The 71745-nt window shown below is 31.6% G+C and overlaps 8 protein-coding genes across 9 annotated transcripts; 4 read left to right on the top strand and 4 right to left on the bottom strand.

Moving 5' to 3' along the window:
* Positions 9467–12108, top strand: LOC109327383 (probable trehalose-phosphate phosphatase C). Its single transcript, XM_019560502.1, has 10 exons — positions 9467–10013; positions 10128–10268; positions 10391–10462; positions 10556–10648; positions 10738–10800; positions 10894–10995; positions 11113–11260; positions 11355–11425; positions 11551–11643; positions 11732–12108. Exons 1-10 carry the CDS (start codon positions 9717–9719, stop codon positions 11798–11800), a joined length of 1149 nt encoding a protein of 382 aa, XP_019416047.1. The 5' UTR covers positions 9467–9716; the 3' UTR covers positions 11801–12108.
* Positions 21695–22762, top strand: LOC109327748 (uncharacterized mitochondrial protein AtMg00810-like). Its single transcript, XM_019560903.1, has 2 exons — positions 21695–22333; positions 22394–22762. The coding sequence occupies exons 1-2, from the start codon at positions 21695–21697 to the stop codon at positions 22760–22762; spliced, it is 1008 nt and encodes a 335-aa protein (XP_019416448.1).
* Positions 22031–32584, bottom strand: LOC109328365 (ethylene-responsive transcription factor RAP2-4-like). Its single transcript, XM_019561799.1, has 2 exons — positions 31010–32584; positions 22031–22042 (listed from the first exon to the last, which is right to left on the bottom strand). Exon 1 carries the CDS (start codon positions 32093–32095, stop codon positions 31013–31015), a length of 1083 nt encoding a protein of 360 aa, XP_019417344.1. The 5' UTR covers positions 32096–32584; the 3' UTR covers positions 22031–22042; positions 31010–31012.
* LOC109327747 lies at positions 26416–27567 on the bottom strand. Its single transcript, XM_019560902.1, has 2 exons — positions 26850–27567; positions 26416–26549 (listed from the first exon to the last, which is right to left on the bottom strand). The coding sequence occupies exons 1-2, from the start codon at positions 27565–27567 to the stop codon at positions 26416–26418; spliced, it is 852 nt and encodes a 283-aa protein (XP_019416447.1).
* Positions 37500–42807, bottom strand: LOC109328786 (uncharacterized WD repeat-containing protein C2A9.03-like). Its single transcript, XM_019562405.1, has 9 exons — positions 42667–42807; positions 42405–42572; positions 41410–41496; positions 39048–39182; positions 38856–38966; positions 38665–38756; positions 38482–38587; positions 38305–38391; positions 37500–38218 (listed from the first exon to the last, which is right to left on the bottom strand). The coding sequence occupies exons 1-9, from the start codon at positions 42805–42807 to the stop codon at positions 37805–37807; spliced, it is 1341 nt and encodes a 446-aa protein (XP_019417950.1). The 3' UTR covers positions 37500–37804.
* Positions 47439–52661, top strand: LOC109328704 (DEAD-box ATP-dependent RNA helicase 10). Its single transcript, XM_019562287.1, has 13 exons — positions 47439–47632; positions 47783–47912; positions 48039–48108; positions 48240–48302; positions 49309–49383; positions 50147–50266; positions 50591–50632; positions 50733–50807; positions 51307–51453; positions 51634–51771; positions 52002–52113; positions 52191–52279; positions 52498–52661. Exons 1-13 carry the CDS (start codon positions 47497–47499, stop codon positions 52615–52617), a joined length of 1317 nt encoding a protein of 438 aa, XP_019417832.1. The 5' UTR covers positions 47439–47496; the 3' UTR covers positions 52618–52661.
* Positions 53348–59177, top strand: LOC109328369 (probable beta-D-xylosidase 7). 2 transcript variants are annotated; one of them, XM_019561803.1, is made up of 6 exons: positions 53348–53832; positions 53944–54243; positions 55433–55602; positions 55688–55785; positions 57217–57987; positions 58339–59177. In XM_019561803.1, exons 1-6 carry the CDS (start codon positions 53359–53361, stop codon positions 58929–58931), a joined length of 2406 nt encoding a protein of 801 aa, XP_019417348.1. In that variant the 5' UTR covers positions 53348–53358; the 3' UTR covers positions 58932–59177. The 2 variants fall into 2 exon arrangements, with proteins under 2 accessions (XP_019417348.1, XP_019417349.1); XM_019561804.1 differs by having other exon boundaries at positions 53699–53816.
* Positions 64488–68624, bottom strand: LOC109328329 (2,3-bisphosphoglycerate-dependent phosphoglycerate mutase-like). Its single transcript, XM_019561745.1, has 9 exons — positions 68469–68624; positions 67418–67691; positions 67014–67237; positions 66568–66686; positions 66310–66466; positions 65744–65845; positions 65540–65659; positions 64906–64961; positions 64488–64825 (listed from the first exon to the last, which is right to left on the bottom strand). The coding sequence occupies exons 2-8, from the start codon at positions 67686–67688 to the stop codon at positions 64920–64922; spliced, it is 1035 nt and encodes a 344-aa protein (XP_019417290.1). The 5' UTR covers positions 67689–67691; positions 68469–68624; the 3' UTR covers positions 64488–64825; positions 64906–64919.

Genomic DNA, 71745 nt, shown 5'->3' with positions numbered 1-71745 from the left:
TAGAAAGACCAATACCATAACCCCATTGTGATTTGTTCTATCTCCTAAGAATGGAGAATCTGACATCATTTTGGAAGATACTACATATTTCTTCGTTACACAGGATATATTGGAGCGAATTGGATTCTATCTTTGACCCAAAGAGGTTCATGCATTATAGCATCTCTAGTATAAAAAAATAGAAGATTATGGTCTATGGATGACACTCTTCGTGTTAGATACGCAGCCAAAAGGGGGGGATATAAGATATTTGGAATCCAAGAATCCGTGGATTTTGTAAATGCAATGAGCCATACTTTCCCCCTTGTTTTAAATTGAGGAAACATAAAGATGTTATTATAACTTGTAAACAAAGGTATCCTACTTATCGTATCTAAGTTTTTTTCCTACCTTGACCTAACTAAAACATATTCCTTTCATTCCTGAATAATAAAAAAATCAGTTCATATTAGGTTCAGGTAAAAATAAATAAAGAAAACTTGAAGAGAGAATTAAAATGCGGTGATTTGTGATTTTGGTTTGTTTGACTATTGAGAGAAAATGATTTTGATGAATAGAAATGTGACACTCGTAAAACTGTGTCAAATTCATTGAAATTTAACAATTCAAATTGCTAAATTTTGAATTAATTTAATTGAAATGTTTATAAGGTAACTGATCAATAATATAAACTAATTGGCTAATATTTTTTTCCACTTAACCATTCCCTATCTTGAAGGTGATAATATATAATTATTGAAAAAAATTCTAGTAATTATTCAATCAATTTTTTTTTGAGTAATGAATAATTAATTGGAACATTTAAAAGGAAGATGGTCATATAGTTTATGTTAGTCCTTTTCCAATAGATAATTACTTAATAAAAATTATGTGTTAAGGTTGACGTGTAAAAGTTATTATGGTATTTTTTTTAATTCAAATTGCGGCTGTAAATTATTACTGATTATTGAATCAATTTAATCAAAATTTTCAATCATAGTAATGGAGGTTGGTAACTAATTAGTATAGACATTTAAAAATGTGACAAATTTCACATTTTTGGATTTACGGCTAGTCTTGGATATTTGCAAAGTTAGTATATGCCATGTGGTATCGAGAGTGAAGAGTTTACGGAAATCAAACGAGAAAAGATGTTTAGTTTTTTAATGAACAAAAGAATTTATTAACAGAGAGTATCAATGGTACTCATACCCAACTCAACTTACAATAAGTCTTCTTTTAAAAAACAATTGCAGCCCCCAACCTCATCAAAATATTAGCTTTCTCAATGAATAATAGAGAGTGCTTTATCAATTAATTTGAGTCATAATTGCAAAAAAAACAAAGTACAAATTTATGAGAGATAAAAATTTTAGTTCTGCAAATTCTTCCCTTCGTGTTAGATATTTATGATTACTAAGAAGAATTCTATCTCTTGATAGAAAGATTGTTTTTGTTTACAATAAGATATTTTCTTTTATAGGGCTCCACCATCCATGTCCTCAAACGACCAAATTATGAAGAAAAAATCCACTTGTGATTTCATTTTACTCAATAATAATTACTGGAAAAAAGTACTATGTGATCTTATCCCATTCTATCTATAGTAGCTTGTTTAAATAACAAAGGATAAGATGTCATTTGACTAGTTGTCAAGTGGCAAGCATTAAAATAATCTTTCAAAAATAAAGAAATAAAAATTGGCAAACCTTAAAAAACTTTTTTCATATTGTCAATTGATTAAGGAATACTTGCTCTAAACTTCCATAGGAATGAGATAAAAATAATCAACACCTAAAAATTAAATAAAGTTAGTTGAGTTTGAAATTACAATAATAAGACTCAATTTTAATTTATATATCTATAAGTTTTGAGCTTTATATATAGAATTTATACCAAATTACTAATGCGTAAAGTGCAATGAAATAAAATAAGGAATCATTTTATAAGTATCACAAAATTGGATTACATACAATATTTAAATGATAAGTATAAGATCCATATATACATCACAAAAAGTGAAGTTTCTTACATTATTAATTTATTCACTTATATTATTTTTATTTAAAGTTAATAATAACTAACACATATATAAATAATATATGATGTGTCGTGTGTCAATGTATAAATTATTTTCTTGTATAAGGCACATGAGGAAGATAAACAATAAAATAAAAATATATACCGTATAGAATACAATAATATATATTTGATGATTATACAAATTCGATCTCTCTCATTTCGGTCAAAACGTTGCATATATAAAAAGTTTTCTTATCCTACCTTTAAGAATAAGATTAAGTATTAAATTGCCTTGTAATTTCATCAATTACCAATAACAATATTAATTAAAACTATTTATCTGTCATTTTCTATCCTAACTCTTACATTCATATTCTCAAAATATATTTTATATCCTTTTACTTGTCTCTACAGCATTCTCAGTAGAACAATTAACGTGTTAACCAGGTCCCCATCCCCTTTTGGGTGAATTGTTCTTATTGTTACTTTTAAATTTCCATTCTAATCTTATATTTTTTCTATGCTTTGCATATTATCTCTTGCATCTACCCATTTTGAAAAATTACACTAGGAAATTGCACAGAAAAGCCGCTACGTACCCATCTTAATCTTTGTACTATTAAATATTAAGTGATGAGATTCCTGTTGGAGCATTCTTCCTCAACGAGAATATAATGGACAGATCATCAATTTGCCGTGAAGAAGTTAAAGAAAGAAACAACAAAGATGAATACTTTAATTAATCTGAACTAATCTTAATTAAAATTGTTGTTGGTAATTGAGAAGAAGAAAATTAGTAGTAAAAACTAACAAATATGATATAAAAAATTGGATGCGGAAATAAGAGAAGTCATAAAGTAGTAAAAACTAACTCTTATGCATGCCCTACACAGACCAATCAAATCAAAAGACCCGTCATTTTCCCTCAACCTTTATATAATTTGAGGGGAACAACAAGGAAATTTACACATAAGAAATGAGTCACGTACATGGGGGAAAGCATAGCAGCTGCTATAATTCCTATAAAGGTTTCGGACCTATTGCAGTCTTGCTACCAAACTTCTATCTTTGGTTTCCGCTGGAAGCAACATTGAAACTTTGCTTAGTCAGACCATTTGACTTCTTCCTTATTCTTTAATAATACTAATGCCGACAAATATTTGATTCAATAGAGCCTCCAAAACTGCACCGTGGTTATGCCACTTTGCTCCAATTATAATTTTTCTTCATATTCAATGCAATATCCTCTGTGAAAATTTCTCTGTATGGTCATTTGGGTGAGAATGATAAAATTAAATGTTATAAATAAAATTTTACAAATCTTGATGGCTCCATAAAAAATATTTGTGTTCATTGCTTTTTATCCATATTTTTTGTGTTAATCAGTATCTTTTTATGGATAATGAAGTAATCTTTTTTTGTGTGTGATTATTACTGAATATCTATGTCAACAATTATCGCTTTTAAGGATAGTTCATTAATATTTGGCCTTAAAAATATTTGTAGAGCCTTACTCTAACATTCCTATATATATTTTTATCCGAATGTCCACAGGAGAGAAAATTAAAATTTCCCATTGGGAGGATTATATATCGTGTTGCTATTTTTAAAAAAATATGCTTCAGTTGGAAACCAAGTAAAAAAGTTTATATAAAATGTGTCGAGATATCCATAGTAAAATGAATAAAATTGAAGTTTGTTGTTTTGTATTCAAACAATGCAAGTTTACTATGGGTGTTGGTTCAAATGGTACATGCTTGATTCTCCTTAAGTAAAGTTCCGGATTCAAGTCTTATGGATGAAAAAATATTCGCTGGGAGAGTTAGCCTAACATACTTGTGGATATTCCCAGCTCAGACAAAATTACCACAAGTGCGGGGATAACAGTGGAAAACAAAAAAAAACATCTCAAGTTTAGATTAAAAGTTCATGAAGAAATACTATAATTATGATCTTAAGATTTTTAAGAAAATTTGTATTTTTTTTAAAATTCCTAATATTTACTTAGGTTGTTTATAAAATAAAAGTGTGTGCTTATTTTTTTATTGAAAAGAATGTATCCTCCATGGAGCCATCTAGGAGTAATGTTCGAGCCAAGTAAAATTATTATAGAAGAAAAAGTTATCCTCATAAAATATTTATGAAAGTTACATTAAAGGGATTTGAACTCAAAAATTGATTAGGTTCGAATAATTACTTACAGTTAATCTACACGCTCAAATGGTATTGTGTGCCTATATTGCATAAAAGAAACAAATACATGAATATACTTTATATTAATCTCCTTAAATTCATGTCTGGTCCTAATATTTTTTGGGCCCTTGCACCGTACATAAATGTAGTCCTAAATTTTATGAAAAAAACTTCTAAATATGCCAGAATTCAATATTGAAAAATGGGAGAAGAGAAGAATCAATCTCGAGATATACAGAAAATAAAGAATACGATTCGCCATAATGCTACAAATCCACCTGCTTTAAATCACGAGAAACATAAATTGGTGGGTGTGGATGTATGTTTTTATTTTTTAGTTGCTATATGGTGTTACAGAAATCTTCTTATGTGCTTATATATGAAAATTTTAGTTTTTTTTTTATCTTATAGTTTATCATTTTTCATAGGAATAAAATAATTTTATAGAGCATAGTTATAAAAATCGTATCGTATTGGCCGGTTCAACCAGAAAACCGGTGAACTGGGCCTCTAACCGGTACGGTACAGGTGTTGAACCGGTCAAGTATCAAAATCGGTCAAAATCGGTCAAAATCGGTGAACCGGCTGGTATTTTACTAAACCGACCGGTTTATACACATATTTTTTCTTTTTAAAAAAACTTAAAAATTCATTACAAGGTGACCCATCTTTCCAACCATTCTTCAACTCTTTTCAAGACACATACTTCCAAGACATACTTAGATTACACCTTTTGGTTCCCTAACATTCGTGTGTAATCTCAATGACATTTGTGTAATCTTGGAGTATTGTCTGAAGATAGGATTTGGTAGAAAAATATAATATTCATATAAGACAACTTTGACTCCTTGGTGTTAAATGTTAAAACTCCAAATTTATTTGTTTTGTAGAATGAGTTGTGAACTTATGTCATTTATTTATATTTTGCGGTTGTTAAGTGATACTTTTGGATTGATATATGTTTTTTAATTTAGACTTTAAATTTGTTAAAGACTTAAAGTTGTTTATTTATATGAATTTTGAGTAGATTATAAATATGAATTATAAATTTGAGTATCTATCTATTTGGAATTTTTTTTGTTATAGGTTTATATATATAAATATAAATAGGTATGTCAAGTTTAACCGACATGCAGTTTAATTACTGAACCACTAGTTAAACTATTGTATGACTATATCAGTACCTTAACCGATTTAATAACCAGAACTGTTTTAACAACAACAAGTAGATTGCTTCTAGCACTCTATCAGAATCTAAAGGTGCAATCCAATGACTGAGCACCAAAAAGTGAAGTTAGCTGATCCGGGTCTATATGTATCTAACTCTCTCTCATCTTTGATTTTTCAATAAAAAGAAATGTTTTGTGGACATACACAAATTCATAACGTAAATGAGACACCGTACATGAATCTCAAATTTTGCTGCTTGGAGCATATTATTAGAGAAAATAGTGAGAGAAAAATGTTGTATATTTTTATACATTATTTGTGTTAAAAAATAAGTACAAATAGCAAGACTCTAATATAATTTATGGAAGACGTTTAGAGAGAAAGTAGAGAGCAGAAAAAAAAGAGAGAAGGAAAGTATTCATGCCGCTGTTTGGAAATTTACTATATTTAGAAGGTTATGTTGGAGCTGCTTGTTTTCATTTCAGTGAAACTATACAAGGGGCTATTAAGTGGTCCACCTAACCGATCATTGATTGATAGTAAATTACTAATATATAGCTTATCATGCTGATAAAAAACAAATACATATTATATATATAGCTCATGTTAAGATTCTCTGCAACTATAATAATAATTTTATTATAACTTTTTTCGAATAAAAAATGATAGCAAAGATTGAAAATTGTGTTTCCCATATTTCTTCTTTCAAAACAATAAATACAGTGGTTGACCAGATAAATCAGATATACAAATAACAGTGTTGTAATTATAATGTTTGCATTGCCATGAAAATTGAAATAATTGTTTTAACCAAACAACATTTTTTAAAGTACACAAAATAACCTTTGAAAGCCAAGTTCAATATTACCTGATATTGGGAAATATCCTTTTAAAAGCAAAATTAGAGTTTAATATTTATACATCGTTATAATATAATACCTTAAATATTTATTAACATTCCGAAAAGGCAAATGTGGTTATCTATAGAAAAAAAGAAAATAATATTGTGAGAGGAGAAAATAGAGAAATAAATAAAGAATATAATATATATATATATATTATTGGTGTAAAAATTTATATATAATTAGTAAAAAACTTTTAGATTATTATTGTATACATCTTTATCTCATAAATAAATGTCTCACCGAGTCACCTTTCGTAAGTTAAGAATGATTACTAATTAATGCTTGTCTGTGTTAAAAAATGGCGAATTCAATAAATGGCAAATTCAATAAAGACATTGCTCTTCAAAGTTATTGCTGAAGATTGCGCAAGCACAACATTAACCTATATATATACATCAACTGATTTGGTATATCTCCCCCGGTTTTCCAGTTGCATGTTATGTTTAACGGATTATCTTATTTTGACAATTTGAATTGTGTCATTTAATTTTCATATGAGCTTTTTATGTAGGTACTAGGTACGGAAATTAATGAAAAACTAAAATTATTGAATTCGTAGTAAGAGAAGTGGTTAAATTTCAATTCAAATAAGTGAAATAACGTTATTATACATTAAAATAGGCTAAATCCACAATTTTCTCCTCCAAAATGAAAATAACTAAGAAGGCAAATGATATTGCACACTTAGTTTTTTTTTAAAATAGGAAAATGTTTTCGATCCTAAGAGTAAAAGATAAGAAATTAAAATAAATATTAGATATTTTAATTACAAATTTAAATATCTAATGCATGGGTATTTGTTAACCTCTAGATTATTAAGGACAGAGCCAGTTCTTGATAAAATATTTAGGAGTGTGACTACAGTTAATTAAGACTTGTAATTAAAATTCATTAAGTAACAAAATTCAAAGAAATGTGTAATTTTGTTTCAAAATTTGAAAATGTTAAAGAAAAATGTACCTAAATTTAAACTTTATTTATCAACTGTTTTAAAACTTAAACGTATCAAGGTCAAAGATAAAAGTTTTAGCTATTTAATTTTAAAAATCATTGGATTGTTTAATTTATAATGATTCATTTTTATCTTCTTAATTAAGTAATTTTATCTTTATTGTGAAAAATAATCTTTTTTTGTAGCTACAAAAACTAATAGATTTAATAAGAAATAGTTACTCAATTAAACAAGTAAAATGCATTTGTTTTCATTTTTTATATAAAAGTACCCTACAATTCAGAGATTGTTGAGAAGTTATTCAAATATAAATATAAATGGCTAATGATATTGAGAATAAATATTGAAGGTTGTATCTCAAGTTAATCTTCTATTTTAATATATATTTATAAAAATATCAGGAGAACAGCTTCTCCCTCATGCTCTTACTCTCTTCCGCCAGTGCCTAATTAAGGGTTGACTTTGAGTAATCCAAAAGATGATATGCAATCTTAGGAAGTGGTAAATTAAAAAGGTTATCTATATTCTTTTATAACTTCTTAAGTTCAACCATAATAGTCGAGGTCTTGAGGATAAAACAATTCTTAATACATTGAGAAATAATTCGTTTTATTTTTAAATATTTTACCCTTTTTATCCTTGATGCCAATAACTGATGCTAAAAATTTGACTTTTTATTAATTATTGGTATTAAATTTTTTGGTACCATCTGGGAGCAGTAATAAGGTTAAAATCTACGACCTCCCGTAAAATTGCAAATCTCTGGCCACTAGCCCAAACCTGGGGTCTCACTGGAGTTGATATTTGAGAGAATCTCATATATACGAATAAATTTGTATATTTTTCACAATAAAATTATATATTCCCAAATTGTGTTCTGTTTCTTTCTTATTTTCTTTCACTCCTCTATTACTCTATTGTTAAACCTTCTATGAATCTATCTCAGCAAAAAGTATCATATGCCATTGTGTATTTAATATTTTAAAACTAACCTGAATTGGTAGCTCAGCCAGTGGATTTGAAGTAAAAAAATTAATCACTAAAGTTTCAATTCCATCCTTTGGTCACCGTGGTATTCAAGTGACGACAACATAAACGCCCAATGATTAGTTTAGTTTTGTCCAAGATACCTTCATATTCAAACAATTTTTTATAGTTAAAATGGATTTATGATACATAAATATGAAGGATATATCAAAAGTTTTAAGGGTAAAGATTTATACACAATTAATATATCATCTACAATTCATTTATGTTACTTTAACTTTAGTAGTAATGATAATTGAAAATGAATCATATATAATATAGTTGTAGTATAAAAAACTCTTATTTTCTCTTTTCTGTATGGAGGTATTTTTTACAATATACATAACAATTGAATTTTGAAACCATATTTAAAGATTTCAACTATTCATTTGAAGCATGTAATACTTTTACATTTTTTGGTCATCTCACTTGAGAAAATTAGAGAATGAAAAGGATTAAAAAATTTAGATCGGAATTAATTCGTACACATCATTTCAAAGATACACAAAATTATGTCAGCAATCAAACACAGAATATACCTAAAATCCAACAATACAAATTATTCATCATTGTCATTATGCATGTTATGGTTAGAAATATCAGTATGCAAATGATTTATTGGCTGGCAATTCTTACTTGAATAAGGAAGACAACAAAAATTATTAGAGTGGGGTAAATTACGTGGTTCTTCCCCTTTTCTTTATGCCAGTCCTTTCTCTCTGCATGGGGCATAAACAGAAAATTCACCGTCTGTTCTGTTTCACACTGTCAAAGTTTTAATTGATAAATCTTTTTACATATTAATATACATATATCAGCACACCCAATATCTAAGGTGAAAAAATATCGACATTATTGGCTTACTTATACATAAGAATTTCTGCTTAAAATATAATAATTAAGAACACAGGTGGCATCAACACCTTTATAATTTGATATATATGGGATGAGATAAAGCAAACTCTAGTGGTAAAGGTTATGACTAGGAAATTACACGATCTTTACAGTAAAGGTTCCTTATAATTGTGTACACCTTTTTCTTACAGCAGAAAAAAGAAAATAAAAAAGGAGGGTATAGCTTTGTGTGGACCCTCCATTTGCATATTTAGTATAGTTGCTGAAAAGTACAAGGGGGTTATAGAGAAAAGAAGTGGTAGTTTCGTCGGTTTGTGCCGTGTAACCTAAGATTATAAATTGACCACACACCCCTTCATGTTTTTTCACTTGAGCTAGCCTAGTATCCAATAAGAGCAACCTAGTTTTATTTTTATTTTAACCTTTTTTTTCACACACTTTTTCTTCCTATAAATTCCTTATTGAGCAGAGGAACCATTCACGTACTATAATCACCTTCTCTGCTCTATTCTCTGTTCTGTTCTTTAACACAGTTTCTTCCAAATTTTTCTTAAGGTCACATATTACTGTGAACTTAATTATAAGTTTGAAGTTTGAAGGGAGATATATTATATATGATGACAAATCAGAATGTGGTGGCTCCTAATGATGTGAAGCTTTTGAACTTCAACACAATTTTTGTGATGGCAACTTCCATATCAAATTCAAACTCTAAACTGCAGTCAAATTCAGCAGTGCAGGAACCACTTGTCATGTTTGGTGGACTCTTGAGTCTGACTCAAAGAAATGTTAGGAAAAGGTTGGAGGGAAACAAAGTTCACAATTGGGTTGATTCAATCAGAGCTTCTTCTCCAACTCGTGCCAAATCTACTCTCCAGGCTTCAGAAAACCAAGACAAATTTTCTTGGAATGTAAGCATAATAATAATCCCAAGAGAAAAACTCAACTTCTTTTGATCTTAGTATTTGATCCAATGGTTTATGATTCTGAGTTGACTTTGTTCTATATTTCTCAACTCTTTGCAGCTGTATCACCCTTCAGCACTGGACATGTTTGATCAGATAATATCTAACTCGAAAGGAAAACAGATTGTAACTTTTCTTGACTATGATGGAACTCTCTCACCTATTGTTGCAGATCCAGAAAAAGCATACATGACTAGCAAGGTTTTCATTTTACTCTCTCTTGTTTCTGTTTTACTCTGTTCACTTCATATATAAATACAATATTATAGAGCTTATATTTGTGATTAATTTTCATATTTTTATCTCTTCTTCTCAAATTATAGATGAAAGGGACACTAAAGGAAATAGCAAGACATTTTCCTACGGCCATCGTGACCGGAAGGTGCAGAGACAAGGTACATTTTTTTTTCTTCAATGCAAACATAAAAACAAAACAAAAATTCATTGTTTTATTTATGCTATTATTAAGTGTTATTTTTTTCTTTCAGGTATATAATTTTGTAAGATTGGCAGAAGTGTATTACGCAGGAAGCCATGGCATGGACATAAAGGGCCCCCAACAAAACCGAAGTCCTAAGAAAGTGAGTGAAACTTTCTATTAATTAATTGAAAATAATTTTTTTATGATGTCTATTTTCATTATGCTAAGGTCCGTGGTGCATTATTTCAGGGTAATGATGGAAAAGCAGTGCTATTCCAACCTGCGAGTCAATTCCTGCCAATGATCAACGAGGTTTGTTTGTTTGTTTTCTTCCCTCTCAATTCCCAACAATTTGACATTTGGCAACACCTATATTAATTGCGTCATTATCAAAAATATTTTCAGGTGTACAAGATTTTGCAAGAAATAACAAAATCTGTGCCAGGGGCTATGGTTGAGAACAACAAATTTTGTTTGTCCGTGCATTTCCGTTGTGTTGACGAAAAGGTACCAAGTCAACATAATATTTAATTGCTTCCAAAAATTAACGCTAATTGTGTTATTTAAAATCATACACCATTAACCATTTTATCTAACCATTTTCCCCCTTTTGATGTTTTTTAGAGTTGGGCACCATTGGCGGAGAAAGTTAAATTGGTGCTAAATGAGTACCCAAAACTTAAACTAACCCAAGGGAGAAAAGTCCTAGAGATTCGTCCAACCATCAAATGGGACAAGGGCAAGGCTATTGAATTCTTGTTGCATTCACTAGGTGAGTAAAATTTATTCATGCAAAAATATAGGATTTGGTCCCATATTCCTAAAATTAACTATATAATATTAACTCTTTACTTTTAAATTTATAGGATATGACAATTCTGATAATGTATTTCCAATCTATATCGGTGATGATCGAACTGACGAAGATGCTTTTAAGGTAATAGAATGTCACCACCTGGCCTAGATAGTTAAATTATATTATATTTAGCTAGCTATTGCATAATTAACTAAATGTATAGTTTAACTGATTACTTTACATTATGGATATTATATAAATTTCAGGTTTTGCGTAGTAGGGGTCAAGGGATTGGGATTCTTGTTTCTAGATTTCCAAAAGAAACAGATGCTTCTTACACATTGGAAGATCCATCACAGGTAAGCATCAATATCTTGTACCTATTTAATATGAATGGTGAATATATGAGCAATATATTAACTATTTCTTTATTGTGCTTATAAACAGGTTGAGAAATTTTTGAGGCGCTTAGTGGAGTGGAAAAGATCAATCACTGTGACTCGCACTAGTGTATAGAGTTGTAGATTGATGTAAATGATTTAATGAAAAGAAATGTAGATGGTGAGTTGAAGGAATTGACACCACCTCATAATTTGGTGAATGGGTCGATCGAATTGTATCACTTTGTTGTTGAAAATGGAGAAGAAGAAAAAAGAAATTCTTCCATAATTTCAAATTTTGAGGATAAAGTCCAAATAGATAGATTCCTTCACACGGATGCATGCGCATGCGAAAAAAGGACAGATGTTTTATGTCACTACCGAGAAATTATCGCACTATTCTACCTCAATAGTTCTAATTATATCTACATCATTCGTTTCAAATATACTATTTTAATTTAAATTCATCAATACATTACAAATAATGGGGAGGTGATTAAATCATTAATAGTGCAACACAAATGCACAAAATATGACATTTTCTAGCTTTATTTATATAAACATGTATACCATATATAAAAAAATAACTTAAAAATATAATTATGTACAAGTACTGGAAAAGCTGGTTTAGACAATCAAATTAAAACTACAAAATCAGTTACTCTAGGATATTTAGGGTTAAGAATAAGTGAGATAAGTTCACAATGAATATGAATGAGTGAAGCAATAATTTGACTAATAAAAATAATGTTTTAAGGTTTTAAATTAAGATGTGATATTTGGTTCCGTTTGATTGTTCTACTTTAACTCATTGATTGAAAGTCTCCCCAACTATTGGGCTCACCTTTTGTAGCAATTAGTATCGGAGCTCGCAGTATACTTGGGAAGAGTGATTGAGAGAACAACGATAATGACTCGTTTCCAGATTGCTAGATTATAACATGGAATAATGCTAGTTGCTCATAGTGATGTGGCCTGACCTAACGTTTGGGGGGAGTATTGGAGAGAACGATGTTAGTGGCTCGTTACCAATTAAGCTAGACCGGATGTTATAGGAATAAATACACTAGCTTATAGCTAGGTGAGTTAGTAACACTGTCAGAATATTTGAAGATCTCCAATTATTGGCTTCTATAACAATAATATTTTGATTTGGACATTTGCTTATATAATCTAACTAATGGAGAAGTTACTTTCATAGTTTCTATGCACAATGTGAAAGTTAGGTATACTTACCTAGGACTAGATCTTGATACCAGTTCATAACGATCAAAGTCCTATTATGATCCTAGTAATGAATAAATTCAATGAAGCAATAATTAGAAGACAAGAACCATGGTAAACCAGTAACATTAGTTAAGTGACTTTTATGTATTCATAAATTCTCATTTTTCGAGGAGTATTTCTTTCTGGATCTTCTTGTTTCCAATCGTGTCAAGAACAAACTAGAAATTGAAATCCTTCTCTTAATTGTTTAAGCAATGTAGGTGTACCATTATCAAGTACGTACTTAACAGTACTAATCTCAACAAAGGAATAGTAAAATTTCCTTATACTTAGAGCATTTCCAAGCATACATTTGTATGGTATTCTTATTCATTTATTTCATTTGTTGTTGTTAGATTCTTATTTTTAAGAATACTATTTTCACATAAATATTCTTATAATAAAATATGGTCACAAATACAAAAAGAATGTGATAGAAGTTGTTTGTTATAATAAGATATAAATGTTTATGATAAGTTATGTGACCCAAATAAAAAATATATATATTTGTTATTGTGAGAAAAATTTATGTTATTCTTAATTTATAAGGATGTCTAATAAATTATAAAATAATATGTACGGACCAAATAAAAATGTAATTAATATTGAGACGTACTAATCTTATATGGCTCTTGAAATGATTAATGTCTAATTTGAATTTTAATATTTATTTTATGAATGAAGATTTAAAATTTACTAAAAGTAACAATACATATCACAATTTTTTTCAGCTGTTTTTTATCAAGAAAAGTAATATTATTAGAGATAAATCATTACAAGAATAATACAATTGTGAACTGGAAATTATAAAATATGACATGAATGTTGTAAACTTGTAATAGTTATGGAAATCCAGCTTATTCAATCTTGCGTTCCATTTAAGTGAAGGCTTAAGATAATTAAAGATACTAATAATAGTCATTTGAGTTCTTCAACTTAATTGGCGCCTCTACTCTCTATCTTCATTTCCACCATCAGAGCCATATGATAATAAATAGACATTGTAGTTATAAAAACAGTTGTCAAGATTCTTATGTGCACCTCAGCTTAAAATATTCAAATTCATAATCATAGTTAGAAGATAACACATAACTGAAGCGTTAGAAATATACAAGTGTCTTATTAGCAACATTTTATTTGAAACTTGTCTGTGACGAGACCCCTTATCACCAATGTTAAATGGAACTTACATGTTATGAATAGCATGCGTTAGAGATATAATTTATCATTAAGGAAATGGTCGGAACTTCAATAACTGGGAGGGTTATCTTTTCAGGAGGAGGAGCACACATGCTATGTGCCTATTGGTTAATAATAAAACTAACCGAACTTCATGAAATTTGGAGGAGGATTCACCTTTTTTATAAAGAACTAATTTTTCTAAAATATGTAAATGTTCCTTCTAACCAATATTATTATTAGAAATCAAATTTTTCATCTTTTGTTATTTGATATTATTTATATAAATTAAGATATCATTTAAAAATAATATATTTTAACTAAAATACATCTATTTATTTCTATTAGGAAAAAATTGAGCTAATTAATAAAACAAAGATGATAGGATAGGTATAATTAAATTGACAAGAAGAGAATTGGAAAAATATTTGACTCAACATTGAGATTGATGAGACTATAAAACAATAATAGTTTTAAAATAAAAAGAAAACGTAAAACAACATAATAAGAAATGAACAAAATATTTCTTCAATACTCAGTGTTAAAACTGTACCGATTATCAAACCAGTCAGAGTACTGGTATAGTGGTACAGTGGTTCAACTGGTGGTTTAGTAATTAAACCATATGTTGGTTAAACTGGACATATCAGCTTATATTTATATATATAAACCTATAACAAAATAAATTCAATTAAGTAGATACTCAAATTTATAATTCATATTCATAATCTACTCAAAATTACATAAGCAAATAACTTTAAGTCTTTAACAAATTCAAAGTTTAAATTGCAAAACATATATCAATCCAAAAGTATCACTTAACAAACGCAAAACATAAATAAATGACACAAATTCATAACTCACCCTACAAAACAAATAAATTTGGAGTTTTAACATTTAAAGTCAAGGAGTCATACTTGTCTCATATCGATGTTCCATTTTTGCACCAAATCCTACCTTCAGACGGTTGACTCCAAGATACACAAATGTCAATGAGATTACACACCAATATTAGGAACCAAAAGGTGTAATCTACGTATGTTTTGGAATCATGTGCCTTGAAGTGTTGAAGAATGGTTGAAAAGAGGGGTCACCATGTAATGTGTTTTTAAGTTTATTTTAAAAAAAAATATGTGTATAAACCAGTTGGTTTAGTCAAATTTCGACCGGTTCATTGGTTTTAACCGGTTTTGATACTTGACCGATTCAACATCCTTACCATACTAGTTATGGGTCTAATTTGCCAGTTTTCCGGTCGAACTGACCAGTACGATACTATTTTTACATTACTGACAATACTTATTGATATAATATCTTAATTTATTCAACACTCATATTATTGGTTGGGCTGATTATTAAAATCCTATGAGTTAGTAAAAAAATGAAAGGAGAGGAATCAAAGTGCAATGAGAGTGTAAAATTTAGAGGTGAGAGGAATGAAGGGTTAAAAATATAATAATAAATCTTCTTTTAAAATATAATTAATAATGTGAAATCGACAATAATGTAAATATAAAATTTTAGTAAATGTATTTAGATATTTTGATATGTTTGTCAGTAAAAAAACTCTCAAATTTGGAGAATAGTGAAAATAGATATGTAAGACTTATAAAGGCTTCATAAAATCTCTAAAAAAAAATTTCTCTCTTTCAATCAACTCTTAAACAATGGTCTCTTTCCAACCATAGTTTATCTTTTCTTCCCATCCAAAAATAAGATTCTCAAACAAACTCTAAAAGGGGAAAATAAAGAGTCTACAAGTTTCACTCTCTTATCCTTGTCATCATGATTGTGTGGTAAAAAAATTCCAAATGATGAAAAATTAAGTGAGTTGAATTCCGGGAGTTTATTAGGTATATGACAGATCTTAAAATTTAATTGGCATTTAAAAAAATACTTATAAATGATTCATCAATCAAATGATAACAACACTTAAACTCACATCATTGTGTGCCAAACTGGACCACTTACATTCAGTGTTGTAAAGTTGGAATAACATCATAAACTGATAAACCCAAGTGTGATAAATAAATTCACCTTGATTGTTCTATATAAAGCTTGTTGATCATGCTTTGGCTTACGCGTTCACCTTTTGTTTTTTCCTTCTAAGCTCTTCGTCTTTGGGATGCTACTCTTTCCTTACCCAAATTATGCATTCCACACCATTACTAAACTAGATAATAAGACAAGCAACAACATCAATGGATTAACCCTAACTTATACACATCATAAAGCCCTCCGCGTATTCCACTAAAGCTACTAAACCTTTTCCATATGGTCAAGGTGTGGTGAACTTAGACACTTAGTTATCAAACATAGGGAATTAAAATAATAGATAAAATTAAGCATGACAATTATAGGCTAGATTTTTTTAAAAGCAATTTTTTTATTAAATTAATAAGAATACATAAGAAAATCCCTCTCTCAAGAGAGAATTAAAAACAAAATATAGAGACAATGCAACAACCAAAACCCCACAAAGCATGCAAATAGCCTTGAAGATCATCCTTAGATAACCACTACAACACTACCACAAATTGGAAGTAATTTTTAATATTATTTTATTTAAAAATAGTTAAAATTTGAATTGTTAAAAAATTATATCAGTATCTTTATTCAATATTGAAGATGATTTATGATCAAATTAGATATTACCCATAACAACCATCAACAGATTATAAGAACTAATATTTTGAATATACTCATTATCCTAATTGCGACTATAAAATTATTATTTTGGGAGGATTCGCAACAACACTATAATCACAACCATTGGCTACATTTTCTTGCAATTTTCCTTTATTACAATAAAAGTAACAACAATTTTAAACACTTATAATAACTAAGAAATCAAAACCAAAGAAATTGATGATGATAAACTCCTAAGCCACCAACTAAAAAAACAGCACAAATATAATTGATACTAGATACCATCATTTAGCAATTAGAACCACCATAACATACACCAGTACACCACTTCCAAAACAATGGCAAAAAAATCTTAACTGATGGAAGCCAATAAAATCAAGAAATTCCACCGCAGTAGCACATAATGTTTATACACAAAAATAAATATAAATTATATATCCTCTCAATTTAAATCTGCCTCCCAACTTGTATACTAGCCACAATGAGGGTCGAATTTAATAAGCTTTAAATGGGACTGAGGTGAGAGTAGGAGCGGCTGGCACCATCACAGGGAGCCAGGAAGTCTAAATCTGGATCATAATTTATTAATTATGCTCATTATTATATTCTAAGACATTTTTTAAGGATAACAAAGTGAAGATCTGGGACAATAAACTATAATTAAGACTAGCACTTCCTACGGCAGAGAGGGCAAGTGTTGATTCTAATATCTAACATCCCTCACAATTAACAATAGAAAGCCCCAGCATCCATCTTTATTTAGCATCACTATTTTAAATTGGACAATATAATTGTAATTCAATTCTGTGATTGTAATATTGTGATTTTGAGATTTCCCACAATTGTTTGGGACAACAAATATATTCACTTTTCCGACAAATTTTTATAGTTATGATAAATGTGAGAATTTGTAGCTGTAATTTAAAACATTATTTTTAACATATAAAATAATTAACTTAATTTATAGACAAATCATTGGGCACCCAGATTTGACAGAGCCCACCTGATGAATCAAATATCTTAGAAGTGGTATTCAAAAATAGTAATATTTTGATACAATGAAAGAGATCTGATCCCTAGTTTAATGGGTTATTTTCAAAGGGTTAGGTGTGTGAAAGGGAAACCCACTACAATGTGAATCTTAGAAATGGTTGAAGAGGAGTTGGAATCCACTCAACGTGCTCGATTTAAACAAGACATTGGGATTCTTAATGGGGACACCAAACATGTTTCCAAGCCTTGGAACCCATGCTTTCATTTTTCGTACGTGTAAAGTTATACTGCCACTAGATTCATTTTCATCATTGGTGCATCAAAACTGAAATAAACTAAGTCTAAGAAACCCCAATTATTGGTAGAAAACCAACAAATCCGAATGAACCCATTCATCACTCTCTTATGCTAAAGTCGAACAGCTTTTACTCATGTAAGTATTAATCATTAGTTATATGTGAGTCATAGAAATATAAAGCTGCCTAATATTCTTTTTCTAGCTAGGAAGAAGTCCCTTTAAAGTAGGCTTTTAATATAAAGTGTGTAAGATATTTATTCTTCAGGTCCTTTATTATAAGATAGTTTCAACTAAATTACAATATAATATAGTCTCAACTAGTTATTTGTTGAGATTTGAGGTCAGGTACTTCCAATTTATGTTATGTTCTACAACTTGGCAAGCTCTTGAGGAAATTCCAAAACTATAGTTGTTTGATATTTTTGGTTTCAAAACTATTGTTATTGTATAAATTCATTGTTAAAATAGTGTAATTCAAAGTTAGGTAAAGTAGTTGAATTAGTTAGGAAACTTGCCATATATAGTAAGTTGAAGCTTTGATCATATTCATTCAATACAAGAAAGGCATAATCATTCTATCTATCCATATCTTCTCTTATCAATTCTTCTCTAACAAAACTGATATCAAGAGCTAGCTTCACCATGGGACCAACTAATGGAAGCTTCCCTGCAAACCTCCCCATCCTCAACGGCAAGAACTGGAACAAGTAGAATATCTAGATGAAGGTAATCTTTGTATATCAAGAAGTGCGTGAGGTGGTTGAGGAAGGGTACCCTGCACTTGCAGAAGGTGCTACAGATGCTTTGAGGGCAGTGCATAGAGAGAATCAGAAGAAGGATAACAAGGCTATGTTCTTCTTACATCAATGTGTCGACAATGCACACTTTGAGAAGATAGCCTCAACAAAGACAACAAGAGAAGCATGGCAGATTCTTGAAGCTTGCAACAAAGGTGCAGATCAATTGAAGAAGGTGAGATTGCAAACCTTAAGGCGTCAATACGAATTGATGCAAATGGAAGTGAATGAGAAGGTAGCAGATTTCTTCAATAGAGTGATTGCCATCACTAATCAAATGAAAGCCTCTGGTGAGACAATCATAGATCAAACAATTGTGGAGAAAATTTTTCGCACACTAGCACCAAGATTTGATCACATTGTTGTAGCTATAGAAGAATCAAAGAACTTAGAAATCTTGAAGGTAGAACAGTTGTAGGGGTCCCTAGAGGCACATGAGCAGAGAATGTTGGAGAGATCTGGTGAAAGATCACATGATCAAGTGCTTCAAGCACAAACATGGAAGAAAGGAGGTTTCTATAAAAGGGGAACTCGAGGAAGAGGAAGATTCAGAGCCTCCAGAGGTGCCTCTGCTAGTTTAGAGAAACAATCCCTGAACTCAGAAGGGGGTGACCAATCAGAAGCATTCACTAGAAGAGGCTCACAGAATTGGAGAAGAGGCAAGAGAATGGTTGATAAGAAATCCTTGAGGTGCTTCAATTGCAACAAGATTGGTCATTTCTCCTCTGAATGTAAGGCACCAAGTAATGAAGCTAACTTGGTTAGAGAGAATCAGGAATAAGATAAAGAACATGTATCTTTGATGATGTTGGCAAAGGAAGGTGAGAATAACTCTGAAATCTAGTACATTGATTCAGGATGCTCTAACCACATAACTGACCACAAGGATTGGTTGATCAATCTTGATGAAAGCAAGAAAAGTGGAGTCAGATTTGCTGATGATAGACACATCTCAGCAGAAGGAATTGGTGATGTAAGGGTCAAGAAGGAAGATGGAAAAGATGCACCGATAACTGGGGTTCTTTATGTTCCTGGTTTGAAAAGCAACCTCATCAGCATGGGTCAGCTATTGGAGAAAGGTTTCACTTTGCACATGAGCAATGGTCATCTTGAAGTTTATGACAATTATCAAAAGTTGATCTTGAAGGTTCCTCTCACCAGAAATAGGACCTTCCAAATCAAGGTAAATGCCTTGAACTCACATTGCTTAGCTACTGAGGTGGAAGGAGATAGTTCCTGGTTGTGGCATCAGAGATTTGGTCATTTGAATTTCAAGGATCTAAGTCTGCTGAATTCTAAGAGTATGGTGTCTGGCTTAACTCATATCAAACTGCCTTCAAAAATCTGTGAAAATTGCTTGTCAAGTAAGCACCCCAGATCTTCTTTTAGTACCTATAGTGCATCTAGATCAAAAACTGTTTTAGATGTGATATATACAGATGTATGTGGTCCAATTGATACTGTGTCAATGGGAGGAAATAGATACTTTGTATCCTTTGTTGATGAGTATAGTAGGAAGATGTGGGTTTACTTGCTCAAAACTAAGGGAGAGGTCTTTGGAGTATTTAAAGTCTTCAAGATCATGGTAGAAAAATAATCAGGAAAGTATATCAAAGTGTTTAGAACAGATGGAGGTGGTGAGTTTTGTTCAAAAGAGATGGAGAATTTCTGCTCAATTCATGGAATTCTACATGAAGTTACAGCTCCTTATACACCATAGCATAATGGAGTAGTTGAAAGAAGGAACAGAACCATTCTCAACATGGTTAGAAGTATGTTGAAAGAGAAGAAACTTCCTCATCATTTCTGAGGTGAAGCAGTGATGACTGCTGCTTATGTGCTAAATTTGTGTCCAACAAAGAAGCTTGAATCACAAGTACCTGAAGAAGTATGGTCAGGACAGAAACCATCAGTCCATCACCTCAGAGTTTTTGGTTGTTTGTGTCACAAGCACATACCAGATCAGATAAGAAGAAAGTTGAATGATAAGAGTGAAACCATCATCTTCCTAGGATACAGCTCTACTGGTGCATATAAGTTGTATAATCCTAGAACAAAGAAGGTAGAATTCAGTAGAGATGTTTTGTTTGAGGAACATATGGCATGGAAACTAGAAGTTACTAATGATCAAGCTGTAACTAGAGTAGATTTGGAACCAGAACAGGTTACACCTGAGTTAACTAATGCAGATGAATTGATAACTGAGGAGTTAGTCTCATTAAGCCAATCTCAAACAAAACAAAGTCAAAGACCAAGTAGAAGTAGAACTAGACCAACTAGATTGAATGACTTTGAACTTTTTCAAGACTCTGAGTTTGATAGTGAAAGAGAAATAACTCACTTAGCACTACTTGCTGATGCAGATCCAATTGGTTTTGAGGAAGCATTAGAAGATGAAACTTGGATGCAGACCATGAGGGAAGAATTAGCATCAATTGAGAGGAATGACACTTGGGAATAGGTAGATCTTCCAGCAAACAAGACTCTTATTTCTGTTAGATGGGTATATAAGGTAAAGCTCAATCCGAATGGATCCATTTCAAGACACAAAGTCAGGCTAGTTGTGAGAGGATTCATGCAGAAGGAAGGGTTGGACTACTCTGAAGTGTTTGCACTAGTGGCAAGACTATAAACTGTGAGGTTGGTCATAGCTTTCGCAAGTTGGAAATGATGGGATCTATGGCAACTTGATGTCAAGTCTGCCTTCCTAAATGGACCATTAGATGAGGAAGTCTACATCACTCAACCTCCTGATTTTGAACTCAAAGAAAGTAGAAATACAACCAAAGTATTCGAACTCAAGATAGCCTTATATGGCTTGAAACAAGCACCTAGAGCTTGGAACAAAATGATTGATGCCTTCCTAACTAGAATTGGCTTCATCAAATGTTATGTTGAGTATGGTGTCTACATAAAGAAATGTGATGATCGTGATATGATAATCATATGTCTTTATGTAGATGATTTGCTCATCACTGGAAGTAACAAAGCTGAAATTGCAGCAATAAAGAAAAGCCTAAGTAGTGAGTTTGAAATGTCTGATCTAGGCAGATTAGCATATTTCTTAGGCATTGAGTTTGTGCAACACAATGATGGCATCTTCATGCACCAGAAGAAGTACATCTTGGAAGTGCTGGAAAGATTCAATCTCCTCAAATGCAACTCTGCAGATACACCAGTTGAAGCAAACTTGAAACTTGGTGCTTGTGAAGAAGAAGCAAAGGTTGATGGCACAGTGTTCAGGCAATTGGTTGGGTGTCTGAGGTTTTTGTGTCATAGCAGGCCTGAAATTTCTTTTGGTGTAGGGTTGGTAAGTAGGCATATGAGCTCACCTAGACATTCTCATTTATTTGCAGCAAAGAGAATTCTCAGGTACTTGAAGGGAACTCTTGATCATGGTGTTTTGTTCCCTTACAAGAAATCTGAGACAAAGCAGAATGCTTTGCATCTTGAGGCTTACACAGACTCTGATTGGTGTGGGGATCAAGTGGATCGAAGAAGCACAATGGGCTATGTTTTCTTCTTAGGTAAAGCACCTATCTCTTAGTCATCTAAGAAGCAAGATGTAGTAGCACTATCAACATGCGAGGCAGAGTATATAGCAGCCTGCAATGGTGCTTGTCAAGGTGTGTGGATTCAAGCACTGATGAAGGAATTAAGCTTGAGTAATGGTGAGGCAGTGGAGGTAAAAGTAGATAACCAATCTGCTATTAACCTTGCCAAGAATCTAGTGTTCCATGGCAGGTCCAAACACATTGAAACAAAGTTCCATTATCTAAGAGATCAAGTTGCAAAAGGAAAAATCAAGCTACAACATTATGTAACAAATTTGCAGATAGCTGATGTGCTGACTAAACCACTCAAGATTGCACGATTCAGAGAATTGAGAGACAAGATGAATGTGAAGGTTTGGTGATAAAGTTTTCAAGCTTAGTGAAGAAGAAGTTTGGATTGTTAGAGTTTATATAGATTTGCAATAGTTGTTTTTGAATGATGTATTCTATGCTTTGTTAAACTTTGGATTAAGGGAGGATGTTAAAATAGTGTAATTCAAAGTTAGGTAAAGTAGTTTATGAAGTTTCTATTTTAGGAAATAATAGTTAGTTGAATTAGTTAAGAAACTTGCCATATATAGTAAGTTGAAGCTTTGATCATATTCATTCAATACAAGAAAGGCATAATCATTCTATCCATCTATCTCTTCTCTTATCAATTCTTCTCTAACATTCATGAGTAGGTCAAAATAAATTTTAAAGTTTATCTTCATTCAATCGTTATATATGGGTAATTAAATTAAAGTGACCAATATATCACCCCTTCTTGTGTGTTTTCCAAATAATGGTTATATACAAACTAACTAATATACATATAAAAGATGGAGAAAATTATGGAGATATTTTTTTGTTACAAATTATGGAGGTTTTAGTCAAAATACAACAAAATTTTACATTAATTGATTATTTCTTAATCTGGGTTAACCTTAAACAACTATGGTTTTCAAATGGAAAGAGTGAGTTATAACCTTTATGCTCTCAATAAACCATCCCTGAAATGTCAATAAGTGTTTTCAAATGTCAAGAATTGATAGACTTAGATTTTTAAAGTTTATTTTCTTATTATATATTATTTAAATATTAAGAAACTGTTAGAACTTAAGCATATAAGGAGAACCTAACCTAACCAAAAGACTAGTTTATTAGGTGGGAGAACCTTGTGGTTTAAGTACCACATTGAGTTTGATATTCTACTCATTGTGGGACTAAACTTGTTAGCACACCCCATAAAAATAGCCTTGGAAGTTTGATAGCTAAAATACAATCTGCCTTCATGAGTTCACAAACAAAAACCCGTCTTATTAGGATATTTTCAAAACGAGTAGTACTGTCCTCTAGAACAATTAATGTTGCTGCTTAAATTATTAGTCAAGTACTGTTGTGTGCTTTAATAATTAAGTTAACTAAAGCTACCAACCATATGGTTCACTTTACTGTCATGCATTATTTTTGCCATATACAGATACTGAATAATAATGGATCTCCATTGGCGTGTCAATTGGTCCCCGCATAGAAGGTCAGCATATATATCTATATATATGTACATATATATATACATGTAGATATAGATCTTGATTGTTATATGTGTATGCAATACTAATATATATAAGTAAGGTTCCGTTGATGGATGAGTTATTGGTTAGCACCTGTTTAGGAATTGAATAATTTGTTAAGTATGTTTTTATGACATGGGGATGTTGCTAAGGTTGGAGGGAGCAACATAGTGAATGTTTAGAGTTTGTATAAAAATAATTATTGCTGGTATCTATCCCTTCATTCATGGTTGACTAAAAAGGACAGGTAGAGTAAATAAGAAAGGGATTAGCTTCACAAAGATTTGTTATCCAAATGATGTCTCAAACCATGAGTTTAAAAATTAAAAAAAAATATCTTTTTTTTTCTGCTTTTGTTTCAATATCATTGATTTGGGCTATGGTTCGAGATATCTTTTGGAACCGCAAATCCTTATTTGGATTAGCTATGTATAAAAACAAATAGTTAAGCATTATAGCTTACCTTTCGGCTAACATGCATCTTGCCACTTCTTCAAATTAATTGGACAGATGTGGATATAACGAGTGAGTAATTCACTTTGGTGACTACAAAATGCCAAAGAATTAGCTTATATAAGCTGGCATCTCTTAACCTTTTTTCCTTTTGTAGAACCTTCAACTTTAGTTTTAATGGGTATTATTAGCAACATAATTGGTATAGAACACCGAAAACTCCAAAAGGTTGGAGTTTGGTTATGTACCAATTATTCTTCTTAATTGTTTTGAGAATTAAATTGTGAAAATTTTAAATTATCATTTGCTTTTTAGTTAGAGTTTTGTTTATACGAGTAGAAAAAATAATAGAGAAATGAAAAAAAGTTGATTTGTTATAAAAGAAATTGTTAAACTTTGATTATTCGAATGACATTATATTATTGCTCTTTATATTTTCTAATGTCAAAGAAAATTGGTTAATGGTTGTACAATGGATTTTCCACCCCTACCTATGTACATCTAAAAGAAATGATGAAAAAATAGCAACATTGACTCATTATTGGTATCACATTTTTCTAATGAGCTAGGTAGCCTTTGGTTTTTAACCCACCGCATCAAGACACCTAGGAACAATATCATCATCCTGTAACGCACAGAAAATAATTTTTCCTAGCTAATATTGTGTCTTCTTCCTCGATCTCTTTTTTTATGTAATATACTATGGGTAAAATTAATCTACACAAAGATACTTAAATAATGAATAATTAGCAGGAAATATCATTCTTTGAAAAGGGTGATGTAAGATGTTAAAATCTTCTCGGCTGTTAATCAACTCTCGAAATCAAATCTATTAATTTTTCATAGTCATATTTACCTTTAAATTAATTTTCCAATTTTTTTTTCTTTGATCATGGATTACGTTGATCTTTCTACCAAAAATTCGGTGATCTAAACGGCCCGTTACTAAAAATAATTGGTTAGTTCCAAAGGGAACTTCGCCATTAGGGAGGCACACACTCCATTCTACCTAGGTCAGAGTGCCTAACAATTTGGAGAGGGGAAATGAGGAATCTTTATCACTCATCTAATCTTTGCGGAATTTACTCTTTCTTTTCTTTTTTTCTTATGTTATTATATTTCTATTCATGCTCAGCGAATCCCTTTGCTAGGGAAAGATGAATTTGGTTATGATAACGTTTTAAACCTTGATTATATATGTTTATGAACATTCTCATTTTATTTATGGCTATGCTCAATGATGTGAGAAGAAGTTAGTCTAGGATAGATAATTTAGTTTAGTTCATGTTGTATATTCCAAGTGTGAAGAAATCTGTCATTTTATAAAAAATTGATAAATTGATGAATATATAAGTGGATGGACTCATAGACTTAATGTTCGTTTTTGACTAAGATGTGGTTTCACATGTAATTATATGCTCTCTTTTTTCACTTTGCCTATAGAAGAATTGTATAGTTAATGGATGAAAATATTTCACTTAGCCTATGGATAAAAATCTTTCACTTAATAGTCCATGGAAGAATGACTCAGGAATGAAAATCTCCTAACAATTTATGTAGTATTTCCTTAAATTCCATAAAGCCTTGTGATCTTGTTTAGTTGTTTTGATCAAGTTATTAGGCTTGTTAATTGTGTAGAGTAAGGTTTTTCATCCAAAGAGTTTGGTCTTAATCATTTTGAGGAATTTGAAATTTAAGAAAACAAATTGTACTACGGTCATAAAATCAAGGGTAATTTAAAGTTAAAGATTGCAACGTCGATTGCTTTTGATGTTTGTTTTATGTTCATTAATTTTTCATCATTCCATCTCGTATCACAATTAGTTTGAAAATTGCTAAGTTTGTGAGTGGATTCCAATTTCAAATTTTCAATGGACGATTATGTTCTCACCGTTTTCATACATCTCATGCAGTGAATTTTTACTATTGATTTTATTTTCCATATTATTTCCATTTAGGGTAATAGACAAAATTGTATTTGGAATAATTTGAATAAAATTAAGAGATATCTAACCATCCTGATCTTGATTTGAGCCATCTGAAAATACTTCAGGATTCTCAGTATCCTTATCCTTTGGGCTTAGCCCGTCATCATAGCTTGTGGGTCTTACGACACAACCTGGTCCTTTATGAGTTATGACTTCTGATTGAAACATATTACATCATAAAATTTTACATCGCGTGAATCTAGAAATTAGAAAATTTAACAATTACAAAGGGAAACAACAAATTTTTGTTGTTCACGTTAGTTGCTTTTGTCTACACTTGTGTCCTAAATACAAGTTTAGAGATCATTCAAGGAACAAAATAAAAAAGAAAGGCCTAAGCAACCGTTTTAATTTCCTCCTACATAGCATAAGCTATTATAAAACGACGAGGATGTTGCAATGGTTCAAAACAAACAACTAGAGCCGATTAGTTTTACATTGTTGAGAAAGTATACGAGTGTTCTTCGCCAACGTATCCACTTTCACTTGGCACATAACATCGTATGTCATTGTCCCACTATGGAAATACCACATCTTCATTTGTGCATGGACTTTAATGCTTAAGGTGAATTTGACATTCACTTTCTTTTTCTTGTTTGACATGCTTTTATCTACCTCTTTAGGTAAACCACCTTTTGAGGCTTTCATAGCCAATCGAAACTCCTTTGAATTATCACGGGCTTGAAAGAAACTAGGGTAAGCTCCTGAAGCAATTTCTCTTTGCTTTAAAGAGAGGGAAACGTCACCTCCTTCTTTATAATTGATGCCTACGTTGGAGTTTGGATTGTTGACTTTTAATGTGATGTTGTATATAGGGTTGGTTGAGTTTTTGAGTTGAAAACGTTGAATAGAAAACCTAGGACTCTTTGGCTTCAATACAATGGAGAAAAGGCCACCAACTATGGCTCCAATAATAATAAGAATAACGATGAAAACAATTAAACAAACACAACACCAACAACTGCATGATCTCTTCTTGTCCTTCCCCGGAGAATTCCGATAACTCTCAGCTATTCGAGCGTTCTCCGGTGGAGGAATGCGGTAGATTTGGTCCTTTGGGACCTGTACCACATAGGTCCCAGGGCCAATGTAGGGTACCTGTAGTTTGGGGCTACCCGGGTCATAAGGTTGAGGATGAGGTGGTGGTGGCGGCGGTAGGATCCGCTCCTCCATATGGGGAGCGGTGGGCAGAAGATAAAGAAGAGGGAAGAGAGGTGCAAGAACCTGGAGATGTTATTAGGAGAGGAAGACTTGGACGTAGTTTTTGCATGGGGACATGAAAATGGTGTTAGTGTATGCATTATGCATGGTAAGGATAACATGTGATTGAGAGAGAGAAAGGGGTTAACCTTTGGTTGAAAATGAAAGAATGGAGAGATATCCCAATATTAGGTAAGGTTTAGATTTAGAGGTTCTTTAATGGATCAAAATATGTCACTTAAGTAAAGGTCCGTAGATAATTAGTTCCTAGAGCTGCTCTGATTTTTCTAAATTCTTGGGATTATAAAATTACAATTTGAAAATATTTTTTACATTATAAATCTTGATTCATTCAATTCCTACTCCAACTCGACCATAGTGAGCATCAAAATTCAATTGCAAAACTAAACTCTGATTTCCTTTTTTCTGAATATGTGTCTGTGTAGTATTGAATGCTAAAATTCCTTTAGTGTAAATGATAAAAACTAGAACGATCTCATTTGCCACGAAATTTGTAACTCAACTTACTAGAGCCTAGACCTATATATGCTTGCTAGTGGTGAAATTGATATATCACATACTGATTTTTTTTTAACAAGGATACTTTCCGGTAATTGAGTTTGGAAAGACAAAAGTTTGTTTCTCTTCATTTTTTCAATAGCAAAAATGTAATATATGATAAATAAAAAATAAAAGTGGTATTACATATTATAGTTTACTTGTTATTGTGTAATACTTACCTCTTTAATAATGGAGAGGGTCTTACTCTTAAACATATTTAATATCCCGATAGGTTCATCAATGACAAAACCAGGCGGGTCCTAATATTTTATGGGTTCAATCCAAAATAAAAAATGGGATCCTTACTAGATAGACATGTAATAGTGCTCACTCAAACGAGCACAATTAAATGTTTACTATCATCTACTTTTAAAATTCTATTTTTAATAGTTTTGGTTCAAGCAAACAAAAAAAAGAACGTTGCAATGTTAATAATTGCTTGCAAGATTCCAATTAATCATATTATCAAATTGTAATTAAAAGAACGTCACAATTACATGTTGTTATGTGTGTGGTACTGAAGAATTTGTATCACTCTTCTAGGAATAAAATAAAGTTGGGCCCTTGAATTATTAGGCCCTTTGCTGGGCACATCCCCTAGGTGCAGGCCTTGGACAAATCCAAGATATTACATTGGATATCAATCCTCCCCTTCACCCTACATGAATGAAATTGATCTTCCTTTCATGGGAAACAAGTCCAATATTCTTTGTTTTATATTCTGACCAATTGAACGCAGAAAAAAAAAATTACGGTTCTAAATCACAACTCATACTCTATATGACAATACAATTGCACGGTTAGGGTCCATTCGAGTTATGATTTTTTTACTGTCATCAATAATTTTGTTAGTGATTTCATACTTGTTAATTATCAGCATCATCCTCTGTTTTCGAACAAGGATGCTACGGTACTTTCCAAATGATGATTTCTTGTTTCTCCTTTTAATTTTAATTGTACAAATATTATTTTTTTTCATTTTTTTAATACTTATTCTTTGTTTTCATTGTCCCTGATCAAGTTTTTAAAGTTAAGAAATGGAATAAATGCACGTGCTCACATCCATAATTAGTTGGTGTTTGAATGAGAGGGTATAATCACTATAATAAATATCAATAATAGAATAATAAACTATGTAAATAAATATTTTTGCAAACCAAAATAACACGTAAATAAATAATATGATCATGTCTTTTGTCCAGAAAAATATGTCACTCCATATGACATCTGTTATGATTGGATGAGAAAAATGTATTTAAGTTAAAAAATAATAATAATTATGTATTTTAAATAACCATAGTACCCACGCTTTATTTGTTTTATGCTTGTATTTTACTCCTAACCATGTGTGTTTGTAGGTAACTTTGTGACCAAGAGCATGGTACCTTGTCTAAAGCCAAGTCCGATGTTCATTGAATTTTACGGCAAGTCATTGGATTCCCCACTCCCAAGCTAGCCAAGCACGTTGTGCTTTTGATTTTTCATGAGAAACCCTTTCTAAACTCGAATTTTCAACTTTAAAAAAAATGAATTGATATTTATGCAGACCTATGAGGAACAAAAATAAAAGAAAATTATAAAATGCTTTCTCACCGTAACACGGAAACGGAATGAGCTGTTTAAGAGTGAATCATAGAGCCACATACAGCGAAGCATGACAAGGACGCACGTTACTGCTTTATTACCTTTTCTTTTTCACCTTACAAAAATTTGTCATCACGAGCATCTCATTGTCCCTGCTAAGGACATAAACCTCGTCCTCGTGTTTTTTCCTTCAACGCATACCCTTTATCTCTCCACTAATATCATTAATGGAACTCAAGTAACTAATCTCATCTACTTAAAATCTAATTATTAAAGCTATGGCCATGCATGGAAAACGAACAATTAATGCTTTTTTTAATTGAACTTCTGAATGGAAAATAAATACAACTTTTCTTTCAAAAGAAAATGTCATAAGGAATGGAGGGGTAAAGTGCAAAACAAAGCTTCATGATTGTTTTCTCTTGCTTTGGAGATATATTCTACGCGCCTGGTTGCATTTAAAGGATGAGGCAACGAATTAAGGTCCACTTGCTTTCGTGCACATAACAAACAAACATATGAAAGCATTGTGAATTTGAGCCCAACTTATCAAGATCATCATACTCCATTTTCGGATTAGAATCAACCTTAAATTATGAAACTTACTTGTGAAAGAAAGCTTGGGTTAGAGATCTCACTCCCTTGGGAAAATGGGGTTTTCCCCATATGTATAGAACTATAGATGTTAAAGCCCGTACGGTTTATCAAGTTAGTCTTTTTTCTAATCACTCTAAGTAAACAAATAAAAAATGTTACTATTTGTAACTTAAATTCATATCAAAATTGGAAGGTGTCAAAAGTGTAAATTTAAATTGTACTACTATAAATAACATTGATCTAATCTACACAAATTGAGTGATCCTTTCCACCAGAATTGTAACGGATGTAGATGGAATAAACTTGTATTTTCGGTGGAAAGCTAACATTTAAGAAAATCAACAATATACAATACCATGAAAAACTAGTACAATATTCATATATCATTGATGAAATACAAGCAGAGAATTGAATTACAGCTATAATATAATAGTTCCATATTAATATATTCTCCCTGGCCCAGCAAGAAAAAACCAGCTATGGCCAAAGGTAGAGAAATTTACACCATAAAAATATTGACAGAATATGAACTATGCAAATCCTAGGAATAACCCTGCAATTGCCAAAAATTCCATTGCAATGGTCACCTTAAACACTAAACAACTACCAGATATACTAGTACAAGATTATCTGAGACTCTTAACTAATAAAACATGTTACATATATATGAGACACTTCACAGAGAATCCCAATCAATCTCATAAGAAGGGTACTTTTGCAAATTTAAATTATCCGAAGGACCTTCCCACTGAGGCTCATTAACATCAGCAAATGTAAGATCTGAAAGGGGTGAAGAACCTTCAGATCCTTCACTCTCTGTCATCACTGAAGACAAAGAGAAAGTTTCCACCTTGCAAGAGTTCTCCTCCAATCCCTTCACATCAAGTGACACAGATTTTTCTGGCTGAGCCATCTTAGAACCAAGTTTTGATTTTGATCTCTTTGAAGAGATCACAGCCTTAGACTTCTTCTCTGACTTCCCTTGTTTTTGCATATCAGCCAAGCCTTCACAAATAGCTTGAAGCTTCGCATCAACAGAGGAATGAAGAGGCTTGTACTCACCACCAAACTCATCACCAACACAAGAACCTTGGTGCTTAAGATTTGGAAAGTTGAGCCTAGCAAAGTCACCTCTGAGCTTATAAGCAGCTTTATCATAAGCCAAAGCAGCTTCTTCAGCAGTGTCAAAGGTACCAAGCCAAAGCCTCGTTCTATTTTTTGGTAGTCTAATCTCAGCAACCCATTTTCCCCAGTGTCTTTGCCTCACCCCTCTGTATAGCTTTATGGGTTTTGGTGGTGTACCCACAAGCTTCATTGGGATAGGCTTAGGACTAAGGAAATTGAAAGTTGTGTTGTTTTGCTGAAAGTTTTGCATATTCTGAAGATGGATCTGAGCCTGGATCTGATTGATCTGAGAAGGGGTTAAGTGATTGAGGCCAAGTAGAGAAGAAGGAGAAGAAGAACATAATTGCTCAAAGCCAATAATATTTTGGCTATTGTAAGAGCTTTCAATTGGGTGTTGAGTTGGGATAAAAGAAGAGGAATTGAAGTAAGTAGGAGAAGGAGTGTTGTAAGAGTAAGAAGAAGAAGTAGAAGGTTGAGGTGAGTTTGAGAAAGGTGATGATGAAGAAAAAGAAGGTGAAAGTGAAGGGGTTGAAGTTGGGGAAGGACTTTTCATAAAAGTTTCAAGAACTTCCATTAACTCACCCCTGAAAGGATCTGAATGAAGCTGTGACATGTTGTTGAACAAATCCATCATAGATGCAGTGACAATTAACCTGAAAATTTATCTAGAACTGAAAATAACAGGTATGATAATCAAAATAAAAAACAAATCTTTTTCTACAATAAGGATGAAAGAGATTTAAAATAGACAACCTCTTTGAACCCAATAAAGATCTTTAACAAAAACAAAAGCCGAGGGATCAAAAACAACCCTCTTGGCTAATTTCGAAGAAGAAAAATCAAAAACTGGATCTCGATTCTGAAAAAACCTGGCTTTCTAGAAAAAACCTTCAAAGTTTGCTTCTTTAGATTAATTTGAAAGACAAACCCAAAATCGTTTTTGAAAGACAGATTATTAACAGAAAGGGATTCAGAGAAGCGGGGTGTTACAGAAAGGGGGAAGGAGAAGAAGATTATAGAAAGATCAGGAACTACACAAATCAAAAGCTCTCAAATAAAAATAGAAAAGAAAATTATTTGTGAGAATCTCTCGCCACTCTTGATTTTGTCTTTCAGGATCTCACTCCATTATATAGCACTTTATCACATGGATTACCACTGTTAAATTAAATAGTTAATTCCCTAATTATCGCTCGTGATTAAGGGTTAGTTCGGAATCTCACAGTGATTAAGGTACAAGCCAATTGGAGATGGACACGTCCACCTTGATAAGGACACGTGTCCATTGAATAACTGGCAGGTGTCGGGGTTTTAACATTGTCATTGTCTTTTCCTTTGTCGTTGAGCATGTTGACCGTATCAGTAATAGCTCAACCAGTCATGTTCTTGAGTACATCAGCTGAGTTTGAAGTTTCAGCTACGAAATTTATTTCACTTTAAATAAATAGATAAATCGAGTATCATTTTATTAAATTCAATTGATATTAGTTGATATGTAGATATAACTTAATTTAACTGTTTTATATTTCATGTTTATTGGTAAAATAGGCTCGGTGATCTACATAATGTGATTACCTTTTTGTAATATATTATACTGTATTTTAGTCTTTACTAACATTTTGTAATTAAAGTTTGTTAAAGATTTGATTTTGTATTGTATATGAAAATAAATTTATGAGAGAAACATAAATATACTCTTTACGTTAAAGTCTTTAGTTTTTTTTACACTTTACGTTAGCTAGTTTTGCCTGCTCTGGTTGATTGTGTCAGGTTTTTATTATTAGTCTAATGTGAGCCATACAAAATTATTAACTTTGAAGTCCAAGCCAACTAAACTACTTTAGATTGCTTCATTGTCAACCTTATTTATAGAGTTTAAAATCTATGTATTATTATGGTAAAGTTTTCTATATTGTTAGTATAATATTTATTATTAATTTATATTATTGGTGTTTTACATATGAATGATGGATGACAATTATAATATCAATGTATACATATTAAATCAATTTTATAATTCTTTTCGATTCCCTCCATTACACACTTCCTTATTCTTTTAACCAATTGGTGATAAGGTTGAGTATCCAATACACCTTACACCATTAGATCAACATTCACTAGTGCACTAACAAAATTGAGAAGTGTTCATTTTTTCTCTCTTTTAGTTTTGGAGGAGATAGTGGATAAGCTTCTTAATTCGTTAGGGTGATTATCAATTAGTATTGGGCTATTTAAGTTAATTAATACTTGAACCAACAAGGTTATGCTCAAGCACTTCTGATTTTTCAATATTATTTAGCTTAGATTGGAAAAGTTCTCTCTTGTAGCTGTAACTACCAACTAGGGATAAGGGATAGGTCATAGTACTAATTTAGAATTAATTTAGAATCCAAACAGAGGAATGAAGGGTCTAGATTGAGAAGAATGGATACTGGAGGCCAGCCAAGCAATTTTGCAAGCTATCATCCACAATCATAGTCACAATTTAATATCTAACCCAATTCAGATAACAACAAAAAGGAAAAAAACTCGTAATAAAGATATTGTCTAGTAATATATTATTGTCTTATGACTGGTTATGGTGATTAATTAAGCAAATAGAAAAAGTGGCATATGTACAAAAAAGTTGTTGATTGCGGAAGTAATAAGCATGCTTGAAAATGAAAGATAGGTAAGGTAGCTTAAAAAAGTGAGATTGGTAAGTGGGGCCGTTAGTTGAACAGAAATTGACGAGATGTAAGGGAGAGGGACTGTTACCGGAGTGGAGCCCATATAGTGGAGGTACCTACTGGCTCATAATTGAATAAAATTCGATATCGGAGAGAGAAGTATATGAAAAAACAAAAAAAAAATGAAATGACATTTATTTATAAGAGATTATATTTTTATCCTTAAAATTAAAATTAAAAGCAAAATAAATATTTCCTTCTTCATTGTTGGAGAAGACTCGAAATGATCGTAGCAAGTTTACACTACAAATTTCGAAACTAATTATCCACTGTATTAAAAGTTCAAAACTATCAATTAACTTTCTGGACACTCAAAGTGAGTTATTTATCAAAATCTAGATGATTAAAAAAAACTATTTATAAAAATGAGACGTTCCCAAATCAACCAAAATTTTAAATTATTTATGACATGTGTGAAACACCTATTATGTATTTACTTTTTTAAAATGTTTCTGATTTTAAAAAAAAAAAGATGGGACAAGTGCTGCATGTGCAGGATTGACCCCCTATTTTCGTTTTTAAATCATACATTTTTTATGAAGGGATCAATTCTTGTATTTTTTTGTATCTCAATGTTCTAATAAAAAATTGACACATATATAAAATGAAAAAGAAAAAAATATAAAATAATATTTTTATATAATTTGGTAGAGTATGATTGAGGATATTGGAACAGTAAGTTTTATAAGAAAAAACTAATACCAAATAGGTGTTTGACACACGGCATAAAAGTTGACTGACGTATAAATAATTTGACAAGCAAATTTTTTGACTAAGTCGATAAGATTATTTTAAAACTACTCCACTTAAATAATTAGTTTTAAAATGTGCATTATTTGAATAGATTCCTTCCTCATTCAAGTGTTTCAAGGCAGCTTTGCCTTTTCACAATGAAAATCTAACCTTTTAATTATTTCCATAATGTATTCAAAATAGCCTTTCTTGCTGATCCAGGTTGTTTAAGACTACAATTGCCTGAGATACCATTTGCTAAAAAACTTGGAGGATGCAATGGAAGCCACAGTACTTCGTTTTCATATATTATTTTCTTCATTCTTATTAATCAAAATATTATGTTATCATTATATTCATGTACCCAATCACGTTAAATCGTTGTATTGCCAAAAAAATAAATTCTTAGTCCGTAAAGCAGACAATTTTTAGACAAACGGGGGACTAAGATGAATAAGTTTAATATATTGACTAAATTCAAAAAGTAAATTTATGGGGCAAAAACATTCGATTCTAAAAAAATCAATGATACATATAATAAGTCTGTGTAAATATCACAATATTTATCAATTTTGGCCATTTATCTCTGCTTTATTGTAAAATATCACAATATTTATCAAGTGAAGTTATACACATTAATTAAGGCACTGGAGTTGTTGACTTCTGGGGTAATTTGATGGGATAACGATATGTTGGTAAAACTTGTAGATTTGAAAGATCTCGTTTACATACTTCAGCGGCAAGATTCAAGAACACCATGGGACCAATTCTAATTCAAAAGGCGCAGTTTACCATTTCAACTCAAGAGCTGCCGACACTTGATTCTTTCCTAGTATATTGTTGGAGAGTTATGGTGTAAAGTTGCGTCATTTCATGTGTTATTGTTTATAATTGATTGAAAAAAATTATTTTAATTTTAAAATTTTAATGATTAAGTTTTTTCATCAATCACAATCAATGGTATATATAGTCATTCACTCTTTTAGACAGAAGATGTCCACCAGTGTGGTTGTCTCACCGTCAAACTGTCCCCCTTAACCATGGTCCTATCATTTTCAACATGCTACCCATCCTAAAACCTGTAAGGCTATAACTATAACTCCTCTACACTTCCTGAAATTGTAATATGTTATAGTATAATTACTCAAAACCAAATCCTTTACATTGAAGATGAATGATATATTAATTATTTAAAGTTAGATGACTTTATCTAATAATTTATCCAACAAATATATGAAGTTGAAAAATGTCAACTTCTCTACCTTCTTGGGTTAAAAAAAGCTTAGCTTATGCACCGGACCAAATAAGTAGAGTGACAAAGGAAAGAAAATGAAAGTGAGAAAGAAACGGAAGGTTAGGACTTAGGAGAAAGTGGAATGAATAGGGAGTGCGTTGAATGCATGAGGTAGGTGGAGTTAGGAAGAGTGAATTGTTATGAATGGGTTAGAATAATTTAGCCAAAAAAATTTGAAAGTGGGGTGTGTTTATTTCATTTGGTGGAGGTGGTTGAATTTCATTTCCACATGGTCTCTTGACGAAAAACAAAGGCTATTATATATTTAAAAAAATAGATAGAGATGTTGGAGCATGCAAGTAGAATTGAATAAATTATCCCGTGGTCTTGATCGCATGAGTTTATTCTAAAACATTAATATATCATCTTCTAAACTATGCACTTGCTAGGCAATGCTTTTGTGGGTCACTTTCTGTATATGCATATTATTGTGTGAATTTTTTTGTACTACCGAGAGTATCTCTGCGAGATTCATAGTTGTACATCCTAACAAATGTTGCTCTCATATATTTGTTGTATACAGTTTGCAGTAAATAAAGGAAAATTAAATATAGTTACTATCAAATCTATCCCTTTGATAAGTCTAATGTAATGGAACATCAAAAGGAAAAGGGGGTTTATCACTTTCTTATATGACTTCAAATTCTTGAGCATGTAGGTATCTCTGTTAGGCGTCACTCGTCAGCCATGGATTTCAACTTTGTTGATAAGGGCTTCAAGGTTATCGAATCAATGTCAATTCTCTCTTTGCTTTTTTTGCCACTAAAATATTTCATCTCAAAATTTGGATACCAAACCCATTTTATCGGGAGCACATATGTTATCTCTTACTATTTTGTGTCACTCTTAACAGGAGGTATGATTAGTCAGAAAAATATTTAATAATTATAGTTTTAATTCAAATAATTTTTTTCAACCAATAAAAGTTAATAGTACAGATACAAAAGGTGAAAGAGCAGATGTGTACTCATCTTTATCAGCCTTGGAACACTTGAAAGCTTCATTCACATAAATTGTGTAAGCAAAGAGATTATCGATCCGGCGGATAAATATACTCATTCTGTTTAATTTTCTGTTTTTTGGTCAACTTTATCAAAATTACAAATTTTCTTCATTAAAATATATTAATATAAGAAGAAAACTATACTGAGGGAATAGATTAGAGATTGCACATAGGGGTGCAAGTTCACCACAGAATGTCAAGTATTTACATTGTGTGCTTTAGACAAAGTTGCATAGTGCACTCACAAATTCACTACAAACTGCCAAGCAGATGGGAAATATAAACTTACGGCAATATATTGCTTGATTCTATTGTTTCTGATATACAATAGCAACCATTAACCAAAAAAGGTTTATACAAAGATAAAACCTATAATCAATTCGGACTCTCAACCAAAAAAGGGAGAAGGATAAAAAAAACATTCACAGAAGTAGAGCTTCCTAGAGCCAAAATTTACAACTTGCTTCAACAGAAATACAGCCCTATGGAAATATTTAAAGTTTAAACATATCTGAAAAAACCTTCCCTGGATATATATGCAGATGGAGTAGCACGTTTCACATCTTGAAGGCACTCTGCTACAAATTAAAACATGGAGTCCATATAATTGTATTGATGTCTTCTGGTGAACTCTAACAAGCTACCATAGGTGCGGTCAGCAATACCAACAAATAGAGCTTCAGTGTCCGGGCTAAAGGATATACCAGCAATTTCACCAAACAGGTCTATCTCTTGACCTTGTGCATAACCAGACTTTGAATCGAATATATGGACGAAGTCTGCTGGTTCAGCCATGGCCAAAAACCGCCCATCCGATGTGAAACTTAATGCTCTTATCGCACCCATTCTTCCTCTCAATACAGCTATGGACTGTGAAAGATTTCTTATGTCCCACAGCCTGCACGTTGTGTCCTGATTCCCAGTAGCCAATATTTGTCCATCTGGGTGCCAAGCTGACGCGAAAGAATAGTCCAAGTGCCCTTTTAGGCTCGCAGTAACCTGGGATAAAAATGAAAAAAGAAATCAGAAACTAAATAACACATCAAGGATACTTGCCCCCAAACGCAACTGCAAATTAAACATACCTTCCCGGTGTTACCATCAGCTATCAAGCACTCAGTACTGTCCCCAAGAACAGCTAACAACTTTCCATCTGGACTAACAGAAGTATTCTGTGAAAGACATTATGTGAAAACAATTGTTACTAGTATTACTAGAGATGAAGATTTGTAGTAACAGTAATATCAGATGATGACACTCACATTAACGGACCAATCATATTTGAAACAACCAAGAGAAGAAAACTTCTCTGCATCAAAAACTCGAATTTTGGAATCATTATTTGCTGCAACGACCCTCAACGATCCACTGCGAAGTAAAGTTTTAGTTGAAAAGGAAACCAAGATTAAAATTTCAAACATAAGGTTCTGCATATAGCTGCTTACGTTGGATTACGGTAAACATCTACAGCATTGGTTATGGCACTATCATCTGTACTTATTTTACTGCAGAATGCAACTCCAGAGTGATTCAAATTCTGGTTGAAAATTATTTCACATATTAAAATGGGGAATCTATATAAGTGCATGCATACCTGATTATTTGATTGAAAGAAAGAAATCATGATCTACCCTACCTTGCAAATAAGCTCACCATGAAAACCACCTGCCACAATCAAATTTTCTCTGACGGTCATGGTGCTTACTTGAACTCTAGAGACAGGCTGAACTACGAATCCAGGATGCTTCTGCAAAAGAACAAAACAACACTCAGATCCAACGACTTCAATACAAAAGAAACACATCTGATCAACTAAGTATCTACGTACAACGGTTGGAACAATCGGTTTGGCCACATTAAGCACTTCTTTACCATTTCGCTGTAAAGAGGACCAATGCATCACCGAGTAGTTTTGCATAAGGTATACATCATGTTTTGATGTTGCACATAACAGATTCCTCAGCTGCAAAGACAAGAAACATACTGTTGACATCAATATCAAAACCCAACTGGGAAAAGGAAAGAGAAATATACGATTATGTTAAAACAAGCTACAGATATAAGTATATAATTCTATAGAAAACTAGCACCACATTCCCAAGTGGAACATGACCTGTGATCAGAAATGATTCTATCAGTATTAATTAGTTTAAATGTTAGATTATTAGGGTACTTCACATCAAAGGGTATCACAGTATAAAGTTACTGTTACAACAATAACCATACCTCTGTCCTACTTGATGGAGTCCGGTTACATGAACAACATCATAGCGCTCTATCATAAATTATGTTCATTGACAAAAATATTGATCTCTGAGTTTTTCTTAGTCATTTCGCCTATGGTTTTTCTTGGTCTCATTCTTCTTATAGGAATTGGATTAGCCTCCATTTGTTCTACTCTCCTTACGGGGCTTCTACATGTCTCCTTTACACATGTCCAAACGACCTAACGCATGATTCTACCATTTTTTCTACAATAGAAGAAACTCCAACTTTCTCTCTAATGCATTCATTTATAATTCCTATCTTTACTACTGTGTCCACTCATTCGACGCAACATTCTCATCTCTGTTACATGGAGTTTATTCTTTTGTTCACATTTTATCGCGTAACATTCAATCTCATATAACATTGCAGGTCATATAGTCATATAGTCGTGCAGTACAACTTTTCCTTAACCTTAAGTGATACATTTTTATCACCACATATGACACCTGAAGTGTTTCGCTATTTCATCCAACCCACTTGAATCAATGGTTCACATCTCTGTCAATTTCTACATCATCTTGTATAGTTGACCCAAGATACCTAAATATAATGACTTGTGGTATGATATGATCCTTAATAGTTGCCTCTATCTATAATAGGGTTTGTTGGTCTCTTGCTGAACTTACACACCATATATCCATAAAGTTATTGTTAGTACGATGATTTTTATCATTTCAGGTTTGCACTACTACTTGACCTAGATCGTTAGTATATATAGAGACATGAGATCAGTTTAAATATAACAAAATCTCTTCCCTTTCCATGCTAATACCAAAGTTTCACACTAGATATAGTCCACGATGACTGAATTCTGCAATCCTATTTTTCTGAACTGGGTCATAGAAAGGCTTTCTACCAAATGAAGTATGCCTTATCTTACAACAGCTCTTCAGGTAATAGACTAACAATGTAGAAAAATAATTTAATAACAGCAACTTAAGAAAAAATATTCTATATATAAGCAAGATCCTACAAATACACAGCCCAATATGAAGAGGCAATGTCCCTCTTGATAAGGATAAATCAATGCTAACTAATAACAGATATTGTTACAGCCCTCTCATGTGGTCAGATATTTTCCTACCATACCAAAAATTACGTCCTCCCAAGCTGCTCACTTCCCACCTGCTTTAATAAAGAAAGAAATACAAGGCCTAAATGCAGACACTGATTAACCAATAAATAAAATTACAGAAACAAATAATGTTATACCAGTACATGGACAGATATATATCAGTTACAAATCGAATGATTGCGTAAAATGTATGATTGAATGAATGATAATGCGTAATTGTGTGAAACAAGCATGGAATCCAAAATTATTCAGGAAGCAGGAAAGAGCAAACATCAGGATGCATAATGGGGAGTGGATCAAATGTCATGAGATAGAAAGATGCCACACAAGGTTAATTGAAATTTTTACCACATAGCTCTAAAACCTACAATATTATAAAGAACGGTAAAATGTCAGAACTAAATGTAGCAAATATGATAATGTTGCATTGATGAATGAACGCTAGAGAAGATAGAATTAGGAATGAGTGCATTTGGAAGTAAATTGGAGTAGCTCATTTTATGAAGAAAAAAAATGGTAGAATTGTGTCTTAGTTGGTTTAGGCATTATGGATGAGACTCTTAGAAGACCTAGAGAGAGGAGATCAAATGAAGTTTAATTCAATCTAGGCCAAAAAATCCCAGGCGAAACAATTAGAGGAAAGATTAAGATATGATAGAGAATTATAGTGTTGTTCTACCCCACTAGGCCTAGTTATTGTTGTTGATGGCCTTTAGCTTAAGAACTACTAAGTAAGTTACTAGTGTGACAGAGGCTTTCACATTGACAAAATGTAGTCTGTCCCACCCACTGAAACTATAAGGCTTTGACATTTATATAGCTAAGCAAAGATGAGCAAAATCTCTACCTGAAAATGCACAATTGTGGATTTGACAAGCCTGGTATTGAACTGGAAATCGTAGTAGGTATTCCCTTTCTGCACTTCTAAACACTCCTGTCAATCAAGATGAAAAAATGAAATAATTGACATGATAGGAAAAAGAACTAGGCCTGTTTGTCTAGGTTATAAAAATATGTTTTCAAAGAATATTTTATAAAAAGCTGAATTTTAGCGTGTTTTTCTTTTTACAAATAAATACTTTTAGTATAAACCCGACCAAACAAGCATATCAGTGTTAAAAGCAATTTCTTCAAAACATTTTTTTTTTACAAAAAACCTTTTCTTTGGAATTATTTCTTAAGAAGATCACTCACCAAAAAAATATTACTTATAAAATATTAATGAGTTTAATATATTTAGAGGACATCCTCCACCAAGTATTTTCATTGACATGTGTTTAAATAAAATATTTTCAATAATCAGAAGCTACTTTGAATAAAATATTATTGAGCTAAGTAGCTTTTTAAGTAAAAAATGATTTGTTTATTTTTAAAAACAAAATTATATTATGCTTTGCCAAAATCTACATAAGCTGAATGATTTGTTTACCCCAATCTAAAAAATCACTATTTTAAGGTTAAACAAACCCACTCAAAAGTGGTTTTTAACCCCATAAAACCTAACATAAATGTCTTAATCCTAAACAAAGACTAAGTGGGACACTTATTGGTCTATTGGTGTATGTCTCTGAGTCGTACTGGTAAACCAAAAGGTCAAAGCTTAGACACATGTGCCCAACTAGTTTCTTAATCATAGAGTGGGGGAATATTGCTTATACAAAAGAGAAAAAACTTGCATGAAGATACAACACATCACATTTTATGCTTTTTGATGTTGTTATTTTTGACTAAATTTTAATTGGAATTAAAATTTTATTGTGCTTGTAAAATTTGATTGGTTGTCTCGAGTACAAAATAAGCGAGTGGTAATCCCATAAAACAAATGTAAAAAAAGGAACTGACCTTATCCAGATTCTCACGAGAGCGAGAGAGATTCTCATAGTTCGTGTACTGCTTCAATCGATTCTCACGGTACTCGTCTCTGCTATAATTGAGCCTCTCCCATGGAATCCCCTGTATATCTTTTCCATTTCTAGCATCCAAAGCTGATGTCTCACTCTTCACCTTACTCTGCAACAATATTCCAAATCCAAAGAACCAATCATCATCTCCAACACTTCCAAAAAACAAAAACGACAAAAAATATATTGCAAAACAAGTATACCATTTCAAAATCATCTTCAAACTCGGGTTCAGAAGAAGAAGAATAGTCAGAATCAGAGTTTGAGTCAGGATAAAAATCACTTTCGTCTTCTTCGAAGTAATCGAAAACGTACTCAAGGTCATCGTTGTTGAAGTGTTCCATGTTAAAAAGTGAGGGTTTTGTGAAAGTGAGAGAAGATTTAGAAGGAAGGAGTTGAACTTATAAAGTAAGTTACAGAGGAGTGGGCCCTCTTAGGTGGCAAACTGGCAATAGAGGGAGTGGAACCCGTGGGCTTCGTTTTACGTTAGCACGTTAGAGAATGATTAAGTAACACATTTTGATTAGCTTGATACACCATTGGAGCAATATGAGATCTTTGTCCCAAGCATGTTACCACCACAACCACTTACTTTGAGTTGGTGAGTAATTACTAATATTATTATTTAATTGCTTTAAATGAAATGAGGATTAATGAAATTTGAAAGAGTTATAATATATATAATGATAATGTAAATAATTTTACACAATAAATTTATTATTTATCATTTATTTATATTATTTTTATATAGAGTTATTAATAACTAAAAATGAATGATAAATAATATAATAATAATATAAAAACTATTATAGTATAATGATATTTTTTTAAAGTTGAAATCGTATTCCAAAGAAGGAAAAGTAATATTTTCTTTTAAAATTAAAATAAGATGGTGTAGAAATCATATATTGCGCAACGTTTTCATGCAGAGAGGGAATGAAACTTGAGATGACATCTATACCTGATTAGAGAGTTGAGTATTCGATGTGGATGTTAATATGTGACATGAAATTTGTTTTAGCAGTTCATATTTTAATTATTTTTAACCAAATAATCTAAAAATCATCAAATACCCCTTTCCCTTCCATATTTTAGTTGTTTGGTTTTCTCTTCTTTTGTTTGGTTGTGCAAAAAGTAAAAGGAAGAGAGAAAAATATGAATAAAATTACATAAACTCTTCAAATAAAAAAGTCACATTTACAACATTATTATTTTTACTACTTTGTTTTTAGCATGTACTATTAGAAACATTTAGGATAAACTTTGATATTTATTTTGAAAATCATTCAATAAATAAGAAATATTAAACATATTTGATAACATAATATTACTGAACATAAATTGTCATTTCAGTGGTTATACATAAAATATGTGATACTCATAACAAAAAATATTTGGTCATTCTCAAGAGAAAATGAGTTAAGAGAAGAGAGAAAATTTTGAGAACAAAAATAAAGTGCATTATAGTCATTTGAATAAAAATCTCTCTTTTCCTTCTCTTTCCCCTCACATTTGGGGTGAATTTTTTTTAGCATGGGACTCACTTCTTTTTTCCATCCTCTTCTTTTTCTTTGTCAGCCGAACAAGGGAAAAGTGTTTTTTCATTATCTTTTTCTTCCACCCCTTTTCTTTCCTTCCATTTTCAGCAAAACCAAACATAGCATTAGTCTATAGTTTTATAACATTAATCATAGGGATGATAAAAGAATCGGATTCATGAGTACATACAATAATAATCTATTAGGGAAATAGATTCAATGGTACACATAATATGAGTACTCATATATTTATAAATTTATTTTAGTTAAATATTTTATATACATTAATTTTTTTTTATTATTATAAATTTATATATTATCTAATTTATTATTATTTTATAATATTTTTAAGGATGAGAGAAGAATCATAAATTTTCATATACATATTTTATTATTCATATGATAATTATTTCTGTATATTAATTTTTAAAAAATATAAATATATAATTAAAATTAAAAATTCATATACTACTCATCCATCAATATTATATGTGCAAGTACATATAAATAGTATATGAAGATGGGTAAACACTACTAACACATCTTCATTTAGATTGTCATCCCTACTTAACTACCTTATCATATCATTTAATGAAGAAATAGTGAATTGAAATTTTGTCACTATTTCTTGTAGGAAAGTTTTTTTATTGAAGAGAAAGCTAGCAAAAAAACATTACCATTTTTTATTCCCCTTATGGGATGTTATCATGTAACCAAACCATGGAGAACAAAACTTCACCCTCATTCTTTCCTTTCCTTTTCACATCGACTCTACGACTCATCACCAATCAAAACTCAAACCAACTTGCACGTGTTCTTACTTCATGATCAGAGGATGCTCACAAGTTGGTTGGAAAGTTCAAGAGCATCATCAAACTCCACATATTTTTGTCTTTATATCATCAAATGAACCATATGTGATATGTGAGGTTGATTGTGAAATCTATTCGAAATCTATTTATAATTGTGAGACCTATCTATTTTTTAAGTCATGCACATGAAATGATATAAAATATCATAATATTATGTGAGACTCATCTAAGTATCACTGGTAATGATGTGATTTGATATGAGCTAAGATTTCATATAATAATTTATATTGTTCTCACTTGATGTTTCTCCAGTGATGTTAAGTTTTTATTACTTTTCAGTTAGAGTGTAATTTGTATGAAAGGTTTGCGTAAATATTTATATATAAGATTTTTATATAGTAATTACATTGTATAATGCATACATCTTTTTTTCTAGAAGAAATTGAAAATAAGTTAATTTAAAAAGTTTTACTTGATTGAATCTATTTATCTGAAAGACTTTTTCAAATATACAACCCGGATAAAGATTAGAAAGAATGGGGAGTAAAAAATAATCATGGAAAAAATATTTTAGGTTCCAATTATAGAGTTTAAAAAAATATTACTTATTGTGAAATAACTTCAAATTATGGAAGAAATTTGAGGATAAATTTAAGAAAATAAACTAACATCAAGCATGGTTAAAGGCAGTCTTTTAAATTTTTGAGTAATAATTTTACTAAATAATTTGAATTCATTAAAGATATGCATAAAAGATGAAGCATGGTCCCAATTTCCATCGAGCCAATGATCGGTTGCATGTGGAAGTAGCAGTGAAGTTAGGATGACAAAAAAAAAAACCCTTATCCACGTATAAAACTCATACGGGTACGTGTATGAGTCACAAACGGGTACCTGCGAGTTTTATAAACGGGTTTTTAAAAATAGCCGTAGTACATACGGGCGGGTACGAGTATTATGGTACTTGTGTCTTCGGATACCCGTTATTTATATGATAATATATTATATTTAATTAAAATAAAAATTATATTATTCTAACATTCATTACACTATGTACATTTTTTCCTTTCACCTTGTTTACATATTTTATTGAGTTTCGTGGTGAAACACCCTATAAATATTATAACATGTGTAGAAATACACATGTTTTACAAATAAAATATATAATTTTTGTTAAGGAAATGAGAACAAAAAATCACACAAATAAAAAACACAATTAAATTTAGTATTTTTGCCAAATATTCAATCAAAAGGTACAAAAATAATTAAGTTTCATATCATTTGAAACATAATAGAACTAAAAAATTAAAAATTCATTTATAATATAGGAAACTCGCATATACTCGTTGTACCTGCGGGTACCCATAAATTCATGTCAATACACGTACACGGGTACCCGCACAAGTACAAGCGAATATGAGTAATACTCTCTTATTTTGAACGAGTATCGGGTAGCCACTACCGTATCTGCGTGTTTCTGTTGCCATCCCTAAGTGAAGTAAAGTTAACCGAGTGGAGCTGGTGCAATTTGCTGAGGCCACGTGTTTGATCCATAGCCCAAGTTCAAGAAAAACTGGCGATCAAGTGTTTTTACACGTGGCTGATGCTGACGGCATGAGCACAATGCATGGGCTGAACCTCATTAAACTAACTTGGACTTTTTACCCAGACGAATTTAACTTGACCCTGGTTAGCCCTACATTTTTTTTTGAAGGAAATCTTATATTATATTTTTTTCCTATGAGTGATAATCCACTTACTCTTCATTATAGTTATAAATTTTATGAACATCTAATAGTTAGATATTCAATAATTCATTTTATGAACATCTAATAGTTAGATAATCAATAATTCAAACCATTGAATTTCCCTATAATAGCTATGATGAAAAGTAAGTTTAAAAAACTTAATCTTGAGAAACTGTATTTAGCATGAGTGAAATAAGGGGATCGACACGCACATCTCGAGAAGAAAGGATAAGTATTAGATTGGGCAAGTGTGTGTAATACTTTCTTATTCTCAAACTCGTATTATTACGAATAACTGTGCCAGTAATAAATATATGTGTGTATCAAATGAATTTTGATTAAATATTTATGTATTTTATAATAATAATTATATAAAAATAATTTTTACATAAATAAGAATATATTATATAATAAACCTATGATTGTACTCAAATCACTACTATTTATTATTAAAAATAAAGCAATATAACATATAATTTTATATTAACAATATATAATATATAAAAATTTGATTACAAATAAATTTATAAATATATAGATCTTATGATTGAGTATCATAAAAAAATTTCTCACCTATATTATTGTTGCTTATATATCCATTATATGTAATTTTTATGGGTACCTATTACTTATTTACTTTTTTTCATCCATAGTGAGAACTTCCTGCACTCAAAATCCCTTTTATTTTATCCTTTACCATCCATTTTAGTTCTCTTATGTTTGTCTATTCTCTTTTATGAAAAACAAAAATAAAAGTAATGGGTCAGACTGTTTAGCCCATTATTACACTTCTCATACCTAGGTCCACCATGTAGCTATATATATATATATACCTCTCTCTCCCATACCTAAGCCTAAGTGCAGCAAAGAGAAGCGAAAGACAAAGTTCGAATAAAGGGAATTTTATTAACCTGACCTGTTAGAAAGTGACAAAGATGGCTGAAGAAAATGAAGAACTGAAAACATTCAAGGATTTAGGTTTAGCTGAACCATTGGCGGAAGCTTGTGACAGATTGGGATGGAAAAATCCCTTAAAGATTCAGGTTGAGGCCATTCCTGCTGCACTTCAAGGTTAGGGTTTCTATTCTCTTGAACTATAGTGAGAGATGACAATATGATTTGTAACATGAAATAGGATTTGACCTTCTATAAGAATTACCCAAACAAACCCTAAATGCACCCTGAACTGGTGGTTGTTTTTATGTATAATGTGTTTCACAGGAAAAGATGTGATTGGACTGGCCCAAACGGGTTCTGGTAAGACTGGAGCTTTTGCTCTTCCCATATTGCATGCTCTGCTAGAAGCACCACGCCCGAATCATTTTTTTGCTTGTGTGTTGTCACCCACAAGGTTTGCTCCCTTGATACCTAATCATGTATCTGATTTTCATAATTTACATTTTATTGAATGTATAATTGTTTTGACTGATATTTAACTTTTATATTTTTTCTCTTTTTACTGCATTTCTTCATCTAGAGAGCTTGCTATTCAAATTGCTGAGCAGTTTGAAGCTTTAGGTTGTGAAATAGGTGTCAAGTGTGCTGTGGTGAGTTTCAATCTATTTATCAAATTCATAATGCACTACTTTGTGCTGGTTAAGTAGCACTGTGTTATAATTCTATTAATTGCAAGCTTTATCTTAATCCTATTTATTTGCATCGTTTTCATTTTCTCTAGCTTGTTGGAGGGATTGATATGGTACAGCAATCCATCAAAATAGCAAAGCAGCCTCATATTATTGTAAGTGTTAATAATGCTTTAGGTTACTTCAATTTAATTTGTCTCCTGTACTTCAATATCAAAATATTATTTGGTAATAGTTGAGTGATATCGAAAACCTAATCTGGTGCCTGTGGATAAAATATGTTGCTCATGTTTCATTGAAGAAATGCGCTATGTTGTGTCATTGATTTCTTAATCTACTATTGAACTCGGTAGTGATCAGACCTTTTGATAACATTGTATTGGTTAATGATTTCTCCGCACCAAAATCAGATTGATTAGTATTTAGTTATCATATTTTCTAAAAGCACCATATGGGATACACATATATTGTGAGAGACAAGCATATTGTTTTCAAGTTGTAAAATTGTCTATTAATGTTAGCGTACTAGTATAAAGAAGAATTACTGATTATATAATTGGACTAAATTATTTCTGTTGGGTTTTAATTCTTATAGCTGTTAGCTTGTCTTCTTTTAAATATTATTCTAAGCTGCTTAACACGGTTTATAAACACTTGCTAGCTAAGAATAGTTATTCTTGCTCAAATTTAACAGCGGTCTGCACAATGCAAATGGTGGATCAAACTATAAATTTGACACAGTCCAAGTGCATTCTTTGCTAAACTGTTTAAAATATGATTCATGTATGTTTGGGTTTCAACTTGCTTTTTATCATGTGAAAAAGTCAGATTTAATTATCGATTTTTTAGTGCTAAAAATTTCTAGCTGTGTGGTAGTTTGGTGAGATTACCCTTAAGTTATAAGTTTCTTACAATGTGCATCACTTAATCAAAAAATGATTATACAATTGTCTGGTTCAAGAGAAAACTGGAACTTTTATGATTATACAATTGTCTGGTTCAAGAGAAAACTGAAACTTTTTGTTATTATGCTCGGAAAACATTTAGATTTTAATTTTGATGTATTGATGCCTCTTGTTTTCCAATAATTTTAGTCTTCTCATTTCAATTTTCCTGCCTTAGTTTTCTATTATTAATCATATTGAATTCACACTCTTGCAGGTTGGGACACCAGGGCGAGTTTTAGATCATCTAAAAAACACCAAGGGATTTTCTCTTAGTAGATTAAAATATTTGGTAAGATTCTGACATTTTTCTAGGCTCAAGATTTCTTCGTTATTGACACCTACTGATTGGATACATCTATCAACAAGTTTTTTTGTTAATATGTTGATTTACCTTTCTGCCTAACTTGGGGATTTGAATATTCTTATATTAGTCTGATGCTTGTCAAACACATTAAATTTTCAACTAATCCAAACATTAGGATGACTGTCTTACCTTTCAAATGGGTTTTTGGTCACTAGTCCTTTTTATTTTTTTTCCAAAAAAGCATAGCATAAGTTTAGTTCAATTTGTGTATTATCTGCCTACCCTATTTGCTGCTTGCATTGATAAGTTCATCAAGGATTTACTTGTATTGCTTCGTTAAAAAAATATAGTTAATTTTTAGGAAAGATTTAGAGATCAATGCTTTGTAAAAATACATGATTTAATATAGAGCATTTTGGCATCATTTTATCTATGTAGCTGCCCCCACCTAGTGCGAATAGGGCTTGACTGCTGTAATTTTTAGAGTTGTGAAATAGAAATGTAGAATTCATTGTTCATTTTGATGACTAGCATATGGTTTTTTGATTGATTCAAGTTGAATTTTCTTGAGACATGTATGTTTTTGCATTTAACAGTTTATGGATGATTGACCCTTTTGTGTTATGTTGTGAATATTAACAAAAGAAAATATGTATATTTAAGCAGTCATTTTGTTTGCCTACATTTTCTCTCTCTGTTCATATCATGTATATCTTGGACTTGCTTGATTAATCTGCATTTTGAGCAGGTCTTGGATGAGGCAGACAGACTGTTGAATGAGGACTTTGAGGAATCACTTAATGATATTTTACAAGAGATTCCTCGTGAACGGAGAACGTTTCTGTTTTCTGCTACAATGACTAAGAAGGTATATATGTAGATGCATTAATAATTGTGCACTTACGAAGGAGAACATGATACTATTTAACTGATACTTTTTTTATTGCCTAAATACTGTTCTGTAATACTAAATATGCAAGTATAGCCTTTTTATTCACGTATTCTGAGATATAGATTCCACATTAGCTATAGTAACATGCATATGCTCCTTTAATGATGTTGTGATACAATTGATGCAAACAAAATGTTTTCTAGGAGCTTCTTATATAATTCAGATGTTTGATTGTTAGCAGATATTCGTTTTTATTTATTTTTAATGCTAATAGAGTAAGTTGCACTCTTGCTGTTGCAGGTCCAAAAACTTGAAAGGGTTTGTTTAAGGAATCCTGTAAAGGTACAACTGTAATATCTGCAGATACTTATGTAAAATTGTATCTTTTTTATTCTGATATTGCTTACATTTTTATTTATTTATTTGTTTATATTCAACTTAGATTGAAGCAGCGTCTAAGTATTCCACAGTTGACACACTGAAGCAGCAGTTTCGCTTCTTGCCTGCAAAACACAAGGTTTCTTGTTCTCTCTTGTTCAAAAAATGGTCGATTTCGACAAAAAAAGTTTGGCTATCACTTGTATGCTCATGGTTCTGGCCCAATGGAAGCCATCTAAAGATTATTACATGTTGAGAGAAAATTAATATGAATGTCATTTCACTTGTGTCCCCCCTTTTGAAATGAGCATTGGTTTCCTTCTTCAATTGATTCCCTATTATTGTCTTCTCCTAAAATGAGCTATAACTGAGTCTCTGATGATAGATTAATTACCTAGATATGCAATAGGTGTAGCTAAGTAAAAATAATTTATTTATTTTAATACTGAAATTGATTATGATGTTAGAGTGAAAGCACTATTGAGTGTACATAAATAGTTTTATTGAAACTTATAATAGAGTAGCTATTTGGGTGATAGCGAATTGACATAATTTTATGCATTTTGGGTTTTATCAATCAGAGCTAATATGTTTTATGCTTTTGATGATAGTGTTCATTAATTTAGTGTTTCTTATAGGATTGCTACCTTGTGTACATTCTCACTGAAATGTCTGCAAGTACATCAATGGTGTTCACCCGTACATGTGATTCAACTCGGCTTCTGGCTTTGATTCTCAGGAATCTCGGTCTCAAAGCCATCCCAATTAATGGTCATATGAGTCAGGTAATTGTACTATAGTCCCTGTATTATAATAGTAAGCGTGTTAAACTTATCATTCATTTCTCTTGTATTGGGATAGGGGTTGCCCCAGTGCAGGAAGTGGTTTTCTTTGTTATCTCTTGTTGTTAGTGGGCGTGCCAATGAAGTGCCTCTAATTTTTTATTTATAATCTTATTTTGACAGTCAAAGAGGCTTGGAGCCTTGAATAAGTTTAAGTCTGGGGATTGCAATATTCTCCTTTGTACTGATGTAGCCAGTAGAGGACTGGATATTCCAGCAGTGGATATGGTGATCAATTATGACATTCCCACAAACTCCAAAGTAAGATGTTCTACTTATTCCTTTTATAGTTTTATTACCATGTTCTATTACATCTTCAATCTAATCAGCAGTTTGCCATTAAACTTCTTAGTGTAATTCTACAAACTTGGTAATTTCATGGTCCTATAAGAATTGGTATCTAAACTTTGATGCTGATCATGGACCGAGATGAGCATTTTGAGTTTCTTTTTTGTTTCTATTCACTGGACTTCCCATCTTGTATGTTACAGGATTATATTCATCGTGTGGGAAGGACTGCTCGTGCAGGGCGCTCCGGGGTTGCCATTTCTCTTGTGAACCAATATGAGCTGGAGTGGTACATTCAAATCGAGAAGCTTATAGGTCAGTAGAATATGATATTTCTCTGACTTGGCATTTTAAGAAATGCAACAGTTTCCTGATGAATAACTATATTTCAGGCAAGAAGCTTCCAGAGTATCCTGCACAAGAAGCCGAGGTTTTGCTTTTGGAAGAGCGTGTTAGTGAGGCCAAAAGATTAGCAGTGACGGTAAAATAATTCATGCAGCTTATTTTATATCTTTAACTCTACTTTGTGGTTATTTTATTAAAGGCGGCAGATTTTGTCCATAGTTCAATGCACATTTTTGTGTGCTTACAAGTGGCGATGCACCTTTCTTGGCCTGTCCCAGTACTGTGTGTAAAGTATGCTTTAAATTTATCAGTTTTAAGTAATTTGCCTAAATGTTCATGTTTTTACTTCTGTAGAAAATTAAGGAGACTGGAGGGAAGAAAAGGAGGGGTGAAGGAGATTACGCCGATGAAGATATAGACAAGTATTTAGGTCTTAAGGATGGAAGGTCGTCCAAGAAGTTTAAAAGAAGATGAGATCATATCACACTGCAGTTTATCTGTGTATATTGCCAATTTTGCAAACTATTACTTTGTTGTAGTCTTGATTTGTTTCCTATTAGTATGAGAATTTGGGTTTTTAGAATGAGGCTCTGGTTACTCTGAACCTATCTGCTGCTATCTGAGTTTATTGTGGGTGTCACGACTTTGTAACAGGCATAGGAATTAAGAAGCCTCATAAATTAATATCTAGTTATACTCTTGTGCGATTTTGATACATTCAAGTATTATAACATAAAGTGTGTTTAATTTAAAATAAACATTATCATGTAGTTGGTTACACCTTATTCTCTCAAATTATACCTAAAAATTACATTTGTTACATAAACTAACATGAAAGTAATATCAAAAGCATTAATTAATATTCAACTTAAAATTAAAAGATGTACCTAAAAAACATAAAAAATTAGTAGGTTAATGATAGCTGGGTCAATTAATAGCTCACATTAATTGAGAATGTCTAATGACAGCTTACAATTAAAACCTACATATTTGATTAATTCCTACTAAATGATATTAACTTATTGTGAATCATGTTCAAAAATTGAAAAATAAAGGAAGCTACGCCTAAATTAGACACATCACGTTAAGCAACTATCTTGTCCAAACGTAATGTTAGATGCACAAATAAGATAAGAAAATATTGATGAGGATCAAAAGAAGAAAAAAAAGGAAACTGTGTTGGCATAAACAAAGATAAGGACAGTTGACAAGTCCATGTGTGTCTTTATAAACTTTTGTGCAGTTCCAAATTCCAATCAACGCATTATTTTTCACTCTATGGCCCTCTCACCACTCTTTGTCTCCTTCGTTTTCCTCACTCTTACATTCACTCTTCATTCTCAACCACTACCACCACCACCATCACCACCATTTGCATGTGATTGGTCCAACCCTTCCTCAAGATCCTATCCATTTTGCAACCCCAAGCTCTCCATACTTGAAAGAACCAGAGACCTTGTCTCCAGACTCACATTGGACGAGAAACTCGCTCAGCTCGTAAACTCGGCTCCTCCGATTCCAAGACTCGGTATTCCAGCTTATGAATGGTGGAGTGAAGCACTGCATGGAGTTGCAAAGAGCCGTGGCATTAATTTCAGTAGTGGAGCTATATCTTCTGCAACTAGCTTCCCTCAAGTTATTCTCACTGCTGCAACCTTTGATTCTCACCTATGGTACCGTATCGGTTTGGTCAGTCACTCACTCACCAAAATTTCCCATGACTTGATGTTGTTAAGTCCGTTTTCTACGCTGATATTTGTTTTGTTTCTCTTATGGGGCATGTATGTGTGAACAATGAAGGCCATTGGAATTGAAGGGAGAGCAATATATAACAATGGTCAAGCTATGGGAATGACATTTTGGGCTCCAAACATTAACATATTCAGAGACCCAAGATGGGGTAGAGGACAAGAAACAGCTGGTGAAGATCCATTTGTAACTTCAACATATGCAGTGTCCTTTGTGAGAGGAATTCAAGGTGATTCTTTTCATGGAGGCAAGTTGATGGGTCATCTTCAAGCTTCAGCTTGTTGCAAACATTTTACTGCTTATGATTTGGATAATTGGAAAGGTGTTAGTCGCTTTGTCTTCGATGCTCGTGTAAGTACACCTCACTTGCTCTTTCTATTGGCTATTGTGTCATAATTTCAATATTATGAAGTTGTTATAATCATGATTGTTGATTAATTTCTTCACCAATGGTGATAAATATACATTATCTTTAGGGTGTACATAACAGTATTTTTTAACAACTTTTTATCATAGGGTAAGAGCTTTTTGTAGGCAATTTTTTTAGTACCCTTCCTTAAAGGTTGAGTTGATGTAAGACACATTAAGTAAAGATGAAAATCTTCTGTCTGGAAGTATATCATCAAAGTCATGAATGTTTAATTTTTTTTGAAATATTAAAAATAGCTAATATTTTTTTTGAAATATTGGCTTGAAACATGATTTGGGACATACTTGAGGACAATAAATCCTTGTTGAGTGGATTCATGTAATTTATGCGTAAATTTGTTTTTGTCCTTAAAAGTATTTTGAATTTTAGTTTTAATCCCCATATTTTTGGATTTTGGTAATTATATATTCCGAAGTTTTTGTTTTAGTCTCATGGGATGATATTGCTAACACCAACATGTGATATGTGTATACTATTTGATGATGTGATCCATTATGGTATTAACACATCATAAAAGAATACTAAAACTAAAAGGACCAACTAAAACATGAACCAAAATCTAAGGTGGGGAAATTGAGGGATCAAGATCAAAATTGCATTCATTTGGAGAGTAAAAATATATTTACCTCTATAATTTAATAGATTCTATATGAAATTCACTCAATAATAATACAAATATTTAAAATAAAAATGTGTTGCTATCAACTTTTTTTGCTATAAGAAATGTGTTGCCGACCAAAGTGTGGAAATTTTATTTTGTGCATTGAATTCTTTGTTGTTATACTGTTGGAGTGGACCAAGTGCTTTAACTTATCATTCTGTAATTGAATAATTTGATATCCGTCGCACTTTATTAATCATGTGGCTATCGTTTCAAACCTAGGAAATTAATTATAACATGCATGATCTATGGTTTAATGGATTTATCACCTTTATACAATGACAAGGATTATCAGTAGAATGTATTGCCATGTTGGGCTTTTAATTTGCATATTATTTGAGAAGTACAATGCTAGATATGAAGATGAGTGTTTAATGAATGTTCATACTTTATGTTAATACTATTTTTTACCATTTTCTGAAATCTCCTGTATACACATTATTATTCAGGTTAGTTTACAAGACTTAGCAGACACATATCAGCCACCATTTAAGAGTTGTGTGAAGCAAGGAAGAGCTAGTGGGATAATGTGTGCTTATAATCGTGTCAATGGGGTCCCAAGCTGTGCAGATTTCAATCTCTTAACCAAAACTGTTAGAGAAAAATGGGATTTCAATGGGTAACTAGTTACCTTGTTTGAAAATCTTTTTGAACCAATGCATATTTCTTTCTTTAACAACTTTGAGTGAAAACGATCATATTAGGTACATTGCGTCGGATTGTAATGCAGTCGCGATCATACATGATCAGCAAGGATATGCAAAATCACCAGAGGAAGCTGTAGCCGATGTTCTTCGGGCTGGTATGGTGGGACCTAATCCTCTTGTTATCTTTTATTCCTATGTTTTATGTGATAGTCATGATAATAATCATACTCTTAAGTCTTGGGTTATATAATTTAGTTTATAGAGTGCAAAGGGTAATCAATCACTTATTTGTATATTCCTTCAAGTTTTTGTCACTTACCTATTGTCCAGTTTGCATAGCGTTATAGCATTAAGTCATGTATGGCATGGCCCACACTTCCAATTGGCTGCCAGCCATTATTCGTGTCTCTCCCAGGAATTAAATCTCACTCCGCCCCGCCTATTTCATTATCTTGAATGTAATAAGTATTTGTTTACTATTTTTTATTGACAATTGATTTTAAGATGATATTTTCTGCTTTATTCGGTGCTAAAACAATTTTATAAGTATATGTGGAAGTGTTTTCTTCTTCTATTAATTTTCTGTTCTTTTTAACAGAGTTTTCTGTTTAAAGATTGGCCTTATTATATATATGTTCACCCAATATTCTCTAGTGCATCATTCTATTTATCATCATTAGACTCTTACATATATGTTCACCTAATTGTCTATATGTCTTTATTTCTCGCTTTACCAATGAATTGTGAGGACCCCAAAGAAGACTTTCTTTCTGCTGGTATTTCACCCAGCTGTGCCACACTCACTTTTTGCCTTAGGTATAGACACAGTTATTACATTTATTCATCCAGCTGTGTCACACTCACTTTTAGGCTTAGGCATAGAGACAGTTACACTTAAAACAGTAAGCTATTTATAGAAGAGTATAAAATTTATCGACCAACCTGGAATAGTTTTTTAAGTAGCACATCATATCATTCATATATTGCTTTTATTAAACAATGGTGGATGATGTAATGACGAGTGTAAAAAACTTTTACATTATCATTGCATATGTTATTTAGTTTGCACATGAGAGTGCAAAAGCTAAGCTAGTCTAGTGGTGAGGTTGCTACCACACACTCAAGGCTGGAAGGAATGTGATGTTATTAGGAAAATTCAGGCTTCTAATATTGTCCTTGGTAATATAATCAAATAATCCCATTTTTTTTAAAATAAAAAATTGATCAAGTATGGTAAAACACATCATGACTACTACCAACTTGGTTGAAAAATGTTTTGTTAGCTGAAAGAAAACTCTCTTCGATGATTTCTATTAGTGGAAATAGATTATTAGCCTTCTTCTATCAGCCCTTGTTACACATTAAAGAATTATTACTGCTGTATATGCCTGTTATGATTGCATAGAATCCACATTCCACACATGAATATTCAATTAGGAACAATCTATACCATGAAAATAAAAGGGCTAGTGCAGTTTACAGAAGAAGAAAATGACTAATTTCTCAATTCTGTTACGTTTAATGCTGCTACTTTAACTACGTACTAGTAAGATGGGTCATGAAGATTGTGTTTTAAAATTTTGCAGGGATGGATTTGGAATGTGGTAATTATTTGTCAAGCCATGCTAAATCAGCAGTATTGCAGAAAAAAGTACCTATATCTGAAATAGACCGTGCCCTTCATAATCTGTTTTCTATTAGAATAAGGCTAGGCCTATTTAATGGAAATCCAACCAAACTCTCATTTGGCATGATTGGCCCCAACCATGTTTGTTCCAAAAAGCACCAATATCTTGCACTTGAAGCTGCAAGAAGTGGCATTGTCCTTTTGAAGAACTCCGATGCGCTTCTCCCACTTCCGAAAACAAACCCTGCTATTTCCCTGGCAGTGATAGGTCCCAATGCCAATGATTTCACAACTCTTGCAGGAAACTATGCTGGCCCTCCTTGTAGAAATATGACAGTTTTGCAAGGTTTGCATCACTATGTTAAGAACACCGTTTTCCATCCTGGCTGTGATGGTGGACCAAAGTGTCCAACTGCTCAAATAGAAGAGGCTGTGGAAGTTGCAAGGAAAGTGGATTATGTGGTGCTCGTTATGGGTTTGAATCAAAGTGAGGAGATGGAAGACCTCGATCGCGTTCAACTTGACTTGCCAGGCAAGCAACTAGAACTTATCAATTCAGTTGCTAAAGCTTCTAAGAGACCAGTTATTTTGGTGCTCCTTTGTGGAGGTCCGGTAGATATCACTTTACCCAAGTATAATCACAAAATTGGAGGCATCCTTTGGGCTGGTTATCCCGGGGAACTTGGAGGCATAGCACTTGCACAGATTATCTTTGGTGACCACAACCCAGGTGAATTTTCTTCAATATTGATCATGAACTAATAGGCAAACATAAAAATGAAGGCTTTAAAGTTTATTACTCAAACAACCCTTATATTCTCATGCTACTTTCTATATCTATATATTTAAAACCTTCTTTGTTGTTATATAAATTTGTGGTTAATCACCTGTATTGGATAGTTATTAAAGAATTGTATAATGTTACATTTATGATTATGGTTAATTTATTAATCATTCAATACATGTGAATAACCATGAATTTATACATCATTAACTCGATGTAAAAAAATATGTAAAGACTAGTGTGAGATGATAATTTTTCTTACTCAAATGGGGTGCTTTATTCATCAATGAAATGCAGGAGGAAGACTACCAGTTACTTGGTATCCAAAAGATTACATCAAAGTACCAATGACAGACATGAGAATGAGAGCTGACCCATCATCAGGTTATCCAGGGAGAACTTACAGATTTTACAAAGGTCCAAAGGTGTATAAATTTGGCTATGGCTTAAGCTACTCAAAATATTCCTATGAGTTTGTTTCAGTGACACATGACAAGCTTCACTTGAATCAATCATCCACTCATTTGATGATGGACGAAAATTCCGAAACCATAAGATACAAACTAGTTTCTGAGTTGGGTGAAGATTCTTGCCAAAGCAAAATGGTCTCAGTGACTGTGGGAGTTAAAAATCATGGAAGCATGGTGGGGAGGCATCCTGTGTTGCTATTCATGAAGCCTGGAAAGCACAGAAGTGGAAGTCCTATGAAACAGTTGGTGGGTTTTGAGAGTGTGTTGCTTGATGCAGGGGAAAGGACTCAAATTGAATTTGAGTTAAGCCCTTGTGAGCACCTTAGTAGAGCAAATGAGGCTGGTTCAATGGTAATAGAAGAAGGGTCTCATTTGTTGCTTGTGGGTGATGTAGAGTACCCAATACATATCACTATATGATACTACTCATTTATTCTTCAATAAGGTAAAGCTTATTTTGTGGCAATCTGTTTATGGAACATGATTTACTAAGGAATTATGACATGGAAACGTGTACTATAAACAGGTTAATTCTACCGAAGGAAACACTATTCAAGTATTTTGCATGTAAAAGCTGGTCATTTTTTATATTGGCCCGTAAAACCAGGCCAATGAATTAAACTTAATGCATCAATCATCATGTAATAAAATTTTTGCCATCTTTTATTTGTATTAATGCATAAACATGTTTTATTTCCCGGGAATATACCAAAATTTCATTTTATTCTCCATAATTTATTTTTTGGATTTTATGATGATAAATGAGTTTTACCTTGTTGCTTGAAACTAGCATGTTATACATACATATATATTCACCACTCTTATGCTTCTCTTGTGGTTGAGAATGTTTTGATTTCTTGTGGGGAAGCTTTGGTTACTGTTGTAAAAAGTTTGTATAAGCAAACCCATCAACCCCTCCCCCACAGCATACATGGATAGAAACTTGATGTAATTTACAAATGTATACAATTCTCTAAACTTAGGCTTAAACGCTCTAAAGACCATGACCCATTCAATTATGTTTTCTTCCCGTTTTTGCTTGGTTGGAATCATATTAACATGGTCAAATGTTTAGTAGAATAGACATGAAAAAAGTTCTACTCGGGTTATTTAGAAATCTAAGAAATTTTTAATGAGATATCTAATACTAGGGGTGAGGAAGACTCGACTCTACCCGCTCATCCAGTACGGCCCGATCATGATTGAGTTCGTTTGGGATGGGTCTGATCAGGTTTAGGGTCGGATTCTGGTTCAAAAAATAGTCCCGATCAATGGGTAGGGACCATGCATGATTTGGCTCGGCTCGGCGCATGGTCACTCGCTCATCATGTTTGTATATGTTTTTACGTAAATGTGTATAGAATAATGATATCATTTTGGTCGAAAATATCATTTATTCTTTAATTTTTCATAATATACACATGATTAATATATATATATATATATATATATATATATATATATTATTTTATATATCAAACTACATATTCATCTATATTTATCTATACTACTTAATAAAGCCAAAACTCATTGTAACCACCTCATCATGGTATAATTTCTGGTTCTCTATTTTGCCCTCTCAATGTTATATTTTTTTACCAAAAAACCATATATAATATTATAACCCAATGCATGTTCCATGTATTCATCACAAATAATCAGCATCATATTATAGTATAACATACCTGAATAATTTTTACTCTAATTTTCAAATATACATATAATTTTTACCTAAATAATTTTTATATGATCTATACTATTATATTTTTTACGTGAATATTTTTTATATGATAAATAAATGTTTATACTGAATAATGTTTATACATATAACTTTTACGTGAATAAATGTTTATACTTATGGGTGTGAACTTGAAAAGATGAAGTGAATCATGGCCAATTTAATAAGGTTAAATAGAAATAAGGGATATAAGGTTAAAAAGAAATGTAAAATTCGCTGATAAACTTGATTTTCATAACTTTTACGTCAATAATTTTTAATGTCACGTTTTATATAGCAGTGCAAATATACATTTTATTTTATGCACTTCAATAGTCTGAACAACAATGCTAAGAAGTTAAAAATCTGCATCTTATAAGGAGGGAAGTTACATAGGAAGTTAATGAAAAAGGTTTTCAAATGTTAAAAAACTGCCATGTTCTATGTAATGGCAATATTCACGAGGTTGTGTCATGTTCTATATAATGTTCTACCTTCCAATAAGAACATTATCTAAAGCAAATCTGAAGCAAAAAAATAGTATAGATACATCTTCCATATATGTCATTGAATACATTATGCAAGAACATGATACTATTATCACTACTACTCATTTTGCCTTGGAATTTGTTTCATTAGAGCCAATAATTTCTTCCAACTTTCAGGTATTTCCCATCTCTCCCCTTTTAGTTCTTCTATTTTTCTCTCTTCCATAACCACTATAAAATATGTTAATAACCAATAAATCACAACAATTTTTGTTTTTATTGTGTTGTTTATTCAAACTCTATATTTGTGCAGATTTTGCTACTTAAACCGGCATTGCCATGGGGTGCATCATTTTCAGATGAAGCACAACTTTTATCTAACTTTCAAACATGCTACTACAACAAATACTACCCATCTTCCCTTGGAATTTGTTGAGTTACAACCAATAATTTATTCATTTAAACCAACCTCCGTCTGCCACTGTCAATATAAACCAACCTCTTAGGGATTTGTAACGCGTTGCCGAACAAGAAGAAGAAGAAAGCCGCCATGGGGAGAAGTAAGCACTTCCATCAAACTATTCTTAATTTCATTGTTTCGTCGTTTCTCCACGAATACATATAAGTGATTCATATTAATTCTTATTTGCTTATGCGTTTAAATTTTTTTTTCATATGTATTTTTCTTTTTATTGTCTTGCATATGTATTCCGATGGTTTAATGGTTTTGATTGTTAAGAATAATTAAATCTCTTTTAGCTTTTTGTTCAGAACATTAGTTTGGTTAGCTTTTCACCGAATGATGTTATTCATTTATTTCGTATACAGTTTTGCATATTTGACACCTTATTGATTTAAAAATCATTTTATAATTTAAAAAATGTTTTCTTATTATTTCAAATAAAAATTTGATGCTTTAAAAATCTATTAGCTAAATTTTTTTCACCATGTCTCTATTAAAAAAAGGTATAATTGTTTAAAATGCATATAATTATACTATTTATTTTTAAGTGGTGCCACAATAGGGACTATAACACGGTAGGGAGTGAATGATGTTGCTGCATTGATCGTTCATGATGTTTTTATTGTTCATGATGTTTTGTATATATTTGTGCATTATAGACAACTTAATTATTAAAAAAAGGTATAACTGTTTAAAATACATATAATTATACTCTTTATTTTTAAGTGGTGCCACAGTAGGAACCATAACACGGTAGGGACTGAATGATGCTATTGCATTGATCATTCATGATATTTTTATTGTTCATGATTCTTTGTATGTATTTGATATGATTAATGACATCAAAACAAATAAAGTTATTGAATAGTCAAACAATTATTTCACTCGATAAAATGTTGCAAATATTTAATTTGGATAAAAATTAATTTCATTAATATTTGTTTGTTAAGTTTTCATTCCTAAATTTAATAATAATATCATAATATTAGTATAATAATATTTGTATGTATTCTCCAATCTGATGTGAATTTGCCTCTATTTTTTTTTTTTTACATAATAATAAAAATCATGATCAAGGTTTATATTTTTTTCTTATTCATAGCAGTTTTATAGAGTTTAGACTTGATGGCAAATATGCATTTAGAATACAGATTTTGAACTTTTATTTTTAATGAGCACTTGACTTATTATGTTCAGGTTTGAGTTAGAAGAAAGTTTATTGTAAAAAGTTAAAGAGTGATGTTTTTATTTTATTTTTTTGCAATCTTTACTACAATCATAGTTCCCTTGCAATCTCAACAGTATAAAAGTTAGTTTTCTTATGATTGGCAGGATTGCTTACTTTAATTGTTTTATTATATTTTATTCTTAGATTATGGTATGAACTTTAGTGGGTCTTTCCAAACTCTAGGGTTTTGTTGGAGAAAAATAGATGAGAGATAGTATTCTATAATTGAGAAATGAAGGTTTTGGTTTTGAAATTGGGATTATGATCATTTTTATGGAGGACCTGTGATTCTTATTATAAAATGTGATTCTTTTTTTAAGTATGACTAAAAATAGTATGAAAATATTTGTAGGAATGAATATTTGTGATTTTAACGGGAATAGACTTAACATCTTCATTCAATCAAAAGTAATGAAATATTTGTCATTATTGTATAAAATCTAATAATAATTACTATTAAAAAATTAATTATAAAAATTAAATTGGTTAGTACACATATTTTTAATTTCTTATAAAAACTCAGATATTTTTTATACTTTTTATGTTTTTACTAATTCCGAAAAATTATGTTCACATACATATCATTCTCTACAAGCTTTTAATATTTTAGTCAGACTATTATTATACACGATATACGTTACAAACGTTCGGAAAGCGGGTTGACAGGCACGGTAGTGCCTGTCAACACGCTAGTACTATATAATGTCAAAACTTGAAATAACTACCACCATGAATATATTTTCTTATTTTGCCCTTAATATTTTTTATTTCTAAAGTAAAACAATATAATCCTAGATAACTATAATTAATACATCTCACTTTAAGTTGGATATTATAATAAATACAAAAATTATAATATGAAGTACATCTAATAAAAAACATTATAATTCTCTAAAATAAAAAATACAAATTTAATACTTAATATCATAAAATAAGAATGTGGGTCGGTAGACATGAAGTGTCTGTCGACACACTAGTACAATATAAAGGCAAAACATGGTGTAACTTCCACCACGGTATAATTTTCACTTCCTATTGTGCCCTTCAAATTATTTAATTTTTACAAAAAAACTACATAATCATAATTAATCACCACCAACACATTAATTAACCACATCTCTCACATTAAATTAAATATTATCATAAACACACCAAATTAAAATATAAAGTACACCGAATACAACAAATATATTCTAATTATAAAAAATTAAATATATAAAAATTAAATATGTAAGACCATACAATATTAACCGACAGACACGAAGTGTCTGTACACACTAGTATATATAATATACAAAATACAAATGCAAATGTATAATAAGAAAATAATAATAGTTTCTTACATTTAAATATTTGGTATATAAATGCATATATATAGTAAATGAAACATTTTCTCACATTTAACAAAATACATACACATTTGCATGATCAATGCTTTATTTATCTAATAATGCTCATAGCCTACCCATTTTGTCAGCTTGAAATGAATGTGGTTGAATAGGGCATGCTAGATGAGCATTTTAGTATGGATTGAACATTTTGATGACATGTCTGTCCAATAAATTCAAGGGGACGGTTGCTATAAACTTTGCCCAAATTACCAATGGTAATCAATACAAATATATTTTATCTTATATATTTATAAGATATATAAAGGAAAAACATGATGTAATCAATACAAAGAAATATTTTATAAAGTGCACCAAATAAAAATTACAATACAAATTATATTTAATACAAAAAATATATTCTAATTCACCAAAATAACATGCATAAAACTTAAATCTCTGACATCAAAACATAAAAATATGTGTCGGCAGACACTTCATGTCTGTTGTCACACTAGTAATAATAAATAATATTGAGAAATCTTTATATAAAACGAGTATGCATTATAATTAATCGGATCTAGGGTCAGGTTTAAAGGCTGATCCAGATGCTATTTAGGGTCGGATTAGCTTCAGATCTTAGTCCAGGTTCAAAAAAATGTCTCAACCAATATTTAGGGCCGGGTAAGGACAAGCCTTAGCCCGGCCCATGCTCACCCCTATCTAGTACCACAACTTTGTTGGGTGGATGATAACTTTTAATCCTCATTGTATATTTAGGATGTAGAAAATGAAATGTGTAAGAGTACTCCAGAGAATCCAGTAAATGTTCACATTACAACTCACAATTATAATAGTGAAGTAGAACTGAAAGTATTACAGAACTTCCACACCTATAAGATTCATCTAGGACAGTCACATTGAAACCATTACTCCCTTACCAATATGAGATAAATATACCTAAGAATCCCATACACCAGCTCAAAACAGTAATAGAACATTCAAAACAACCTAACTGTAACACTGGGAAATCGCCCTCCTTTACTTGTGATTCAACTACCAAGTTGCTAGTTAATGGTGAAAGTATTACCTGAAACAATCCAAGATAAAGAAATATAGTATTATAAGAGAGAGTCATAAGAAGAGGAAAAGAAGCATCAGAATTTTTACCTATAAAAACATTTTTAGAACATCTCGTCCAACTTCTGCCTGTAAAGAGCCAAACGCTGTAACCAAGTAATGGAGTTGTCAATGCCTTGCAAAGATAGTTACAAAATAAGATTTGAAGATTGAATAATAGAACATAATTTCAAGATCATAAATAGTAGAACTAAATTTCAAGACCATAAAATAGAAACAATCCAGCTAGCAGATGATTGATGACTAATAATAGACCAGAGACTACAAAAAGTGCAGTCCATGTATATATATTTTGTAGGCTCATTTTGGTCTGAAAATGTGCTTATTTTGGTCACTGTAAAATGAAAATCTCAAATTGGTCTTTCAGAATTGATAGATGTGAACATTTCCGAGGACCGAAATGGGTCTTCACTATGTTCCTATCATTCCAATCTTGTCTCACTTCGCTAACTTCCCCCTCTCAACCTGTATCTTGTTTGTTCCAGACAAATGTCTTCCTATCTCTGTTAAGGGATGAAACACAAGCCCGAAAAGAGATAGCAAAACCTAGTTTACTTCCCAGCTATGAATGGATGTAATCAAACTTACGGTTGACATTGTAGAGAATATAAAGCCCATAAAAGCATCTTAAAAGGGATAAAATATTCTGACATAAATCACATACCCTAGTATAGGCATAAACTCCAGCTTCAGATGGTCCTGCAGGACTTCCCCTCCTAATGAATCTTCCTTCCTTTAAAATGTAAAGCATGGGAATCCCAGTTGAGAGTTCTAAACTAATGACCTGTGAAAAGGAGGGGGAAATCATGATTATTCATTGTCACATATAAACTTGAGAGCCAATGATAACCTTGAATACTCCAATCACCTCTTGGGAAGTTAATTTGTCGAGATACATGATAATAGATCTCAGTGAATTCCCATGTGCAGCAATCATAACATTCTTACCCAATAAAAGCTGAGGTTCAATCTGCATCATAATGTAAATGAGATCAGTCCCTTTTCAAATTTCAAAAGTTTCATGATCATCACTTATTCTATATCAGAAAATCAACCTTACAACTGTTAGACATATAAAATCATTCATGTGCCTCATCAATCAGCTAAAGCTTTTACGAGAATTTGACATGGTACCAGAGCCTATATGACCAAGTGGTCTAGATGCACAAGTCTACCTACATTGCTCTGATATAGACTAAATACATCTTCTCCGATACATACATAAGCTACATGCATCACATACAACATCAAACATATAGTAAATTATTACTGAACAATGAAGGAGAGAAACTGAGAGAAGAGGAATATCCAGTTTAAAGCTTCAAAATACTAGTCTGTAAAACTTAAATGCCAAATTTATATGATGAAATGAAAGGGGTATCATTTTACTAATCAAATTTCTTCATCATTCTTCAAAAGTTAAATTCCTCTTACTTGGTCTCTGAAATAGGCAACGGCTCTTTCAGCACACATTTCCAAACTTTCACCATTTGGAGGAGGTATGTCATAACTTCTACGCCACACATGGACTTGTTCTTTCCCATATCTATTTGCTGTTTCTTGCTTATCGAGACCCTGTAGTTCCCCATACCTGAAAGGATATCAATTAGGTTATAAGGATTATACGTAAATGCTATTCACGACATTGCAAAGCAGAAATTACAAGTGTTGCAAATAGAAAAAGATTACTACATTCTTTCATTTAGTTGCCAAGATGCTATGACCGGAATGGACTGCTTTTTTGTATCCTCACTAAAAACTTGACTCCAAGCCCTTGCTTGTTCACTCTCATTATGCATAAAGACAGGCACCTGGAGGAAGGTCGGGGTTAATAGTTTAGAAAGGGGAATTTGAATACTATACAGCAGAGAATATAAAAAAAATCTTCAAATAGAGTATACTAGAGTTTAGTTCACTACACAGAATCAGCAATAAGTATAGAATAATCTGTCAACTTTTCTATTGTCTTTTCTAGATTGTGGTGCCCGTATAAATAGATTTAATCTCTCCTATACTATGAGTTAAGCGCTAGCCATTTAGAGTATGACAGCTTAGTAATATGTCCTGTACTTCCTAAGGAAAAATGGTTGCACATATTGCATCACTTTTGACACCTGAAAGTTATCCATTTACATTACCTTCTTACGACGGTGCTGGGTCATGGCAAGCATGGCTGTCATTTGTGCACGGATCAAAGCAGATGTAAATATGACATCAACGGGAATGCTGCTAATTCTTTTGCCAGCTTCAATTGCCTCATCAATGCCCTTCTTGCTCAGTGGGACATCAACACAACCTGTGAATAAGTTCTTTTCATTCCATAAAGACTCACCGTGCCGAATAAGGATCAAAGCTGCTTCACCTGAGTTGGAACACATTGAGCACCAGTTAGTTTACACCGAACCACGAAAGCTTCAACTTTTGAATGTTGCAACCACTCAAAACTCGGTGAGTCCAACTTCAAGATACAATTGATGTGAACATGTTTGACACTGAAGGATGTCCAACAATAAATGTAAATCAAAAGAGGAGTTTATCTTACTTGATTTCTTGTTAGTTTCACCAGTGTCACTTCTTGAAGGGGATGACACTGGATCAACCAACGATGTTTGGGAAGCTGAAGATCGAATTATACCACGGTTCCTCTGACCAGAGTGGTAACTTCCTCTGCTTGACAAGCCATTAATATTTATGAAATCCTTTGTCATAAATTTTAATAAATTGTTCTGAAGCTTTTGGTGATGATTAAAATTATTTTGTAAGGAACAGGACTGGAAAGTCCCAATAGTCTGGTAGCATGCTTCAGCGGCCATTATCTGAAAGTGAGAATAAACAATTGAGTAAGGCAATAACACTTGATGTTGCAAATTCATAATCAATATGCAAGGCAAAAAAATGGACGCAATTATATATGTGCCTAAACTGTTTCATTAAGTTCGCATGTTTCATTAAGTTCGCATGTTTGAAGACTGTAAACCCAGTTTTGAATTTTACAAGATGTTTGACATTTCCAAACCTTAGTTGAAGGACAAATGAATTTTTTAGAACTCAGTCTCGGTTTCAACTACTAAACTTTAACATAATATCCTTCGAAAATTAATCACTTCTCTTCCAAATGGACAAATTGAAAGACAATTTGTTAACAAGCATACAAAAGAAAATAAGCAAATAAGTACAAGATAAAACAGTTATTACAAACTCCCTTTTAATATCAAAAGAGTTATCAAACACACCCTTAGTCAAGGAAACAAGTAACACAGCAAATGCATACTTGCTTGCTTAGAAGTATGTACAATTCCAAAAAAAATATACCTAACACCAAAAACTTCGTAATTATTAAAAAAATGATTTCAATGAAAGAGAACGCAGATCTGTATGGAACAAAAAGACAATGAAACAAGACGAAAACCAGATATCACTTAATACATACAATGAAAAAATTCTCTTTTTTAAACTATTAAGTTGAAAATCATGAATATAGATGGAATCAGCGTACCCCATATAGAGTTAATCGACGAAAACGGAAAACCCAAAAGACAAATGTGAAAGAGAAAATATTAGCATACAGAAAAAATATGCACGAATATACATACCTGGTTGAAACGTAAAAAAGAGGTGGAGAGAATGCAAAGAGGGTTTATTACGTTCTTCAATCCAAATGGAATGGATGATTATGGAGAAGTTCTTAGTATTCGTTAAAAAACGAAAACAGGAGGTGGTTTGTTTGTTTGGTTGGGTGTTATAAACGAAACGTGACATATATATTAACGAAGTGAGGAAACATGTTTTATTGTTGGGAGAAAATTACTATACGGCGGCTACTGTTATAACTACACGTTCAAAATAAACACCAACCTACCTAACCACAAATTCACAATTTTCTCCTCTTTTATTTTATTTTATTTCATCGTTTTTCTCCCGTTTATTTTAAAATTGTTCAAATTTAGTTGCAGATTGTCATTATTATTTGTTAAAACTTCCAAAATTATTGACATCCACGCTATTGGAAATTATTATTTTTAAATGATGGTGGCGACCAACATTCAGTATTATTGACGAATTCATTGTGTTAACTTAATCATTGTTTTCAAGAAATATATGTTCATTTATGAATCTTTATCATAGTGAAAAAATATGGCATTGTCTGGCCAGTGAACCGATCTTTATATAGTAAGGTGTGATAATTAAATCTGTTAAAATTGTTAAAACAGTATTGTACCTATCCAAATTAGTTCTTATATAAAAAAAAATATCATACTTTTCAAAATTATAAAATTGAGTATTCAAATCTTGAAGATATAACTTGTTTTCTTTTTCGATAAAGAAAAATTATATTAAACTGGGCACAATAAGTGTCCATCCAATAAAAAAATGATCAACTAGTGATCTATTTAGAGACGAAAGTAATATAAAGTTTTGGATATATACAATAGTTTGAAAAAAATAAAGAAGATTAAATTACAAATAGGATAACCAAATCCAAGATCTAGTCTGGATTAAATCGAATAAGTGTATTTAGCTCACTTATTTGTCCAAAAAGATAGTTTCGTTCCTCATAATCCAGATTGACCACACAACAACAAACCATAATTGTCTCAAAAGTTTAGCGCCTTTAGCAATTCCAAATGAGTCATGAAAATTAAAAAACTCTGTAATTGTAGAAGTAATGTCGATGGGGATTAGTAACCAAGAGTAGAAACATTTTCACACACAACAAACTCACAGAATATGAATGAATGATCAATAGATTCGACATGGTTGTTACAAATAGTACAAATCATATCATCAACCCTCACTGCAATATTCATTTTGAACAATTTATCTTTCATTGGTAGTTTTCACCTAAGAAGCTTCCACACAAAACAACATATATTTGAAGGTATACAATTAATCCAACATTTCTTTAAAACTTTACCTATAGGAGATTGCTAATGGTTCAATTGAGCCATGTATGTGGATTTAACCACATAGACACCTGAGCCGTCTAAACCTCATCTCTATGTATCCATTGTCTTCCTCTTCCTCTTCCAAATTTATAACCAATGACTCCTCTTTACTAAACAAATTTCTTCTCCGAGTAATTTCCCAATACCAAACGTCAATCCAGGAGCCACTATCTCCCACCAGATATAACTTGTTTATAAAATGGTCAATCTATTCATCATTTCAATAATAAAGTTATATATTGCAAATTATAATATTCATAAATTTATTTTAACTAGTGTGTTAATAAGCATTTCATGTCTATCGAAGCACATTATTATTTTATGATATTAAGTGTTCAACTTTTTACATTTCATATTAGAAAGCTATAATGTAATTTTTTGTATTGAGTGTACTTTATTTTATATTTTTGTATTTTTTACAGTATGAAATATAAGGCGAGATATGCGGTTATTATAAAATGATGTTACCTAGGATTATATGATTTTTTTGGAAAAATTAAAAAAAATATTATAATTAAAATAGTGAATTAGAAATTAGTATGTGTTAGTAGTTACATCATACTTTGTCATTATATATATATATATATATATATATAGCTCAATAGATGTGCATTTTAATTAGTAATAAGGCATAAAGCTAAATCATTGTATCAGTATATCATTAATCTAACTGGTAAAGTATTAATATTATTGATTTTGATGATGGAATTAAGTTTTAAAAACTCTTAACAAAATTTCATAAATTCTACTTTTTAGTCCAAGGGAGGACCAGATAAATGGAGAATTGGAGACGTTCCTTCCTATAAAGCGACTTAGGGCCTTTAACTAGGCTTACACTCCGCTACAAGATCAGTGCACTGCAACATTGATGATTGGGCTTTTCTCAAATCGTGGGCTAACTCTTCAGTCTATTGTATCTTTACCTTCAAAACTAGCTCATGAATTTATTGAATTGTTAATGCTAAATATAGACTTTGCCCCATTTCTCTCTTCTGGGGTGAATATATCCCAAAAATATATATCACTTTATATACTACTATTTATAATTGGTCATAAAATATTTAATTATTAATTTTTTTATTTAAATATATTTTTTTCAATCAATTACAAGTACTACACACAAAATAATATATTTTATGGTAAGGTAGATGTGTTCCATCTGCTTTGGGATAGTTGTTTATGGTTACGAGGATAAGGTTTAGGCTCATGACTGAGAGTGTACTCTTTGATTAACTAAAACTTAAAACGAGTTGAAGTGTCAATACAATTTATATGATGAAAGATATATGTACTTTTCTCACTATCTTGCTTTACCTTTTTATTCACTTTAGATAACTAACTTATTCCAAATAAACCATTACTTCAGGGTATTTGTGGGAAACATCATCGGTCTCATATTTTATGCCACTCTTTATGTCAAAGTTACAAGGTAATGGATTTCTTACTAAATTATTTTATTTAGACTAATTCTCACTTTGGCAAATAGAGTAATTCAAAATTCAAAGTTTGAGATGTATGATGTGATTTCCCCTTCCTCCTCTCCTAGTGTCTTTTTTGGGCACTCCTTTTTATTTTTATATACGTAAAGGTCTCCGTTTTTAATTTAAATTTTCATGGCTCTAATAATTATTTGTTTATCATAGTTTATATGATCTCAAGAATTTAAGCTAAAGTGAAGATACTTGATGCCTTAAGAGATCCCAAAAGTAAGATTACTTCAACCGCAATCATTTATTTTTAGAGCAAAAGACAATAATCCTAGAGAGAAAAATGTATGCAGAGACAGTTTGCAAGTTTTATACGCTGTTAATGTATTATTCACCATTCATGTTTACTAAATAGTGATTTTTCAAAAAAAGTAGTACAAATGAATTATATATTAAGTATGTATAAATCTTTAATGTTTTAATAGCAAAATGTCATA

The sequence above is a fragment of the Lupinus angustifolius genome, chromosome LG15 (assembly GCF_001865875.1).
Source record: "Lupinus angustifolius cultivar Tanjil chromosome LG15, LupAngTanjil_v1.0, whole genome shotgun sequence".
Lineage (NCBI taxonomy): Eukaryota > Viridiplantae > Streptophyta > Magnoliopsida > Fabales > Fabaceae > Lupinus > Lupinus angustifolius.
This window is presented reverse-complemented; position numbering and strand designations above follow the sequence as displayed.

Excerpts from the sequence above, each read along its gene's own strand:
- LOC109327747 (XM_019560902.1), bottom strand. The coding sequence starts at position 27,567 with ATGGAGGAGCGGATCCTACCGCCGCCACCACCACCTCATCCTCAACCT. Across the intron at positions 26,550-26,849 it reads TACGTTGGCGAAGAACACTC|AAGTCATAACTCATAAAGGA; the intron begins GTATACTTTCTC and ends TGTTTCAATCAG.
- LOC109328369 (XM_019561803.1), top strand. The coding sequence starts at position 53,359 with ATGTGTGTCTTTATAAACTTTTGTGCAGTTCCAAATTCCAATCAACGC. Across the intron at positions 53,833-53,943 it reads TATGGTACCGTATCGGTTTG|GCCATTGGAATTGAAGGGAG; the intron begins GTCAGTCACTCA and ends TGAACAATGAAG. Across the intron at positions 54,244-55,432 it reads GCTTTGTCTTCGATGCTCGT|GTTAGTTTACAAGACTTAGC; the intron begins GTAAGTACACCT and ends ATTATTATTCAG.
- LOC109327383 (XM_019560502.1), top strand. The coding sequence starts at position 9,717 with ATGATGACAAATCAGAATGTGGTGGCTCCTAATGATGTGAAGCTTTTG. Across the intron at positions 10,014-10,127 it reads AAGACAAATTTTCTTGGAAT|CTGTATCACCCTTCAGCACT; the intron begins GTAAGCATAATA and ends AACTCTTTGCAG. Across the intron at positions 10,269-10,390 it reads AAGCATACATGACTAGCAAG|ATGAAAGGGACACTAAAGGA; the intron begins GTTTTCATTTTA and ends CTCAAATTATAG.
- LOC109328365 (XM_019561799.1), bottom strand. The coding sequence starts at position 32,095 with ATGATGGATTTGTTCAACAACATGTCACAGCTTCATTCAGATCCTTTC.
- LOC109328329 (XM_019561745.1), bottom strand. The coding sequence starts at position 67,688 with ATGGCCGCTGAAGCATGCTACCAGACTATTGGGACTTTCCAGTCCTGT. Across the intron at positions 67,238-67,417 it reads TGAAACTAACAAGAAATCAA|GTGAAGCAGCTTTGATCCTT; the intron begins GTAAGATAAACT and ends GTTCCAACTCAG. Across the intron at positions 64,962-65,539 it reads GAGTTTATGCCTATACTAGG|CGTTTGGCTCTTTACAGGCA; the intron begins GTATGTGATTTA and ends ACTTGGTTACAG.
- LOC109327748 (XM_019560903.1), top strand. The coding sequence starts at position 21,695 with ATGATTGATGCCTTCCTAACTAGAATTGGCTTCATCAAATGTTATGTT. Across the intron at positions 22,334-22,393 it reads CTGATTGGTGTGGGGATCAA|TCATCTAAGAAGCAAGATGT; the intron begins GTGGATCGAAGA and ends CCTATCTCTTAG.
- LOC109328704 (XM_019562287.1), top strand. The coding sequence starts at position 47,497 with ATGGCTGAAGAAAATGAAGAACTGAAAACATTCAAGGATTTAGGTTTA. Across the intron at positions 51,454-51,633 it reads TTAATGGTCATATGAGTCAG|TCAAAGAGGCTTGGAGCCTT; the intron begins GTAATTGTACTA and ends TTATTTTGACAG. Across the intron at positions 52,280-52,497 it reads CCAAAAGATTAGCAGTGACG|AAAATTAAGGAGACTGGAGG; the intron begins GTAAAATAATTC and ends TTACTTCTGTAG.
- LOC109328786 (XM_019562405.1), bottom strand. The coding sequence starts at position 42,807 with ATGGAACACTTCAACAACGATGACCTTGAGTACGTTTTCGATTACTTC. Across the intron at positions 39,183-41,409 it reads CCACAATTGTGCATTTTCAG|CTGAGGAATCTGTTATGTGC; the intron begins GTAGAGATTTTG and ends TTGTCTTTGCAG. Across the intron at positions 38,588-38,664 it reads GATGTTTACCGTAATCCAAC|TGGATCGTTGAGGGTCGTTG; the intron begins GTAAGCAGCTAT and ends TTTACTTCGCAG.